General features: G+C 39.1%; 2 protein-coding genes across 17 annotated transcripts in view; both read left to right on the top strand.

Moving 5' to 3' along the window:
* The window catches only part of LOC148855550 (isoprenylcysteine alpha-carbonyl methylesterase ICME-like), a 15,331-nt gene extending 2,353 nt beyond the window's left edge, over positions 1 to 12,978 (top strand). For 4 of the 9 annotated variants that reach the window (XR_016112600.1, XR_016112597.1, XM_088983110.1 and 1 more), the window contains exons 5-7: positions 10,525 to 10,626; positions 10,707 to 10,846; positions 12,757 to 12,978. Coding sequence is in view for 3 of the 9 variants with exons in the window: in XM_088983114.1 (XP_088839240.1) it covers positions 10,538 to 10,626; positions 10,707 to 10,821 (204 nt within the window). In the remaining 6 variants the exon portion in view is untranslated. The remainder of the gene's footprint in view (positions 1 to 10,524; positions 10,627 to 10,706; positions 10,847 to 12,756) is intronic. The other 5 variants (XM_088983114.1, XM_088983113.1, XR_016112598.1 and 2 more) reach the window with 4 other exon arrangements.
* A 6,974-nt stretch (positions 12,979 to 19,952) lies between these two features.
* LOC148855549 (UBX domain-containing protein) lies at positions 19,953 to 70,395 on the top strand. 8 transcript variants are annotated; one of them, XR_016112501.1, is made up of 11 exons: positions 19,953 to 20,211; positions 22,605 to 22,729; positions 22,829 to 22,942; positions 24,704 to 24,899; positions 37,207 to 37,284; positions 37,381 to 37,449; positions 48,990 to 49,133; positions 49,365 to 49,467; positions 68,885 to 69,141; positions 69,502 to 69,798; positions 69,983 to 70,395. XR_016112501.1 is itself a non-coding variant. In XM_088982843.1 (10 exons), the coding sequence occupies exons 1-10, from the start codon at positions 20,110 to 20,112 to the stop codon at positions 69,664 to 69,666; spliced, it is 1,353 nt and encodes a 450-aa protein (XP_088838969.1). In that variant the 5' UTR covers positions 19,953 to 20,109; the 3' UTR covers positions 69,667 to 69,897. The 8 variants fall into 8 exon arrangements, 4 of the variants coding, with proteins under 4 accessions (XP_088838969.1, XP_088838971.1, XP_088838972.1 ...); XR_016112502.1 differs by having other exon boundaries at positions 19,963 to 20,211; positions 68,891 to 69,141; XM_088982843.1 differs by lacking the exon at positions 69,983 to 70,395 and having other exon boundaries at positions 69,502 to 69,897.
* The last annotated feature ends 1,694 nt before the right edge of the window (positions 70,396 to 72,089 follow it).

Below are 72,089 nucleotides of genomic sequence, written 5' to 3'. Positions count from 1 at the left end.
GCCTCGCGTCATGCCTCTGCATTTTCAAACATTGATTCTATGTTCCACCACCTAATGACCATTTTGTGTTGTGTGATCTGTATTTGTTTGATATACCTACAAATCATCAGTATTTTGACCACATGGGTTTCTGGATGCTACTTCCAACCCCAAGAAAATGTTTTTTTTTACTCCAAGATGTATGTAGGGAGCTGAAGCAGCGCGATCCGGGCACTCCTAGTTGGTAGACATTTGGCTCCTAGATGGCGACAGACGGTACCTGAGAAGAGGAAGGTGAAGGATTCCCGGGGGGCTCACTCGGTGGGAATACTCCGATACTTAAGTTAGAACTCTGAGAGAGCTCTAAAGAATGCAAAGAGAGAGCTAAGAGTGTAGATGGCGCAAGTTCAGTTCAATTACCTTCACCCCTTGGAAACCGGGGCTTTTAAATATAGATGAGAGACGACTCAGAAAGGACAGACATGCCGCCACCTGTCGAGAGACATGGGTGCAGTCCGCTGGACTAGCAGGGACTGCACCGTCGGTCAGGAGACGTGGTGCAGTCTGACTAATACGATCTTGTCAGATAAGAAGCTTCTTAAAAACGTCACGTCGCTCAGTAGCGAGCTGCTTTGTAGCAAGCTCCTGGAGGTATCCCGAGGTGATTCCGCCTGAGGTTGCCTTTGAGGCGGTCCTCTTGCCTAAGTATTGGAGCGAGCTGATTGTCCGAGCTCACGATTTGGGACAGACTTAGCTTGGAATGTTCCCTTTTAGCATACTGGGTCCTTGTGCTCACGCTGTAGCGAGCTCGTTTCGTGGCGAGCTGTAATGTAGCGAGTTGACCTGCGAGGACTTTAACGAGCTCGTTACTCAGTTGTAGCCATGCTGTCACGCTAAGCTATTACTTATTCTGAGTCACGTCCACGTGTCGCCTTCTTAGGAGGACGGGTCAAATCACCCTCCATCAATTGCCCCCCACTCCTCGGGCTAAGGGTTCTACCTTAGCGCGAGGAGTTCATGGAGTGTGACAGGTGGATTTGACCCGAAATTCAAACTGGATTTAACTGATCGCATTAAATACACATGCGGATGTTAGACGATTTCTAAACTTTTCAAATGCCAAAAGAGTGCCAAAATGGCTCTCAGTTTCGGAAGACGTGCAGTCGGCATTACCTTAATCATGGAAGACATGCGGCCAGTCATATTTCAGTTTCAGAAGACGTGTAGTCATTTTGATTATGAACCATCGGATTCGCCTTAATCTGAGCCGTCGGTTTGTGGGCGCTTTGGCTATAAATAGGAGGGCCCCAGACCTCATTTCTTTTACGCCAACTTGCCTTGCTTTCGGATTTACCTAGTTGCTTGATCTTTTCTCCTGTTCACACTGTCCTTTTGGTTCAACTTTTTCCTAGTGAGTCCTCTTGCTTTGTCAGCAATGTTTGGGTACCCATACAATATTTTCCCCGGGGTGGTAAGCAAGATGACACCCCTCCGAGCTCAGGGGGAGCTTGGGGGCAGGCTTTGGAGGCTCGGGAGGCCTCCAACGAAATGGCTTCCACTTCCCGATGTAGGGAGCCAGACAGTTTTGGTCCTTCCTCCATGTCGATGGAGAGACTCAGGACCTTGGTCCTTTAATTTGACCTTCCTAGAAATCTCATCTACAGTCTCCCATCCGGCGACTAACCTTGAGAACACGATCACGACGAAATCGTGATCTTTCAGGAACAGCTCATTGCTGGCCTTCGTCTTCCTTTACATCCTTTGATAGTGGAGGTTTTAAACTATTTTAATGTTACTATAGACCAGCTTCACCCCAACTCAATCTGAAACGTGGTTGGGACAATTTCTTTGTTTTATGAGTATTGCCTTCCTCTCGACCTCGACATCTTCTCCTCCATTCTATCTATCAAGAATGCCTCCCCCGGAGCCCCTCCGAAAAGGCGTTCTTATTACTTCTCTCCTCGTCTCGGCTTCAAGCTCCTTCACGAGTTATCGAATCGGATCCCGGCCTGGAAACGGGATTACTTCATAGTTCACAACCCGGTGGGTTGGCCCTTTTCGACCCACTGGAGGGGCTCCATTCAAGACCCAGGCACTTAGACCCAAAGGTTCGGGAGGCGCTGCAATCCTAGGCAGTAATCGACTTCCTTTGCTCAGACTACTTGGCCAAGGACAAGCTCGCGTAGGCCAGCCTGAGCCATGGTAGGTTGTCTTCAGGTCGCACTCTCTTTCTTCTTCTTTTTAATTTCTTGCTAGATTAATGCCTTGCAATTTTTGGCAGCCAACATGTTTGGTGTAGATGCATGTCGCCTTCTATCGAGCAACCAGAAGCGCAGGGCCAAGAGGTCGTGCCCTGACCGAGCATCCACTTCCGGGAGCGCTGAGTTCGAGGCTGTAGACCCAGCCTTCGTTCCACCGCCGCCAGAGGTCCCGCCGGTTCCGGTCGAGAGAGTAGCCACGGAAGGTGGCGCAGAAGAATGCGAGGTCCCACCCCATCGCCTTCCCGCGGTTCCCTAATGAGGGGAAGGAGGAAAGCATCACCAACTTCATCGTGGCCTTGCGAAGGAGCCGGCAGGCGGTCACCCACGAGGAGGTTGCCGATTGGGGAGGGATGGACCCTAGGCAGCTCTCCACGGTGGCCTCGGCTCATTGCATGGTGGTATGTGGCTGCTTCCCCCTTTTCTCTTTTCTTTTCCTTCCATTTTTTTTTTACCTTGGCCTTTTGCTGGCAGGTGAAGTCTGCCATCCACGCCATGGCCCTCCAAACTAACATTCACTCCAATGACGCCCTCACTCAGAGGTCGAACGTGAAAAAGCTCCAGGGCAAGCTCGACCAGGCCCGAGATGAAATCTTCCAGGCTTAGAAGGGGTGCGAGGCTCAGGAGCTGCTCGTCCGGGACCAGGAAGCACAGATTGCCTGACTGTTTGAGGAGAGTGCTTGCTACCAGGAGGAGTCATCGAGGGTGGCAGTGGAGAGGGAGCTCCTTCACCAGCTAGTCCAGAACTTGGAGTCCACACTCCGAGATCGGACTCGGAACTTTGACGCCGTGGTGGAGGCAGAGTGAGCTAAGGCAATGTGGGACTTCAAGGACTCCTAGGAGTACCACGACCTCCAGGTGGAGTACGGCTCGAGCTCCTTCCGTTTGAGATTCAAACTCTACCGATGGTTGGTCTGGAAGAAGTTCTCCGGGCTTAACCTTGAAGGCATAACGATGAAGGGTCTGGCCCTAGAGACGGCGGACATGGCGGAGGAGGAGGAGCCTGACTCTCTGGAGGATGACGAGGACGTGAAGGTGGTGGAACCTTGAGGCCGATAGTTCTTGTTTTTTTTTTTCTTGACAGAATTCTGCAGTGGTTGTTTCCGGGTGTCTGAACCCGATTTTATGCATTCCTTTTTTGATGAACTCTTGGGCTGTTAGGCCCGGTTTTTTGTTTTTTTTGTTTATAAGAACTAGTAATGAGATGTTTCTTTCTTCTACTAAGTGTTGTGTGCTCTTCACTTTTTGCCAGAGTGACTTTATCACTCGAACTATTAGAGCTAAATGCCCGAATTGGTTTCTCAGTCGTTGTTACTCCGAACTGTTTCCCGGCACTCGGGGAGAGTTTATGGTATACCCCGAGGTGTTTATCATAGTAATCATATGCCCGACCTGTATGCACCTAGGTTAAGTTAGCGCAGGTTGTCCCTTATCGGGTTCAACTAGTATACCGAGGCGAGCTATGCATCATAGGGTTCACACCCGAGCTACCTATGCCTTCAGTACTAGTACTTAGCCTATGCTGATGAGGCAACCAGGTTTTATTTGGTGCCAAGGTCCTCGTTAGCTCGGCGTTTTAGCCCGTAGGCTGGGGGAGTGACTTATAGTCCACTCCTAAAGTTCGCCCATGCCATAGAGGTGAGGTCTTTGTTAGCTCAGTGTTTTGGCCCTTAGGCTTTGGGGGGGGCGACTACGGTCTACCCCCTTCTGGAGTTCGCCCATGCCATAAAGGCTACTGGGTCTTATCGCGCCGAGGTCTTCGTTAGCTCGGCATTTCAGCCCTTAGGCTCTGGGAGTGACTCATGGTCTACTCAGTGATTTATAGGTAATATTGCCTTAAGTTGACAATATTTCATGCCCGAGGTACTTGTTTCCCTTCTAGGGTTTCGAACTTATATGTTTCTTCCCTGAGCACCCACTTTACTCGGTAGGGTCCTTCCCAATATATGCGAGGTTCCGTATTTCATCAAGTAGGTCAAGGTTGGTGCGTAGCTCATCTTCATTTGCATTGTCATCATACACTTCTAGACGTAGCGAGGGAACCTCGATCTCAGTTGGGATGACTGCTTTAGTGTCGTAGGTGAGGTTGAAGGGGGTCCCACTTGTAGCGGTCTTCACTGTGGTCCGATAAGCCCATAGAACACTGGGTAGTTCGTCTGCCCATAATCCTTTAGCTCGGTCCAGGCGTGCCTTCAGTCCACGGAGGATAGCTCTGTTCAGGACTTCCGCTTGGCCGTTTGCTTGAGGGTGTTCCACTGAGATAAAGTTCTGTTGAATTCTCATGTCTTGGCACCAGTTCTGGAATTTAATGTCCTCGAACTTCTTACCATTGTCAGAGATCAGTGCTCGAGGTAACCCGAAGCGGCACACTATATTTTTCCAGGAGAAGTTCTGCACGTTCCGAGCTATGATCGTTACGAGGGGTTCAGCTTCCACCCACTTAGTGAAATAATCAACTACCACCACTAAGAACCTTCTCTGTCTTGTCACTGGAGGGAATGGTCCGAGTATATCAATCCCCCACTGTGCGAAAGGCCACGAGCTGGTGAGGTACTTCAGGTCGGCGGCAGGTTGGTGGTGAATATTGGCGTGCTTCTAGCACTTGTCACACTTTCTGACGAGCTCGATCGCATCTGGTTTCATTGTTGGCCAGTAGTATCCCTATCGTAGCACTTTCTGGGTGAGAGCCCTGCCCCCCAAGTGTCCACCGCACAAGCCCTCATGAGTATCGCGGAGAACGATCTCGACCTCGGAAGGTCACAAGCAGCGCAGGTAGGGGAGCGTGTATGACCTCCAGTATAGCCACTCGTCTATTATGACATATTTGGCCGCCTGACACTTCACTCTTCTAGCGGTATTATGGTCCGTAGGGAGGGTCCCATGCAGTGGGAAGCTCGCAAGTGGATCGGTCCAGCTCGACTCTACTTGCATGATAGGAGCGGCCTCCTCTGCCCCCCCCCCCCGAGAATGCTAAGTCGAGGCAGGTTCTCTATATACACAGTTCTCATGGTATTATCACTAGTGTTGGCTAACTGGAACAAGGTGTCGGCCTCAGCATTCTCTGATCTCGGGATTTGCTTGATGAAGTGTGACTGCAAGTTGAGCATAGCCTCTCTTACTTTGGCTATGTAGGCGATCATGGTTGGTTCGTGAGCTTCGTATTCGCCTGTGACTTGATTAACCATGAGCTGGGAATCACTACAAATCACAATATGTTTGGCTTTCACTTCCTTGGCTAGAGCCAGCCCGGTTATTAACGCCTCGTACTCCGCTTCATTGTTGGATGTCGCGAACTTGAAAAGTAGTGCGTACTCCAGTTTTGTACCGCTTGGGCCATGCAGAATGATTCCGGCTCCACTGCCCTGCTGGTTTGATGAGCCATCTACGTGAAATATCCAGGGCTCCTCATCACAGTTCACACTCGGCCTAACTAGGAGAGATGCCGCACTGGTTGCTACTTCATGGTGCTCGAGCTCAACCGACCTGGGAACTTCGAGCTCGCCCGAGCAGGGTCCCTCGTGTTCAATCGGCCTGAGGACTTCAGAGCTAAAAGTGCATTCCGCAACGAAGTCTGCTAAGGAGTGGGCCTTGATAGTAGTTCGTGGCTTGTATTGGAGGTCATACTCACTGAGCTCAATGGCCCACTTCATCAGTCTACCAGAGACCTCAGGCTTGAGCAGAACTTGCCTCAGAGGTTTGTTGGTAAGGACGATGATAGTGTGAGCTTGGAGGTACGAACGAAGCTTCCGGGCTGCAATAACTAGTGCATAGGCCAACTTTTCAATCTTTGGATATTTTGTCTCCGCTCCCTGCAACACTTTACTAACATAGTAGATAGGTCGTTGGACTCGATCTACCTCTTTTATCAGTACCAAGTTGACCACCTCGTCACTTACCAAGAGGTACAACCCTAAAACATCGAACTAGCACTCTTTGGTCCATTCAACTTTGCATTTAATTGCCTTGAAGAAAGGCAAGCAGCGGTCTACCGACTTGGACATGAAGCGGTTCAGAGTAGCTATTCAACCATTCAGCTTCTAAACCTCCTTCAATTTTTGGATGGTCCCATATCCAAGATGGCCTTAATTTTATCCGGGTTGGCCTCAATGCCTCGCCGGTTGACGATATACCCTAGGAACTTACCCGAGGTGATACCAAAAACACACTTGCTCGGATTTAACCTCATATTAGACTTACACAAAATTTCAAAAACATAATGCAAATCTTGTATTAACTCCTGCGAAAATTGGGTTTTGACGACCATGTCATCTACATAACATTCTATTTTTCTACCAATCAATGGCTCAAATAATTTATTTACAAGTCTCTGAAAGGTTGCCCTGGCATTTTTTAACCAAAAGGGCATGACCTTGTAACAGTGCAGGCTGAGCTTGGTTATGAAGATGGTCTTTTCTTCGTCAGTTGGGTCCATCTTGATCTAGTTGTAGCCCAAATAGGCATCTAGGAAACTCAGCAACTCATGCCTTGAGGTCGCATCCACCAGACGGTCGATCCTGGGGAGTGAGAAGCAGTCCTTTGGGGAAGCTCGGTTCAGGTCGATATAATCGATGCACATGCGCCATTTACCGTTGGCCTTTTTTACTAGAACGGGGTTGGCCACCCAGCTCGGGTAATGGACTTCACTTATAAAGTCGGCTGCAAGGAGCTTCCCGACCTCCTCGTCGACTGCCCTCCATCGCTCTGGGGCTAATTTGTGTTTCTTCTGTCTAACGGGCCTAACTACAGGACCAGTATTAAGCCTATGAGTTATGAGGCTAGGGTCTATGCCGGGCATCTCTACCGCGGACCATGCAAAAATATCTAATTTCTTAAGTAAGAAGCTTACCAGTTGGGATCACAGAGGCTCCTCAATGGAGGCACCGATCTGAAGTGTCTAAGTTGGGTCCTCCATCGATGCAAGGATGGAGGCAATCTCTTCTGTGGGTGCAGCTCGCTCCTCACATTTCTTCGTAGGTCGCTCCAGCTCGAGGTTGTCGGCCACCTTGGCTTTCCCTTTGAGGGTGGCAATGTAGCACTTGTGAGACTCAAGCTGGTCACCTCGCGCTATCTCAATTCCGAAGTCCGTGGGGAATTTCATTGCCAAATAGTAAGTGAAGACCACTGCACGTAGGGCATGGGTGATCGGCCGTCCTACTATGGCATTGTATGGGGAGGGGGTTGCGACCACTAAGAAGTCGTGGTTGAGCCTCACTATGCTAGGCCAGGTGCCAAATTCCACAGGTACTGTAATCCTTCCCAGGGGTCTGACTTCCTCTCCACTGAAACCTACCAGGGGAGTATTTGCGGGCTTTACGTCGCTTTCTTGGAGCTAAAGTTTGTCAAATGCTGCTTTGAAAAGGATATCTGTCGAGCTGCCAGAGTCGACGAGGACACGCTTGACTTCAAAGTCGTTAAATCTTTACCCTTATAATGAGCGCATCATCATGGGGGTAATGGACCCCGTGCGCATCATCCTCTATGAAGAAGATCAGGTCCTCCGTCCTTGGCCACTTTGGGGGATTTTGCTCTTCCCTGGCGGCCTCGCAAGCTGATGTTCGAGTTGTAGGTGATGTACAACCCACAATGACCGAACCTCTGACAATCACGTGGACAGTCCCCCGAACTGGTCTCTCTTCAGGGGGTTGCCTCTGCAGTTGTTCTGCCTGTCTACTGGATTCGGGAGAATCTCTACTTTGCTCCCCCTGCCGACCTACTTTATTATTATTATTATTTTGTACAAAATTTCTCAAGTATCCACGACGGATGAGCTCATCTATCTCGTCGCGGAGGTTTTTACAATTTTCGGTGTTATGACCGTGGTCTTTATGGAAATTATAATACAAATTCTTATTTCTTACACTAGGATCTGCCTTCAGTCGAGGTGACCACTTCACATACGGGGCATCCTTGATCGCCATAAGGATCTCGGCCCACTTCGCTTTCAAGGGAGTGTAGTCCGTTCTTTTGGCTGGCGGAGCTCGGAAAGGCTGACTCAACCTTGCTCCCCGAGCTAGCTCTTTCTTCTTCTTACCATCCCCTTGAATCAAGGACTCGCCTTCCCTTTTTCTTTTCTCGGGCGCACTAACATTTTTCTGGTTGATCTCATCCTCCGTCTCTATAAACTAATCCACGAGCTTGAGGAACTCGGTCACAATCTTGGGCTGATTAACAACCACGTGCCACTTGAATTCTTTGTGGGTAACGCCTCGCTTGGCCGCGGTGAGCCGAACTCCTCCTTACCCTTGAGCTCGGGCAGGTCGCAAGTGGCAGTTCGGTGAGCTCATCGGTGCCTCTGCTACTGTTTTGCCAGCTCGGTGTTGGTGCTGCTTGCTTCAGTATTACCAAGCTCGGTGGGCCTAGGGAGGGGCTCGGACTACTGATGATAGCTGTGAACCGAAGGGCCTTGCCTGTAATCCGTGGCTATGAGCTCAAATTGGTTTTCGGCGAGCGGGAACTCGAACTGAGAGTGCTGAGGCGATGCGGGCCTAACCAGATGGGAGGCCCTCGACCTGCCTGTAGGCTGCGAGGCAAGGGTGACTGGTCTCTCCTTCCTGTCGTGGGACAAGGCTTGGCTCTTGGAAGGATTCTGAGTTTGAGAGGCCTCTCCCCGGCGAGGACGTTCGCTCCGACAGGGGGGCTTTGCTTGCTGCGTGGTCGGATGCCAAGAGGAAAGTGGATGTTGTGTCGGAGGCAATGGAGCGAACTGCTATTGATACTGGTACTCAAAAACTTGATGTAGCACTTGCTGCTGATAGAGTTGAAACTGCTAGAATTGTTGCATTTGACCTTGCATAGCTCACATGGGGAACAACAGAAGGTTTAGTGAAGGTTGTTCCAACTGTGGAAGGGAGCGAAGCGTTCACAGGTGCCACTATTTGAGGCACATTCAGGCTAGGAACTCCATCCACAAAGAGGGGGACGGTGAATTGTCCAAGGCAAACAGTGGGGAGCTGAGGCTGCTCTCCAGAAGCGTTCTGGTCAGCACCTCGTCCGACATTGCTAGAGGAAGCCATGGATGTTGAGTTCTTAGAGAAAGTTGCAGAGATTAGAGGAAGGCTTTTTGAAGCGTTCCCACAGGCGGCATCAAATGAAGCAGCGCGATTCGGGCACTCCTAGCTGGCAGACGTCTGGCTCTTAGCTGGCGACAGATGGTACCTGAGAAGAGCAAGGTGAAGGATTCCCGGGGGGCTCGCCCGGTGGGAATACTCCGATGCTTAAGTTGGAACTTTGAGAGAGCTCTAGAGAATGCAAAGAGAGAGCTAAGAGTGCAAATGGCACAAGTTCAGTTCAATTACCTTCGCCCCTTGGAAACTGGGGCCTTTAAATACAGGTGTTCTTGTCAAATTGGGCGTAACTGCCACTGGCCCTCTATCGCAGCCGTTATTGGCCAGGGCTGCACAGGTAACCGCTGCAAAGTACTGCCCAATCAGATGAGAGACACGACTCGGAAAGGATAGACATGTCACCACTTGTCGAGAGACATGGGTGCAGTCCGCTGGACTGGCAGGGACTGCACCATCGGTCAGGAGACGTGGTGCAATCTGACGAGTACGGTCTTGTCAGATAAGAAGCTTCCTGAAAACACCGCGTCGCTCAATAGCGAACTGCCTTGTAGCGAGCTATCCCATAGCGATCTGCTTTGTAGCGAGCTCCTGGAGGTATCCCGAGGTGGTTCCGCCTGAGGTTGCCTTTGAGGCAGTCCTCTTGCCTAAGTATTGGAGCGAGCTAATTATCTGAGCTCGCGAGCTGGGATAGACTTAGCTTGGAGTGCTCCCTTTCAGCATACTGGGGTCCTTGAGCTCGCACTGTAGTGAGCTTGTTTCGTGGCGAGCTGACCTACGAGGACTTTAACGAGCTCGTTACTCAGTTGTAGCCATGCTGTCGCGCCAAGCTATTACTTATGCTGAGTCACGTCCATGTGTCGCCTTCTTAGGAGGTCGGGTCAAATCACCCTCCATCAGGAGCATCTTGGTCCTTATCTTTTGATAAGAGTAGGTCTGCTATGACGGTCTCCAATAGTTCTACCCACAAAAGAGTAAATGTTGTACTTAAATTAAACATTTTCATTCTATACACATGCAATTTCCTAAATATATTCACAAAACACAATGAAGAAAGAACTAATAAAATTTTATTGTATTTTATTTGGAGTTGGTGTCTTAAATACTTGTCCCTTATTATTGTTACTATCCATGAATATAACTGTGTAATGTTACAATTCTTATGCTACACATACATGACATCATCCTACCCTTATCTACATATCTCATGGTTTTTATGTGCCCAGAAATTTTCCTCAGGGGACTATCAGTGACATGGTAAAAGATGCTTCTCAAGGGATATTATTTGTGTGCAATAATATTTCTGAATATGGAGGAGACCCCAATAGGTAAAACATTCACATGCTTTATCATGTGAATTTCATTCTCACCGAATGCCACATTATCTTATTTATGTGCTACCATGTAGGATTTATTTAATGAGACAATCAGCTGGTGTACAAATTGCTTCTTGTGCCCTCCTGGAGCAAGCAATAAAGAAGTTGGTGAAGGAGAGAGCACATCTTGGAGTGTTTTGCAAATAAAAGCTTATTTCGGTCAGTCTGGAGGGTAAATATTCACTGATGTTCTTGCCATTAATCTTTATGTTTGTTTGTGTTGGTTTTCTGATGCAAGTTACTTCCTAACTATGTATATACTTGTAAGTCCCCCTTTGATCCATTTACCCCATTCTTCTTTTTTCAATCATTGAACAAGAACTGTACAACCTGAGTTGACAAAGTATAAACCTCTCATTTTGCACAAAGTACCTGTTTCAAATAAAACCAAAATGGGTATGAGAACTCACATGCCAAACCCACAAAATTTGTGGATTTTCAGCCTGATGTTTCGTTTTAGGGTTTTAAATTGCCATGCTATAAGTTCATTTGTTGCATTTAATTTTTTGTTGTTTAGATTTCATTTTTTTTCTTTTAATATCAATAATTGAATGTATCAAGTTAAACATAACTTGTGTGAAAGATTGGAAATTAAATTCTTATTGTCCAATGCATGATATGCCCAAAATTTCATACCAATTTTTAGACCAGATGAGGCTTAGTTGAGTTCCCTTATAACAATGTTTTTGGGGTCATTCATAAAAATAAAAAATTGTTTTTGGGGTCATACATATCTGAGTCCTAGTCATAATGCATATGCTCTCACATAGCACTTGCACCAGAACACATGCAACTTATCTTAAAAATGAATAACAGTTGTTGCTTTGTACATAAATTGTTCAGGCAAACATTGAATGTGGCAAATAGGTGATTAGGATCATCAGACAAAAATTATTTGTAGACAATCTCCCAACTGGAACCCTTTTAATTGTAGATCTTGCTCCTTCTACATGTGCTCCTGTATATGGTATATGATTGAAAGAATACCCAAATCTCCCTTTGTATGCTGAACTCATGTAGAAGTATTTATCTTTCATTTAATAATTGATCTCATATGATTAGATGTCTATTCAAGCTTGTAGGTTATTTTGTTGTTGTTTCCATGAATATATAATTTCCTATCATTCCCGTTGCTATTGATTAATACCCCTATTCTAAGTTTTTCTGACTTATTTCAACTTGAAGACTATTAAAAGGAAACTGAAGTATCTTTTTGAAGAATGAGAAAATACATAAGTATAGTTCATGTACAAGAAGGTATAGATATGGTAAATTGAACCCGCAAAATGAAAACTGCTAAAACAAAAATAAAGATCATCCAAACATGAATAGAGCATGAAAAAGAAGTAAGATTTGGGTGTTATATCCATGAATCTATTGGTCACAAATAGACAAAAATGCATTGTTCTACTGCTTTCTAAGCATCATCTTCTCTGAGAAATGTTCTCAAATATACACATTTCTTTCCGGCCAAATTGGGCATTTAATTGCAAAGAGAAAGATTATCCAGTTAACCTTGCATCTTTTACTTAAACAATTAATTTTGTCATTCCTATAATAGGTTGTGGATGGAGAGAAACCAACTAAGATGTAGTGGATTCAAAAAAATATTATATGAAAGTGGGACTTAAAGAGAATTGCATAAATAGATGTTCTGATCAAAGAAGTTTCCATACCTTCTAAACAATTTGACTCTTGTAAGGTACTTACCCAAGATTGTTCTCCACAGTGTCCACATCATAAATAGCACATTAAAGAAACATTAAAATTTATCAAATAAACCACATCATCCAACTTGAGGAACATTAAGATTTATTCCTCATTATCATAAAGGATATCAGTTTGAATCATCCTCTCCCACTTACCTTTTGACATGGTTTTTATAGCTATTTTTTCTTTTAAAAGATCTACTTGAAAATACAAGAATGTTGGAAAGAAATTGCTCATCAATTAAATGATGTTGTTTCCCTTATGTAGAGTCATAGGTTGGAAAACATTTTAAATTTATACTTGCCAAAAAATTATATTTATACTTCTATATCTTTTGGTAAAAAAATAACGCCATTACTTTGTCTTTTATAGGATATCGAACATATATGTACTTGGGACAAGGTCCTTTCATGCACATGCAACGACTAAGGAGAGGGAGAATGCCAATGCAAAGGGGATATATATTTTTTATAAATGTTTAAGTGTAAATACTTCTTTTATTAATTATAATTTCGATGTTTAATTTGTTATATTTTAATATATATTTATATTGTTAATTAAATAATTATATGAATGAATGTGATGAATTAACTATAAAACAGGTGATTTAAAATCACTGGGATACCAAAAAAAAATGGAGAAAAAAAAAGAATTCAACTTTTGGTGACATTGGTGCTATAGACAAAATAAAATGTGCAGTTTTGGTGACGTTTAACAAATGTCACTAAATTGCATATTTATTATGATGTTTATAAATGTCACCAAAATAATGAATTAAGTGTCACCAAATCTACATTTAGCAACTCTTGAAAACTTTTGGTGACATTTCGCAAACATCACGAAAAGAGGTGTTTTTCGTGACATTTCAGAAAATGTCACAAAAATAAACAAATAAATGTCACCAAAATTGTGCATAGGTGACTCTTGGAAACTTTTAGTGGTGTTTGCAAAACGTTACCATAACTAATGTAAACATCACAAAAACACTTGCCAAAATTACATTTGGTGACAGGGGAGCAAACGTCATGATAACGTTTTCGTGATGTTTGTTTAATCTTTGGTGGCGTTTGTCTAACATCGCAAATGTACATTTTTTTTTGTAGTGAGGGTATTTTTTGCACTTCATTTCATTCAACATAAATTATGTCTAAATCTGATTAAATGGATCTAGGACAAAGTTATGCTATACTTAAATCCAATCCAAGTCTAAACCTGTTATACATCCTTTAAACCACTCAAATATATAGAGTAGAAAGAAACTAAGAACCTAGGAATAAGATGAAGGTGCTAGGGATGAATTAAGAAGTTCTACCAAAAACTAAAAGGAATTAAAAAAATATATATTTGGATTCCCATAACTGGTAAAATAAATATAATCAAATGCTAACACAAAGCAAAAGCTCATTGGAGCTCCAAATCTACCAGAAAAAAATAACAAAATAGAAACTTCCACAAAACTTTATTCCACCTTTCAAATAGGACTTGGGCTAATGGTTTATTTATGTCAACCAACATTAAAATGGAGAAAGAAATCATTTACAAATTCCAAGGTAAATATGGAGAAAGCAATCAAAGGGGACCGGTGATTAATATGTGACAACTGAACAAAATGAAGAAAATTGACATGAATTTTCATAGCACCTTCCATCATTGTTAAATAATTTATAATAACTAGATGTCAAATCAAAAGAACAATATCTTTCTCATTTAGCACCAAATCCTTAGCCATTCTACAAATATGGTTCTTTGGCATCCCTCTAATTCACAAATGCAATGGTGTTTTGGATGTTGCTTGTAAGTGATACTATGTGACGATTAATATGAGAAAAAACATAATTGGCATTCACAAAAACCACTATTACTAGCGGTCACAAGGTCACATCCTTCAATCCAACACTTAAAATGATGCTCATGTTGTTACAAAAAAAATGTGATTCTAACATTATGTCCAAGAATTCTTCAAGTATTAAATTCCATGTTCTTTCCTCTTTTTATCAACTATTTATCTATATTTTTTTGTTTTTTTCTTATGAAACCCTATTTGTCTTATGGAACTTGTCTTTTTATTTTCTAAAAAAATCCTTACATTATTTTTTATCATTATAAGAATTCCTTACATTATTTTTATTTATTATTTGTTTTATTTTTTTGTGCTTCCTTTACCATTTTCCTATTTTTATTTTTTTGTGCTTCCTTTACCCTTTTCTTATTTGTTTTATCTTTTATTTTAATCCCTTGTAAACATGTCCTATTTATTAGGCTAAGTACTTGGTTCATCTAATCATACCTATTACCAATAGACTTCCATTTTTCTTCTGCTACCAATACCCCCCTCTCATTTCTTCTAATCTACAAAGAGGTGAACCAACCTTACTCTATTACCCCCTTCCCCATCGTCATCCTTTATTTCCCCCTTATTTATTTATTTATTTATTTTTATTTCTCATTCTCAGTTGAAATAGTTGAGTTATCATGGGTCTAGGAGAAATATAGTGATAGTCTACCCCTATCTCTAGTGATAAAAGAACTAATATATTCCACAAATCCCATTAAGACCAAACTAACACAACAAAGAATCGAACATGAGAATTTTGAGTACAACCTTACATAGATTGGCTCAATAGAGCCTCATTGTTGTCTCTAGTGGTCAATGTTTTGAACATTGTTCAATAGAGAGTGAAAAAAATACAATAGAATAAATTAAAGAATAACAAAAGAGTGAGATTTGCAAGGGAGAATAGAACTTACTAAGTCGGATTTAGCCTAACTGGAATGACATTGCACAAAAGAGTTTTAGCCAATTCAGACTTCGGGTTACTTGTCTTCAAATGGTGAGTGCTTTAGTAGATTGTGATATGGAGATTAATGTTGGAAGAAAATGGGGCTTTTATGTTGGTATTGCTTCGAATGAGCCGCTACTACTATGTGTTACAAACTTGGTTCACCACTACCATCCCAACAAAGAAGATGAGCCATCGGTTAAGGAACCATATTCGAGGAACGAAGGAGTGAATGAGAATGAGGAACAAAACAAAGAAAGGGACAAAGGAAAGACAAAAGAGATTGGGGAAGGGAAGGTTCTATTGCTTTGCGTTCGTCGTCAGGTTGAAGATGATGGGAGAGTCGTGAAAATGGGAGAGTCCAAAATGAGCACGTAAATTCACACCATTCCTTATTTTTTCATTTTTACCTTTATGACATATCGATGGATCTATCCCTTGGTATATGTACACCTATGGCAACGACTACAATCGTCGGTATATGTCATACAACCTTAAAAATGAAAAAAAGGCACCTGTCACTATTTGTAGACATATAATGATGAAAATATTCCATCGATAAAATTAGTCGTTAATATATGACAATTTTCTTGTAGTGAGCTAGTCCACCCTTAGAGAGGAACATTGGATTCCTATATAAAGCATACTCAAATGCCTTCAAAGAACCAAGGGTTGTTACATTGTCTTTGACAATAATGTGTTACAGGTTGTAAGGTATATAAATGCCTATTTCTAGCTAGATCCAGATGATGAAAAGCCATCATTTGGATACATTTTCTAGTTTGGTTCAACAGTTGTAAGTTGGGAAAGTAACAAGCAAGGGTCAACAATAGATTCTATCAATGGAGTCGAACATATTGTTGCAAGCGGGGCTACGAAGGAGGTTGTATAGGTGAAATTCATTTAATGCCCAGAGTCGTTCCCAACACAATGGTGATTCCTTAATCAGAGCTGCGAAGAAGATTGTATGGGTGAAGTTCATTTAATACCCTGGAGTAGTTCCCAACAGTACATCTTTGATTCCCTTGTTTCATGGCAGTACAATCTCAAGCTAAGGAGCCTAGAGCACATTAGATGTCAAAGCATATCGAGCATAAGTAATATATATCACTCATGAGAACATGAAGCGTGGCGATATCAAAGTTTAGAAGGCAACATCTATGGATAATGTGATGAGCCCATTAACTAATATATTTCAATAGAAAGTGTTAGAGAAACACATAGAAAGTATGGGTCTTTGGCTTGTACTTGATTAGAATTAAGTGCAAGTGGGAATTATTGGACAATGTATGCCCTCAAGTCCAATAGTGTTTGTAAATTGACTATTATTGTGACCAAAAGTGCAATTATTTCATGTCATGTGGTGTGTTTCTACTAAATTAACACGTGTACTACATTTTAGGATTATGTTTAAGTCATCATATTTAGTATGTAGTCTAAATGTTCTCAACCAATGGATAGATTTGGGTGGTCAAATCTTTACATGGTTGACACTTAGACACTACCTAAGTGATGGAGCAAATAGTCTCATTTACTAGAGTTCTGATCCTAAGTGTAGGAATGGGTGTTTGTATGAAACATTGAATTGGGTCAGGATTATTCTTGGGCATTTGGGTATGTAGAATAGCTGAATTATTGTTTAAGGTCATTGACTTGATAATGGTACTCAGTCGAATATGTATCCAGTAGAGCTATTTTTTATATACCAATTAATGAGATCCTTTTGAAGCCAACATTTGGGTGTGCTTGAGCAATTATAAAGGGAAATTTGAACAAGTTTTCATTATGATAGGATTAACCACTTTATTAGATAAAGAGAATATCTGTGAGCATATCATCTTCGGTGGATTAGTCAAAACTCTCGACAATGAATTTCAAAAGTTATTGATATTTGTTTTGGAAAAATATATATTTATTTATAAATAATTTATTTTGAAAAGATGTTTGCAAAATAATTCTTTATCGAAATCCATTAATGAGAAGGTGTGACATTAGGCTATGTATTGAGGGAACAAGTCATTCCTTTAATCCTAGTGTTAGATGTTAATGGCTAATAGATCATGTAGCAAATGTCTTATTAAGTCTACAATCTTGATGGACATGCAATTAGAATTGGATCATGAGACTTGGGCTCATAGGGTGCCTAAGGCCGAAGTATATAATTGGATTGAAATTGGCCTAGTGATATCAACTCACTTTAAAATGAGTGAGTGAACTCTATAGTGGTTCGATCCAATTGGCACGTGGGTGCCATGCCATACAAGAATGCCTTCTCTCCAATTGGCATATGGATCTTTGAATGTTATAAGTCTGGTATGATATAAGAACTTGTAGATAGAATTGGTACTATATATAATAAAGTATAGATCAATAATAAATAAAATTAAATCAAAATAAAACATAACTAATATACATTAATGTATAAACTTAACTAAAAATTAAGTTGATAATATTACTATTACACTAAAAACAATACACTCATTAAAGCAAAAACAAATATTAATTAATAAAAGTAAAAACAAATAAAATAACTTAAAAGTTAATTAAAACAATGAAACTATTAATTTTAAAATTAATATCTAATCATTTAAATTTCATATAAAATAAGAAAAATTAATAAGATAATTATTATAAATAACACAAATTAATATTTTTGAATTTAAAATCCATTTAACAACAAAAAATAATAAAATTAGTATATAACTTAAAAATCAGTTAAACTAATGGGCATTATTAATTTTAAAATTAATTTCTAATCATTTAAATTTCATTTAAAATAATAATGATTAATAAAATAATAGTTATAAATAATATAAATTAATATTTTTAATTTTAAGTTCATTTAACAATAAAAATAATAAAATGATTATAAATTTAACTAAAAATGATTATGAAAAAAAACTAAAAATAACTCATATATACATACATAAAATTTAATACATAAGACAAATAATAATACTAAAGTAATAAAAAATAATAATTAATTAAAAATATTATTATACTTATAAATAATATTTTCATATTCTCATTATAAAAATTAATAATTAAATATAATAAATTTATAATTATAAAGTAATAGAATTTAATTTAAATTAAAAAATGACTAACATAATAAAAAATTCAAAATAAATTAATGTTTTTAATTTTAGTAATAATTGTTAAAATTAATTACAATCATATTATACTTAATTTATAAAAACAAATTCTAATATTATTAAAAATTTCAAACAATAATAATCATAGCATAATATTATAACTTAAACTATGAAAAAATAAAAATTTACTAAATAAATAAAAATTTAATAAAAGTAAAAAATGATTAATTTAAATTCAATTTTAAAATAGTAAAAAATAAACACAACAAGTCGGGTTTGATACGGGTTTGTCTTAACCCTATCCAAGCCCCTCATTTTGCCACAACATCGGATTCTTAGCATTTGGCAACGCCATCTAGCCTCCCATTTTGTTGTCATAATAAAGGTGAATACTTCCTAAACATTAAATCTATAGGACAATTAAATATCAATTTATTTTGATATTTTTAGTAATTAATTATGAATAAATACACAAATTTTTAAAATTAATTTATTCATATCATTAATTAATGAAAAATTTATAGTTAATGACATTTACTAAATATTTTTAATATTTAAATATTAATTATCATTATTATATAAAATTAATTATAAATTATTATTATCTGAAATTGACAATTAATACCTATAAATTTTAGTAGTTTTTAGATAACTATTTATTTTGAAATTTTCCAAAAAATATTTTTTTTCTGAAAAATTCAATAACTTTTAGGTAATTTTAGAAATTATTGATTTTGAAAATTAATTTTGGTAGTAAAAATTATTTATTGAAATTTTCATTTACAACGTTTTTTTGGTTATTTTTAAATTATAAAATGGACAATTATTGGGGAATTTTTATATTGATAATTTACATTTGGTAATTATTAAGAGTTTCTATAATTATCGGCAACTTGCATTGAATTTTGGTATTTACTGGGAAACTTTAAATTTGTGATTTCCATTAACTAATTTTCATGTTATTCATCAAACAAAAAACATAAACTAATTTATGTAATTAATTGTTCATAAATTATTGATTTTTTTAAAATCTTATGTATTCATATCAATTCAGAAATTCATTTATAATTTTTTTTCATATCAATATTTGTACTAAGTACTTTTAAGATATGAAAGTTTTTCTTTCTATAATTTATTAATTTAGTTTTGATTATTTTACTTTTTTTTTTACTTTTTTTTTGCAAATATCAATAATTCAACTTTTAGGTAAAATGTGTTTATCTTTAATGTCATAAATAATATAATAAAAAGCAATAAATATGAAAATAAAAAAAATGAATAAAATACATAAAATTTATAAAAAAATTAAGCACATGTACACGGTTTAAATTGAATGCATTTATAATTCTATATTTACACTACTATTAAAAATATAAATAAGATTATAAAACTTTCTTTTGATTTTAATTTTTATTTAATTATAAGATTTAAATTATAAATTGAACTAATTAATACTTTTCACCTCATTCAATTCTTCTTATTTAAATCTTATTTTTTTATAAATAAACAATAAAAAGATGAAAAATATATAAAATTTATATATTATTACTATCATTATTATCATCTATAATTGCCACTTACCGATTTCCATAAGGCTCTAAACAAAGTTCGTGCATTCCACGGGTCTCGAATTTTTTTACTTTTCTTTTTTTTTTTCGTGAGTGAAAGGTCTTGATTAGTTAATTATATATAACTCGAAACCCGTACCCGAGCTGGAAAAATCCTCTCCCGCTGAGTCGGCTGAGATATTCTCTCAGCCCTCTTCTCTGTAAACCCTAGATGACATCATTTCTCTTCTCCATGATCTTAACCCTGGATTTTTAAAACCTTCAAACAGTTGGGGGAAGACGATGGAGAGTGTTTTAACAGCAACGGAGAAGCAGAGCATGGTCTCGTCCTTCCTTGAAATTGCTGTGGGGCAATCAGCAGATACGGCGAGACAGTTCTTGCAGGTCAGTCACATTTGGTTTTCCTTTAACTGTTACTATTTTTTTCCCATTATTTGAATTGATGCCATTTGGGTTTTGATTCACGACGTGCCAGCTCTTGTAACTAGTTTATGCTTCTATTTTTCTGGTTTTTCTTTATTTGGCAATTTGGGCTAGCTTTATCTATAAATCTGCAGTAGCTTTTCGCCTGGTTAAGTGGCTTCTATTTTGTTCATGGTGGTAAGGGGCATTAGACTGCTGTCGACGCCTATTGGTAAGTTTTATTTAAGAGATCCGGTGCTATTTGAGTGAAGAAATTATGAGTTTTTAAGGGATCATGGGAAGAACTATTTACCAATTAGGCTATAGGCATCGGGATTATGCTCCTATTTTGCGGTTCAACTTCAGTATTGATTTCTTACGCACGTGTAAACCACTCTCTATGTGATTTCGTGAGTGTTATTTTAATAAAAGATAATGTAATTTATCCTTGTGCCAACATCTATGGTTTAATAAGATTAGTTGAATTGGGTTTTCGGTGATTGAACTGCCCTTAATTCTATATGCTACATAGGACCTTCCGAGGCATGAGAAAAAGTCTTTCATTTGGTAGGCCTAGAGGTACATGTTCTATAGGTAAGTCAGTTATAGTTGTCCAGTAGGATCTTGATCCCTTCACCATGCACTTTGTTTTTGGAAACACTTTTTCATGGGAGAGACATTCCATATGCTTGGCATTACCATAAGCCATAGTTTTCAAGCTGCCAAGGCGAGGCTGGGTGACGGCAGGGCTCCCTTTTGCCTAGTCACTTAGGTAGGCACCTAGGCGATGGATTTTTTTGAATACAGCCATGAATCCTCAAGTAATTTTCTAGGTCCCATTAGCAAGCATCAACTATATTTCACTAGTAATTGTCTATAATCTTCATAAAAAATGTACAAGCTTCATTTAAAACATAGAAAATCAGCATATTCATGAAAACTGGAAGAAAGAAAAGGAATTTCAGAAAATAGAGGGACCGTGTCCTAAGGAAAGAAGAAAGAAATGATGAAAGATGGTGAAGAAGAGAAAAATCAATATGTGTTGATTCAACAAAATGTTGAGTTCTTCCTTGCTTATCAATTTAGGTTTTTAAGGGTTTGTTCATTTCCTCTTAACTCTTATCTCTTAAGAGGAATATTTTAACTTTAAGAGAAAAATGGTTGTTCGTTTCCTCTTATCTCTTAAAGTGCAATCATACAATTTTTTATTTTACAATGATACCCCCAAAAAGACAAACAAAAACTCTCATATATGGGGTCAAAATGGATATTTAATAATTTTCAGAATTCAGAATTCGGAACAACATTCTCTGCATTTAGAGTTCAGAGGAAAGAAAAAGTTCACCAATACCAATATACCTCTTAATGTAATTATTGCACTTTCAAATGTCAGACTTCAGAGCAAATGAACAGCCCCTAAGTCTTTGAGGGTTCAATATCATACATGTTGATTGAACCCTAACGAATAAGGAAATAATAGAAAGAAACTAATGTTTTAACTCAAATTGAACAATTTAGTTTAATAATGTCTTTTTTATAATAATCTCAAAAAAATATGAAAACATATAATAGAACCAATTTTTAAATACCTTGAAAATTAAGTGAGGCAACCTTCCATGGGTGACTTGTTGCCTAGGCGTTGCCTGGACAACTATGCCATAAGCAAGATGGTTACACGACTGATGTGGAAGATATTTGTGATAGTTACAGAATGGCAAGAATTGTAGTAGGTAAAACAACCATCTTAGTTGGATGCTCTCAATGTCAATGAATGTACACCTTTTTTTTTTTTTTTATAGATCAGTATCCTTGTTTTTGACCACTGTGAAATTATTATAGGGGCCATTACTTGGTATTGTGACAAATCTTGGGTTGAAAAGTGTATGAATGTGGGTTTGAGTTTGAGAGCAGCCAATTTATGTAAAAAGTGACAAGCTTATGTCCATATCCAGTCCATCCCTTCCAAACACCAGATAGCTAACTTGATCTAACAAAAAAAGGACTTGGATTTCCAGGACCAAAACTGGGTAATGACCCTTTTTTGTAGTTATTAAAATCATCAGATTGGGCTCAATTTTTACCACCATAGTCATCAAGATGGTGTTTACAAATTGAGAGGTTTGGATTAGCACAATATTCATAGATTTTCCTGTAGTATCTAGTTTATGGTAGCTTTTTGGCTTAGTGATCCTTTCCTGTATGCTTGGAGGCTCATGAAATATACTCGAAGGAACAAGCACTGTCATTCCTGTCAACCTTGATTTTTAGTTGATCTTTATTATTATTTTTTTGGCTGATATTAGTTGATATCTTATAGTATGCCATGGAGTAATTTTCCATCCTATGGAATCACATGGTGGGATGGTATGGTACAGGCAACAAGCTGGAAGCTTGAAGAAGCTATTCAGTTGTTCTATGTTGGAAATGAAGGTGGAGGACCCTCGTCTTCCCACTCTCCACCAGGAGAAGATGTTCAGCCATTGCCTGAAGAAAGTTCAAGGTAAGAGAATATGCTGAACATCCGAAACTTCTGAAGAAGTTGACTCATGCTGACTTGATCTGATTTTTCTCCAAAATCCTGTTTATCTGCTGGTTTCAGTGGACAGGCAAAGGACATTGTAAATGAAAATGTTGGGCAAGATGATGCAAGTGAAGTACGCCCTCCTTTACCAGTGAAAAGAGAGGCTCTTTATGATGATGCTATGCTGTATAGGTATTGTTTGATCCATCTTTCTAATTTATTCTGTTCTCATGAAAATTGTTTGTTGTGCAACATCTTTTAATAACAGTTTATTAATTTATAACTTTGGATTCTCACCTTGCAGTTAATGTATTTAGTAAGACTTAGTCTTGTTTATGTGAAACCACAGGGACTCATTGAGTGTTTCGTTGGGTTCCTTTTTTCTTTACTTTTTTTCTCTTCATCCTATAATCTTGGCCTTTTAATCACCCATTCCCAAAACATATATTGCTCTTTTTCCATTTTAATGAAAATTCTTTTCTTTTATAATAAAAATTATCCTGCCCTCCCATAGGATGTACATTTGTGCTTTTGGGATGGGATATAGTTCTGGTTTGGGAATTGGACTTGTGTACTACATTTTTTTCTTATTTTGTTTCTTTGCATTTTATTTTTTCCTACATCTTTATGCTAGACTCTCATTTGCTAACTGCAATTGGTTCTGGTAGAAGTAGTTTGTATGTGATATAGTTTTGATTCATAAAATTTTGTTCTTATGTTCTTTATCAAGTACCTATTCCATCATTATTTTATTTTTGCTAATTGCATTTGGTTTTTGTGGAAGTAAGTTGTTTGCGTTTCTATTTTACATTACTAGTTTATTGTTCTTTAGGTCTTCGTGTGCTTCTTTTTGTAGGGTGTATCTGGAAATTTGGGTCACTGTTCATCTTTGACATGTATAGACTGATGTTATCAAAGTATTGACTAGTTGTTTTCTGATGAAAAGTGCATTGGCTAGTTTCAACTGGTCTACTGGCTAGTCAGTTGAGGCAACACTAATTGCATTACTAATTAGTTGGTCAATAGCCATTATGTAATTGCCTAGGATGATTGAGATTGACTAGAATGACTAATGCCTAGTTGACCTAGCCAATCGCTATGCTATTTTAAAACTTGATTTGCTTGTTAGAATCTTTAATATATAAAATAATCATATAATGCTTATATATTTTAGAGCAATGCTATTTGCTTATCGCTTTTCTGGTTGGACAAGGTTGGGGTGATAACATATAAAATAGAAGCGGAAATACATTGCCCCAATACATCAATTACAAGAAAGTGGCAATTATCAATATATATATAATTATAAAATAAGGTATAAATTTAAGAGAATACTTGAAGAGTTCTTTTAGGTCTTATTCCAATCAATGATTGATAATAAATACTCTAAACTAAATGCTCTACATCATTCCTTTATTGCATATTTGCAGTCTGTATTTACTTATATATGAGATTGCATCACTATCTCAAATTTACAATGATTTTTTAGTCTGTTAGTCAGTGCATAGGCACCATTATTTTTATGTGAGAAACCAAAACAACTAGTCATTACTTCACCATATTGACAAATACTGTAACCAACAATTATATCTGATTATTTTTTGACAGTCTTTTTGATATGTTATAAAATTAAAGGCATTCATTAATGGTAAAAATAAAAAAGATGAAACTGCAAAAACTTTACCCCCCCAGTCATGAGTAGAAAGTTGCAGCCAATGAAGCTGGATAGAGACTCGTAACAGAGACTAAAAACAGTAAATGCATTGGCCTGTCATATGCCCCCTCCCCCAAAATACAATGTGTCTTATTACCCTTACTTTTGGAGGTGTTATGTTATTGCATAGCTGTTTTCAAGTGATAACGGATTTCTTCTGTTATAAGTGCTGACTTGCATTTCCTCTTGTTAATTATGTGTCTTTAAATAATCAAGTCTCTTTCACTTGTTTACTCCAGATCTTCAAGGATGGGATATCCATCACATGAAACAAGTTCCATGATTGCATTTCGTAATTTTGATGAGGAGATGAAACAGCCTGGTGTTTGGGAATCAGACCAAAGTGCTGCATCTACAACAGATAGTCCTCGAGATAATCTTGCTTCTTTGTATCGTCCACCTTTTGCCTTGATGCACCATGGTTTCTTTGAGAAGGTATTAATGGTTTATGATGTTGGAGTTTTTATTTGATCATTTTATTTCAAAGCCTTGGCTATGAAATGTTTACTCCTGATCAGAAACAATCCATCTCTTAAAGGGATCCTTTCCCTTACAGGTCCCATTCCTCAAGTAAATCATAATCATAGTTCCCTAACCATGTCTAAAAAAACTCCCATGGCAGATGACCTTGGGTTGCCAAAAAGCAGCAGTCAAAGCTTAATTCAATCCTCCCTCTTTGGGTGGTTTAGTGGAATTTTCTCAACTTAAGATGACATTGCGTTGTATTATTATTCTATTTTATTTTCTCATAATGGTTGTTACTTGGATATTGGTTCTTTTCCCCCTCTCTTTCAAGGACTTTGGAAAGGGCATATGATTTGGTTGATTTGTCATTCTTCAATGAAGTGATGAAATGATTTGATTTTGGGGAAAGATGGCGTGAATTGGTTATGGGATGTATACGAACTTGTCTGGTAGGGTGGTGGGTTTTCTTCTACCCCCTTTCTGCATTCTTTACCACTAATTGCAAAAGTTCCTCTAGGAATCTGGGGAGAGGATGTAGAATTGATAGAGATGGTTGCAATTTGTAGATGATACTATTCTGTTTTGTGAAGAGGGTGAGGGGGTGGATTCAAAATATGAAATTGGTGGGTGCAACTTTTTGAGATAATTTCGAATTTAAAGGTTCATTTTGAAAAGAGTTGTGTAGTGGGTATCAGATTGGCAGAAGGGGAGGTGGAGAGTTTTGTGATTTTGGGTTGTGGGGTGCTTCAGTGGCCTATGAACTACTTAGGCGGTTTTTGGAATCCAATGATTGAGAGAGTTGAGAAAAGATTGGCCTCTTGGAAGAAGAATTATCTTTTATTTATGGTAGAGTGAATTTAAGATGGATAAATTGATGATTGATTTCTTGTGGGAACTAGGGGAAGAGAAAAAGGATCACAGGGTTAAATGGAAGGTGGTGGGTGGAACCGTGGAAGTAAGGAGTGTGGTGGGTTGTGTTTTAAAAGGCGTTGGAGGTGTATGCCTGGAGGTGCTCCCAAAATGCCCGAGGTGTATGCTAGAGGCTCTGACACCTCTAAGGCTTACACCTTAGGTGCAAGAGGTGTGCACCTCATACGCTTTTTTCATGAGGCGTGTTACGCCTCATGCACACTTCATATAAAAAGACAGAAAAAAAAGAGAAAAGGAAAGAAAAGAAAAGGGAAGGGAAGAGAAGATGAGGGGAAAGAAAGTGGGCTAGGGGTAGAGCCCTGGACCCCCTTGGCTGGGGGCTTTGCCCCCTAAAACCCCAGCCCCTTTACAGTGGCATCACAGTTTGTTTATTTTTTTGTTTTATGTGTTAGGGGGTCTTGCTCTTCTCTGACTCGCTTGCCTCTGCTTCAACAAGACCCCTTTTCAACTAGTTTGCATCTTCGTTCTTCTTAAGGAAGCTTATGCCTCCTTGTGTGCGGGACATAGGGAGGCTTATGCCTCTTACGTTCTGGACTACACCTCATGCCTCTAGGTTGTGGAACGCCTTGTGTCACACCTCCGTGTTTTAAAACATTGTTGGTGGTTCAGGCATTGGGAATATGGTACTGTTGGGGAAATGGTTGTGGAGGTTGCTAGTGGATAGGGATAAATTATAGGTGAGGGTGATCAAAGGTATACATGGAGTTGTGGCTAACAGTTGGGACACTGGAACTTCAGCTAGGGCACAAGAGGGGGAGAATGCTTTGGAGATGCACAAGAGCTGCTGTGTGTTGGATGGTGTGGGAGGAGAGGAGTTTGAGAATTTTTGGTGATAAAGGAAGAAGCTATGTTGAAGTTTTGAAATCATTACATTCAGAGTTGGGCAATGGGTGAAGCCCATTGTTTTAAGACGTTCCACTGGCTGCTTCAGGTCCAACCAAGGCTGTGACAGTTTCCATTTGGTCTCCTCCTAGTTGTGTCTTTGTCAAGTTGAACTTTGATGGCAGTAGCAAAAGAAATCCTGGTCCTTTGGGCATTGGAGGAGTATTCAGGAATGAAGTGGGCAGAATTTTAGCCAGTGTTTTTGGGCTTGATTGGTGTAGGGGACTCACTTAGAGATGAGGTGGTGACAGCTCTGGAAGGAGTGCAAAGGGCTAAGGAGTCAAACATTAAAAAATTGATAGTTGAAGGTGATTCAAAGTTGATGATTGATTGGTTGCAAAAGGAGGAAGCTGGCTTACAGTGCTACCTTAATGATAGGAAGAAGTTTAAGTGTCTGACGCAAAATGTGGAAATAAGATTGCAATGGGTTAAATTAAAAGGACTGCTAACTTGTTTTTAGATGCACTTGCAAATGTGGGGAGGGATCTTTTGTTTTGGGCTATTGTGCAATCACTTTTTTTGGGGAGAGCTAAAGGCTTGTTTGGTTCATGGGAATTGGTTTGGAATCGTTATAGGTGAGAGCGATCAAAGGTATACTATACATGGAGTTGTGGCTAACAGTTGGGACACTGGAACTTCAGCTAGGGCTACAAGAGGGGGGGAATGCTTTGGAGATGCACAAGAGCTGCTGTGTGTTGGATGGTGTGGGAGGAGAGGAGTTTGAAAATTTTTGGTGATAAAGGAAGAAGCTATGTTGAAGTTTTGAAATCATTACATTCAGAGTTGGGCAATGGGTGAAGCCCATTGTTTTAAGACGTTCCACTGGCTGCTTCAGGTCCAACCAAGGCTGTGACAGTTTCCATTTGGTCTCCTCCTAGTTGTGTCTTTGTCAAGTTGAACTTTGATGGCAGTAGCAAAGGAAATCCTGGTCCTTTGGGCATTGGATGAGTATTCAGGAATGAAGTGGGCAGAATTTTAGCCTGTGTTTTTGGGCTTGATTGGTGTAGGGGACTCACTTAGAGATGAGGCGGTGACAGCTCTGGAAGGAGTGCAAAGGGCTAAGGAGCTCAACATTCAAAAATTGATAGTTGAAGGTGATTCAAAGTTGATGATTGGTTGCAAAAGGAGGAAGCTGGCTTACAGTGCTACCTTAATGATAGGAAGAAGTTCAAGTGGCTGACATAAAATATGGAAATAAGGTTGCAATGGGTTAAAAGGACTGCTAACTTGTTTTTAGTTGCTCTTGCAAATGTGGGGAGGGATCTTTTGTTTTGGGCTATCGTGTAATCACTTTTTTTGGGGAGAGCTAAAGGCTCGTTTGGTTCGCGGGAATTGGTCTGGAATCAGAATCTGAATGGCCATTCTGATTCCAACTACTTGGTTGCAGGGAATCGGAATCCCATTCCCATTCCTGGTGGAATGGCATTCCCCCATTTGAGGGAATGACCATTCCCTCCCCCCCTCCCTTGGGAATGACATCCCATTCCAACTCCTGTCTGGACCAAACAGACTAAGAGAGTTTATATCTCCTCCATTCTGATTTACCTTGCTTAATTTTAAAATTTTAATGAATTTTCACAGTTAATAAAAAACAAAAAGTATTTTCTAACCCTAAAGAATTATTGCTAGGCCTATGAATTGTTGAGTTTATCTTATTCTTTTCATCTTCCCTTATTGTCCGTTCCAGTTATTCATAGTTAGGTGGTGCCTGGTAACATTGTACTGACCTTTGACTCTTTTTTATTTTTTATTTTTTTTTGCTGTTCAGAGGTTAGATGGTTCATGGTTGTTCGGTTAAACTGAACATACCTCTGGATTCTGAAAATTTTTCCTAAATTCTCAGAGCATGACTAACCTCTAAATAAATTCATCACTAAATTGAAATATCGATTAAACAATATTGTCTTTTAACAACCCCAAATATAATGTAATGTAAAAATTATGTATTGTACACTATGGTATGTTTAGATATAAAATAAAATATTTTATACTAAAAGCAATATACAATATTATAATCAAGAATAATGTATTATCATATATTTATGCAATATCACATATAAATATCTTTATATGCTCTAAATCATTAATATATTTTAGAATAATAAATAATATTTTTAATATATTTTATAGCTGACCCCCTAGGATAAGGCATGGATGATGATGGTGATTTTTAATATATTTTATAGTATTATATTAAATCCAATATAGAATCAACATCATCATCCAAGCCTTATCCCATATGGGGTTGGCTACATTAATCCTGTTTTGCCATTCTGTTTTGTTTAATGTCATCCATTGTTAAATCTTTTTTTTTTTATTTTTTTGTCAAGTATTTATAACAATTGAAAAGAAAACTTTATTATGAAAATATGGGAACTGTTACAAGTAGCCCAAAGAGAGGCATGGGGTGTTACCTCCCTTGGAAGTGTAAAATACAACGGAGCACTAATAATAAACCATTACAAGGTGGCCCAGTACAGATGTTCATTCAAAACCCCCTGTTTAGCAAGATAATCAGCCATAGCATTTATTGGCCTGCCCACCCGATGTAAGCAAACATTCCTATTCCTTGATCCTTGTAGCACCAAATGACTTGAGCTCAGGTTTGTTAATCAACCCACAACAACCTTAGAGTTTCTTCAATTAGAAGATTCTCAACACCAAGTTGATTTGTAATTTGAATTCCTTGTAAAGCTGCCAATAACTCAGCCGGTCAGCCCTATTTGAGTCTCCTATTCCCACTGGACCCAAGTACATGGCTAGGATATTACTATTCTTATCATAGTTGTCAAGGTGACAAGGTGCCCTTGGGGGCTCGCCTTGTGGCCTCGCCTAATTGCCAAGCAGTTTTGTACAGTATGTTACAAAATACTTTTATATTCTTAAATTTTTAGGTTATAATTATAAAATAGACATTATTAAACTAAACTATTCATTTAGTGTGTTTAGAACTCAGTTACTTGGAACTTAGTTCTAAACAACTTGCCTCAGTCGTTGTGGAGTCTATAGCTTGAGTTGTTCCTAGGCCTCCTTTCGGTCTGGGCCTTGTTGTATTTTTTTCCTTCTCGAATAAAATTACCTTACCTTTCAAAAAAAATTTCTAGGGTTTAATCAACATGAACATTGCTAAATTCTGTATTGAACCCTCAAAGACTTCAAAACCTGAACCAATAAGTAAGGAAGAACTTAAAATGTTGTCTAATCAAAATGTTTCTTCTTCTTCTTCTTCTTCTTCTTCTTCTTCTTCTTTTTCCACCTTTTCTTTTCTTCTTCTCCTATAACAAAAATAGGGATTCAGCTCCTATATGTTTTGAATTTTCATTCTTTCTTCTTTTTCTTCTTGTGAATATGTTGGAATATGTTGATTCTCTATGCTTTAAGTCTTTAACACGAGGTTTATACTTTTCTTATGAAAATTATGGATAATTATCAAGGAAATATGGTTATAGTCCTTAATTCCTTATGGAACCTAGGGAGCTACCCTAGGATATATGTTTTTTACTTGAAAAAAATCCATTGCCTAGGCGACTAGGTGACAAGGCACCCCCTGTTGTCTAGCCTTGCTTTGGTGCCTTGAAAAAATATGATCCCTATTTCTCAAAACCCCTACTATCACCTGGGGGGCCAGGATTGCCTTGACTACTTCCATAAAAGTTCAGCTTAACCCAACCTTCAGGATTGCCTTGACATCTCCTTTTCTTGAAATATTCTTGCATTCCTTTCTTCCCAAATTGTCCAAAGTGCAGCTGCTAATACATTTTCACATAATCGTCCCTCTTTTGGTGGGCCACACAAAGACCGACAGGTCAAAGGGTAAACCTACATCAGTAGGTAGGTTCCACCTGTAAACAGTGGACTTACAATTGACTTGTGAGAGTCAAGAATTTCTGCTCAATCGTCACAGCACTGTTTACAGCATTAGAAACCTCCTTCCCAGAAATCTCTACATCTAGTACTTTTAGTTTTAGTGGGTAATCATCCAAAGTCTTGACCTTCTAGAAAGAGACCTGGTGCTTTCTACCTTTGTCAAAGAACTCTGAAAAGGCTATGAAGGAGCCTTTATCATTTATCTTACATTCAACTACATATCTTCTTCCTGCATGAGTGGGTAACTCCTTCCAGCTTGACTTACCTTTTGAGCAAGGTTTAGAGATAAAGCCCCATGCTTGGCAACAGTTCTGCGGGTCACAAGGTTCAGATCCGACCCGCAGAACTGTTGCCAATTTACCTCGCCTGATCTTTAGACTGAAGTGCACCTTAATCTTCTTCTCCTCAAAAAACAAGTTTTTTGCTTCAACTTTTAGAGCTCTTCTCCAGTGTGTGGCTGTCACAAAGTTCTCCGTTTAACCATATCCATTGTTAAATCTTACTACTTTGACCTATGTCCTTTTTGGTTTATCCCTAACCCTACTAGCCTCTTCAACTTACAACAGATCACTTCTTATGGGTGCTGTCAAAGGTCTTCTATGCATGTGATTCAACTATTTTAGTTTCTCTCATTTTATTACCTATTGGAGCTACTACTAGGTTCCTTCAAATGGTTTCATTTCTGACCATATGCATTCTAGTATTCCTACTCATCCATCTCAGCATATGCATTTCTGCCACACACATTTTCGTGACTGCCCAATACTGCTCCATACAATATTTTTTATCAAAAAAAAAAACAACTGCTCCATACAACATAGCTGGCCTCACAACTTTATAGAATTTTCCTTTTAATTTCAGCAGTATTCACCTATAACATAAGATTCCAGATGCACCTCTCCATTTTGCCCATCCATCTCTAATTCTATGGGTGACATCCTCTTCAATCTTTCCGTGTTATGAATTATTGGAACAAGGTACCGGAAAAGTTCATGTTGAGATATCTCTTCTTCTCCAATCCTAAATGTTTCCTGGTTTTCACTCCTATCATGTATTCTGTTTTTGATAAATGAGAGTAATTTTATTAAAATAAATATCAGAAATACAAGCAGCCTAGGAAGAGGCACGAGATGTTAACTCCCCCAAGGACTGAATCTTAAACATTAAACATGCCCAAACCTGAGATACAAATTACAAAGTAGCCCAAAACAGATCACCCCTTGACAGCCCTTGCTTGACCAAAGAATCGACTATTACATTTGCTGATCTACTAACCCACTGGAACCTAACAGTCATATTTCTTGTCATCCATTTAACTTTCTTTAACAGATCCCTGTAGCCCCAACAAACTGTGTCTGGGCTATTCAGCCAGCCCATTACTACCTTGGAATCTCCTACTAACAAATTGTTCACTCCTAATTGACTAGCCATCTATATACCTTGTACCGCTGCTAGTAGCTCTGCCTTTACAGAATCACCTTCACCCACTGGTCATGAGAAAAGAGACAACATATTGCTGTCTTTATCTCTCAAATCCCTCCAATTCCGGATGGCCCTGAGTTACCTTGGCAGCTGCCATCAAAGTTCAATTTTACCACTCCATCCGGTGGAGGTTTCCATTCAACTTGTAATTTGTTCTTAGTGGAGACTGTAGAACCACTGCTTCCCAATTTCTCCTTAAGTCATCAAAGGAGATATCAGCCAACACTTGTGAAGATTTCAGCCATGAAATTGTCTTTGTCAATATACATTCAACTTCAGCAAGACTTCTTTCATTTTCTTGAAGTATTCTAGCATTTCTCTCTTCCCATAAAATCCACAAAGGGCTTTAAAGAAAGATGCGCAAGTGTCTGGGTTAGTGGGGTCTAGGTACACCGAATCTAGAAGCAAAAACAACTCTGAGACACAATGAAATTCTTCATCCCTTAACTCTCTCCGAAACCTAAAATCCCAATTTAAAGCCAAAGGGCAAACGGGGGGGGGGGGGAAGGAACCAAGAAATGGGTTTCTTTTTAAAGAGGGAGATGAAATAGCGAGAAGGGAAACAATCTTTTAGGGGTTGAGTGCTCACTCAAGTATCTTCCCAAAAAAGAATAGAGTTTCGAGAGCAAGCATCGTACCTTACAAACCTGAGGAATTTGGGGATAATGCCAGAGATAGCCTTCCAAGGTGTTGTGAGCAAAGCCCTTCGGGATACCCCCACATCCCAACCTGATTTAGAACAGCCATGGATACTTTTCACTACTTCATGCCACAACCTCTCCCTCTCCAGGCCACCTCCAAAGCTACTTACCTAAAAGAGCCTCATTCTTACTCACCACATTCCCTAAGCCTAGTCCTCCTTTTTTGTTCCGACTCACCACCTTCCACCTAATCAAGTGATCTTTTTTCTCTTCATCAGGTTCCCATAGGAAGTCCCTCATCAGTTTTTCCAACCACTTTGCCTCCCTTTTAGGAATTCTAAAGACTGACAAAAAGTATAAAGGCAAGTTGGCTAAAGTTACTTTAATCAAAGTAACTCCACCACCCAGAACCTACTTTCCTTTGGATTTGCACCTAGAGGAAGTCCTAGATAGGATAGAGGCCATTGAGAGCAAGTGCATTCTAACAAGGCTGCTATAGACTCCACCTCCTCTCTGTTCAAATGAACCCCCACAACACAACTCTTCTCAAAATTTACCTTCAAATTCGAGGCCTTTTCAAAGTGAACTATTAAATCCTTTAGATTCTTTATCTCTGTCAAATCACAACCTTCGCAAAAGATTATTATATCATATGCAAATTGGAGATGGGTTATTGACACTCTGTCTCTACCTATTCTCCACCCTCTTAGGGATCTGTCAACATTTGCTTCTGAGAGGAGTCTACTAAAAGCATTGGCGACTAAAGTGAAAAGGAAAGGTGACATGGGATCACCTTGTCTTAGACCCTTGCTAGTTGGGAAAAAATCAATAACTACCCCGTTGACTAGGATGGAATAATGGCAACTAGAGAGGCAACCGTTTATCCATTTGTACCACTTATCCCCAAACCCACACGTCCTTAGCACGTGTGATAAGAATCCCCAATCCACTAAGTCATAGGCCTTTTCAAGGTCAAGTTTACAAACATAACCTTTATGCCCTGATCTCCTCTTCTCCTCTATACATTCATTTGCTATTAGAATCTGATCTACAATTTGTCTCCCCTGAACAAAAGCTCCTTGCGCTTAGCTAATAAGACGAGGAAACACTTGTTTTATCCTCAAGGATAAGACTTTTGCCACAATCTTGTAAACACTAGTCACCAAACTAATAGGTCTAAAGTCCTTTGGATGCTTGGCCTCTTTTTTGTTCGTAATTAAGGCTAAAATAGTAGCATTAATTCCCTGACTCATCACTTGATTGTTCTCAAATTCCTTGAAGACCTCATCTAAATCTTCTTTGACTATGTCCCAACAATCTTGAAAGAAAGCCATTGTAAACCCATCTGGCCCTGGTGCTTTAGATCTGTCCATCGAAAAAAAACATCTTTTCAAATTTCTTCCTCTCAAAATTCCTCTCCAGCTAGTCTCTTCTGGAAGCCTCTGCCAGGTCACACCTTCCAACTCCACTCTAGGGCTTAGGGGTCTCCTCAAGATGGATGTGAGATGGTCAACAAAACAAGTGGCTTTCCTCTCTTGGGTATCAAAGACTGTTCCCTCCACTTCTAGTTTGGAAACTAAGTTTTTCCTTCTCCTTCCATTGTCTAGGTCATGAAAAAATTTAGTGTTCCCATCTCCTTCCTTAATCCACTTACATCTAGACTTCTGCCTCCAAGAAATTTCTTTTCTCAAAATAACTTCATCTTACTCTCGTTTCAGATTCCATCTCCGATCTTTATCTTGAGGTTTTAAGGCTCTTTGGGATTCCTTCACATCTAGTTCCTCTATTTGGGTAAACAGAGAGGATTTCAATTCTTCTATTCTCCCAAAATGCTCCCTATTCTAATCCTTTACATGTGCTCTCAATCTTTTTAGTTTTTTATGGAATCTTACCCCTTTCCACTTCACCCCCCTTAGGTCTTCTCTCCACCATTTCTCAACCTTCTTCACGAAGTTCGGGTGAGTCAACCACATGTTCTCAAACCTAAAGGGTTGAGGTCCTTGCCTAAAAGGCTCTTGTCCTAGGCTAATGGGGCAATGGTCAGATTTGACTCTAGGTAGAGACCTCTGCCCACTTGTTTTCCTAGCCTTCATTGAAAAGGAACCTATTTAATTTGGAGCAGGTTGGTACCTCCTGAAAATTGAACCAGGTATAGATAGCTTGCAGCAATGGGAGTTTCTTTAGCTCAAATTATTAATAAAATCGTTGAATCTCCGTATGCTGGTCATAATGATCTGTTGGGGGTTATTTGATTCATTCGTAAATCGAATTACATTGAAATCTCCCCCAAGCACCACGGACCATCCCAAAGCCCTTGAATCCCATAGAACTCTTCCCATGGTTCATTCCTTTCTCTGTAACTGCTTGGTCCATACACATCAGTTAGGGCCCAGATAAATCCATCCTCAACTATCTTGAATTTAACGACATTGAAAAATTACCTACTAGCTCCTCCAAAACCTCCACTGTATCCTCTCTCCAAAAGGTAGCAATTCCCTCTGAAGCCCCCCAAGAAGGTGCTGAAACCCATCTTATTCCTCTAGATTTTCATATATTTCTTGCCCATCTTATATTGTATCAGCTAGTTTGGTCTGCTGAAGCATCACTATATCCGGCCTTTCCCTTCTAAGGAGGTCCTTAATCAGCCTTCTTTTCCTAGCACTCCCCAACCCCCTCACATTCCAACTAATGATTTTCCAGATTTTCTTCAATATCTGATATCAGCCTTTCCACCTCTGATCTTTTCTTCTTCCTTCGGTTATTAAATGTTCCAGATCTGCTTATGACTGCTTTTGTTTTATTTTGTCTTTTTGAAATTTCTTGGTTTTCCTCCAAAGATTCCTCTTTTTGCCTATACTCCTCAAGGAGGGCACAGATCTGTCCCCAAATCCTCTCTAATTCCTAATTCTGCATCTTTCCCATAATTGATTCACCCTTTGCATTTTTCCTACTTTGATCCCCTGTTTTTGCTGAACCTTCTTGAACCTCACCCTTCCCTTCCTCTTCCTCTTTTCTCTTATACTCCTCCAAAAACATACAGATCTGTTCCCAGATCATCTCTAACTCCTTTTCCTGTGATTGTCTTCCCCTTATCACTTCCTCTTGTTCTTTGCCCCCCTTGTCCCTTCCAACCATGGCTGCTGCATCAAGTTGAGCTGCAGAAGTACCTGTTTCAGGCAGAAAACCCACATCAGTACCATAAAACAAATTTACAATATTACCTGAATGGTTGTGGGAAGATCTCAAAAACTCTTGAGGGACAACACGTAGGGGCAAGGTCGCGGCTAATCCTTCTAAAGAAGATAACTGTGGGTTCCCATTGTGTTCAACCAATGTTGTTTTAATCCTTGCATCAGAATTTGCCTTTGTAAGTTGTCCCCTTGTTGATAACTCTGTGAACGGTGACCAAGGTAATTCCTGTTCCTCTATTCCTCTATCAGTGCCATGCTGCTCTAGTGAACTGGGAGCTAATTTAAGAACCGGTGTCCCCTGCCTCTCCTCTAAAATCTGCGGTAAACCCCAAATCCGCAGGTAATAAGAGACATTGAGAGTGCATCTTCTGGGCTGAAATTGAAACATCCAAGTCGTCGTTTTCCAAAAAAAGCAGTTCGGTGTGAAGGCTCTCATCATTGAGGGATTTGGCTTTTTTCAGATCCACACTTCCAATACTTGAAGAGTCTTCAGACTCTGATTCTTAGCTACCATCTTCCTCCGTCGCACAGATCTCAACTGTGTCTGTAAGGACCTCTTGTTTTAACCTGTTTTAGTCCTACTTATTTTAAAACCTCTTGTTTCTAAGGTATTTTTCCATATACTTAATTTTACAGTTAATTGTTCATTAGTTCATCATAAAACAATGCCATCAGCAAACATGCACCATGGGACCTCTCCTGAAGATGTTTAGTCAATTCATTTATGGTATAGAATATGAAATATAATATCTCTCAATAATTTAATTTGTTTCCTTCTTTTCCCTAGATTTTTAATAAATTCTTGCTTTACCTTTTTTCAAAAAAAATTGTTACCCAAAAATATAAGATAATGGAATAGAATATATTGTATTATATAAAATAACATAATATAGTAATAGTATATGTAATATAATATGTTTCTAGTTGTATAAAATATATACTTATAATATAATATATATTATATAGTCAAAAGGGTAAAACTATGAAAGAAATATTTCTTAAAGGTTATCAAACAGCACCATTGCATTCACATATCTGAAAAAGCAGAAAAGTAAATTTTTACGTATTAGAGCTCAAAACTGTTCTTGGAATTCTTTTGGTTGTTATGGATCAGAGTTTAGAGTTACCAAATTCCACCCACTCAGCTAATGTTTACTATGTGGAAAATATAATGGTTATTTTTTTGAAAAGTTTGTGGAAAATATAGTTTTAAACCATTATATTTAGTTTGTTCTTTCAGCTTCTTTTCTTTTGGCCTTACATGGGTCACCACTGTTGCTACAGGCAAAGGTTGCAGCTGCTGCCCAGGATAAGTGGCTTCTAGTAAACATTCAATCTACCAAGGAGTTCAGTTCACATATGGTAATGCCATCTGAATCCCTTCGATTGCATTATTTTGAGTTTTTTTTCCTGGCCTTGAATCCAGTCTCAATTCTGAATTGTAAATGCTATGTGAAGCTGAACCGAGATACTTGGGCAAATGAGGCTGTAGCTCAGACAATTAGCACTAATTTCATTTTCTGGCAGGTCTGTTGATTGTTTATTTCAAACGTCTACCTTTTATTCAGTATCGTGTCTTTGTAACTTCTGTTTAGTTTGCTTTTCTATATAGAACTGCATTTTTTATTTTGGACTTGTGACATCTTCAAGATTTCATTTTACAGTTCTATAGGCAATTGTGTTTTTAGAGTAGGGTGTTGGGCACCCAACAAGAAACATATATTGCATGCTAGAGATGTTGATGTTAAGTGTGAGTGAGTGGGAAGATTGGGAGAGAAAAAGACTAGATATATGTATTAGGGAACTTAGAGGTAGGAAAATCGGTGACAAGATAAAGGAAAGTCCATTAGGATGGTTTGGATATCTTTGATGAAATACATTTATCAAAAAAAAAAAGATATCTTTGATGAAATACAATGTTTCTAGTTGCAGTAAAGGTCCTAAAAGGCAAGAGGAAGGGCAAAATGGAAAGTCTCAGTTATAGAAGATTTGACTACTCAATTACTTTACAGAAGTTGGTAGTACAACTTGATGACAGAAATGCCATTCCCTACTTTCAAACCCAAATTACCTAGCAGCCATAGTTTTCAAGGCGCCAAGGCGAGGCTGGGCGTCAGGGGGGTGCCTAGGCGTTGCCTAGGTGATGGATTTTTTTATATAGAAAACATAGATCCTGGGGTAGTTCCCTAAGTACCATAGCCATATTTCCTGCTATACCCGGATTTCCATGGGAGCTCCCATCAAAATTCAACTTTACTTTTTTATCTTCTGGGGGGTTCCAGGGTTTCCAATCCATTCTTATTCTATCTTTTACTCTCGAAGACTGTGCTACTTCGGTCCAAGCTCTTAAATAGTGACTGAGAAGATTTGGAAACTATCGAAGGTCTTTAACCATTGAGCTACCTTAGTTTAATGCTGTCTATCTTCCTCAAAAGTCCTACTTCTTGCTGAGATCCTGCTATTTCTTTCTTCCCATACCACCCAGCAAATTGCTTCCTTAGTAGCTCTCTAGAGCGCTTTCTGTCTTTTCTTTGATTGCCTTGAGAAACTAGGATTGAAAATGCCCACCATATCTTGAGGGGGGTCTCACCTGCACCCGAAAAGAGAACAAAAAAACTCCCAAATTCTATGCGCAAATGAACAAGAGATTAATAAATGAGATGGGGTCTCACCATTGTCCCTACATAAGAAGCACAAGTGAGGAGAAAGGCAAACATAAGGCTTTCTTTGCAGCATATGACAAGTATTTACCTTATCAAGAAAGGTTTCCTAGTAGAAAACTTGAATTTTAGGTGGGATAGACTTTAAATTTCCTTCACTGGGAAGTCCACCCCTTGAGGGTTAGGTGAGGCAAGAAGTTTGAAAAAAAAGGGAAAAAAGAATATACATAGTTGCATAAAAAAATATTACCAATCGAGGGCTGGCTCGTTGGTGTGTTAGCTGGGTTGTTCCAGCATTGACGTGGAATCAAGTCCCGCAACCAGCACTTTGGGGAAAAAAGGGTAAAGGGGAAAGTTATGGGTGATTAATAAAAAAAATAGTATATAAAAAATATTAAATAAATTATTCTATAAGGAATTATGAGATTGTGTGCAGGTCTGTGAGAGCAGCATTGATCTGGATTATCTAGTAAGAAAGGAATGCAAGAATATTTCTGGACTATCTGGTTGGCAATTTTCCAACCAGTGGGTTGGTAAGGTCTCCTGCTGGTCGTAGCGGAGACTTGGGATTGAATCCCGCCTGCACCTGGGTTGGGGGTGGGCTATCCCCCATTGTGTAGCCCTTCAAAAGAAATAAAAAAAAAGTGGCAAGAGATTGTGTAGTGAGTAGAGCCATTCACTGGATTAGAACAATGGATTCGTTCTCACAGTTCTCCTTTGCTGATATATGGATAAATTAAGAGGTGGTGGTTAGAAGCTCTTCTAAGAATGAAAAAGTAAATTTGGTTTGGCAGCCTCCTCTTGAAGATTTTATGATGGATTCTTGATCAACAAAGCTTCTTTGAGGGAGCTCCTTCCTCTAGAAAAATGAAACAGAATCAGTGTGAGGGAGAGGAGAGAGGGAGAAAGAGGAAGAAATAGAAAAGAGAGTTATGATTCTTCACACATTCTTCACTGCCCACTGGCCTTATATAGGCTATCTTACTTATCAAATTCATCATTACCAACGAACTATGCATGTGGGTTATCTTGACATGGCCTATGGGTGTAGACAAAACGCAAGGAAGGTTTGTTACGCTTGTAAGGCTTTGGGTTGGCCAATGCTGGTGCTGCATGGGCTTCTTGATTTTCATGGGCCTGATAATCTGAAGTTGGGCTACCTGCCTGGGATCTATCATCGCTGCCATCCTTAAGATTGACCTTGGCCTCAAGGTCAATATTGCGAAACTGCTTCTGCAACCGACTGAAATCTTCTGATGTGGCATCTTCTATGGCAGGTTTGTCCACTGAACAAGGGCTTGTTTCACCACTTTGTTACCCATTTTAATCCAACGGATGCCCTTGATGAAATTGGGCTCAACAATTAGCTGTCCTTCACTAGTAAACTTAGGCAGGAGTGGCTTCATTGGAGCTGCATTTGTCTTGCATGGTTTGAGGAGTGAGACATGAAATATTGGGTGGAGGCGGGTGGTAGCCAGTAGGTCCAATTTGTAAGCCACTGCTCCCACTCTTCAAAATGCAAAAAGGGACCAAAGATCCTGGGTGAGAATTTCTGCCAAGCTCTTTTTGCCAATGATGATTGTCTGTAAGTGCAGTTTCAAGAAGACTAAATCCCCTACTTGATATTCCACCTCACGATGCTTCTTATCATATTGCAACTTCATGTAATTCTGAGCCTTGAGCAAGTGATCCTTGAGTGGCTGTAGTGTTTTGTCTCTGGCTTCAAGCTACCGTTCAACCTTGCAATTGCTGAAGTGCCTTTCTCATATGGTAACACTAAAGCTATGTTTGGTTTGAAGGAAAAGGTAGGGAAAGGAAGGAAAAGGTAGCGAAATCCATACAAGGTTTGTAAAGGTTTCCCTACCTTTCCTTTCCTTTCCCCACTCTTTCCTTCAAACCAAACACAACCTAAGGGTGGGTCTCTTCCATACAAGACTTTGAAGGGGGTGATCCTTGTAGTAACATTATAAATGGTATTATACCAAAATTCGGTCCCTGGAAGTCAATTAAACCATTGAGTAGGTTTCTCTCCTGCAAAGCATCTGAGGTAGGTATCTACGCAATGGTTAACCACTTTCAATTGCCTGCCAGTCTGCTATTGGTGGTAGCTAGTGGAATGATAAATGTGGGTGCCATGTGATCGTAAGTATTCCTCCCAAAATTGGCTTACATAGGTGGGGTGTTGGTAGGAATGGCAGTGGGGCAGTGCAGGGCAGGGATGGGGAACCACTCCCCATCCTTGTCCCCGCGAAAATCCCATCCTCATCCCTATCCCCGTTCCCGTTCCAACCAATGGGATTAGGTTATCCCATCCTTGTCCCCATGGGGATCCCCACTCCTCGTTATTTTTTATAATGTCAACTATTTTGTTTTTGTTTTTTATTTTATTTAAAGAAGGGAAAATTTCTTAAAGTACCCCTAAGGTTTAGGAAATTGACTAACTCTACCCTTATTGTTTACATATTGTCTTAAAGTATCCCTAAGTTTTCTGACAATTGCCATCGTCGTTAAATATTGATGGAAAAGGAAAAATGTCAAAGTTGCCCTCCATTATTTCTCAAATTTTCAAAATAAAACCCAATTGATAATTTTTTTTTTCATTGGCTCAAGTTTTTTTTTTCATTGATAAATAGATGGGTGATTCCCATGTGCACCAACTTCAATTCAACTTTTAGCTGCCTGAATCTGACGTTCTCAGGAAAGTTGAGTTTTGCTTTGTTTTCTCTAAATCTCATAGTAGTTTCATTGTAAGCCCTGGAAGCATCTTAAGTTGGCAGCTTTATGTGGCTCCCTTATCTCTGCTGCACATTTCCCCCAGCCTCTACCTCACCTTTCTGTTTCTTCTTCTTCTCTCTCCCAATTCATCATAGGTTGCAATTTCATTTGGAGCTGATGGAGTCGAAGTTGCAGCGGTAATAATTGTTATAATGCTCAAACCTTCTGCTTTAACTATAACAGAAAAAACAAGAAACTACTTCAGGGAAATCCTCTGTATATCCTTGAAACTACTTCAGGCAACTGACTAGAACTCTCTTTCTCATGTCCTCTCTTTTGTTCTACATTGCTCAATGAAGAAGAAGAAAGAAGGTGAAGCAGCAGCATAGGTTGCCACCACCCCAGAGGAAGCTAAAGTTGGTGGAACAAAACCAGTAAAATTGGGTCGATAAATCCAATCTCCACTCCCATCTCTCCAGACACAATGTGCGTCAGAGCCGAAAGGTAGTGGCCATCGACACAATGAACTCTCTTCCATCAAGAAACAAGGCCCAATAATTCCCACTGGAATTTGGATGTACCCAATTGGCATCTCACAGAATTGGCCAAAAATAGAATTGTAGTCGAAATCCTCCAAAGGTAAATCAGCAAGAGACCTCCCCATCATTGGGCCTTGCGGCAGGAATAGTATCGGCGATGTGGAGAGGGGTAGATGTCCAAATCTTGTCATGCCAATGATGGAGTAAGGAGTAGGCGATGGAGAAGAAGAGTGAAGATGCCATTGGTGAGATAAAGAGGGAGGGGTAGAAGGGTATTTTAGGATTTTTTGAAAAATATCAGTCACATGATGTCACATGTGACGGAAAGTTAACGATATGAGAGGTTTTAGACAATTGTCAGAAAACTTAGGAGTACTTTTAAGACATGTAAACAGTAAGGGTAGAGCTAGTCAATTTCCTAAACCTTAGGGGTACTTTAAGTAATTTTCCCTTTAAAAAATTAAAAGTAAAATAATTACAATTTACAATCTTATTAAAAAAGATTCAAATATATTTAAACATATTCAACTATTTTTAAAAATTAATATATCCCCATCCCCACCCCATTTGGGGTGGGTCCCCACGAGGATCGGGGAAATGGAGAAAATTCCCATCCCTAGGTTTTAGTCTGTAATGATAGCTGTTGGTGTACCATGGAGACCATATATAAGCATGAGCCACTTGAAAGGCTGTGTAGGGGTGAGAAAGAGCAATGAAGTGTGCGTATTTACTCAATCTATCCACAAATATGACAGACTTCCCACCTGACTTGGGCAGTCCTGCAATAAAATCCATAGTTACCTCATCCCATACCTGACCTGGAATGGGTAGTGGTTGTAGCAGCCTAGCTGGAGTTTGGGCCTGATTCTTCTGGGTTTGGCATACCGAGCAACCTACAACAAAATCCTGCACTGTCTTCTTCATTCCCCGCCAGTAAAAGTCTGCCAGCTGTCTGCAAGTTCTGATCAACCTAGACTGACCACCCTCTACTGATTCATGGAACAACTTCAAGAATTCAGTGTGGTAAACAGATTTAGATGCTATCACCAGTTGGCCCTTGTAGAATAAGTCTGAACCTACTAAGGAATACCTCGTTACTTGGTCTGCCCCCAATTTCAACTGTTCACGAATTAGCTTCAACTCACCATCTTGTCCAGCTTTGTCTTTGATGTGATCAAGCAAGGGGTAGAGAGGTCTGTAAACTGTCATAGTGTTCATTTCTTCTCTCCTGGATAAGGCATCAGCAACTGTATTTGATGCGCCTGGTTTATACTCAGTGGTGAAGTCAGAGCTCATTAACTTGCTGGCTCACCTCTGCTGTTCCAGATTGAGAATCCTTTTCTCTGTTAAATGTTTGAGGCTCCTCTGATCAGTTGTCACTGTGAATTTGCACCCCAATAGGTAAGCCCTCCATTTGTGCACCGAGAGTATGAAAGCCATCAGTTCCTTGTCGTGAGTTGACTTTAATTTGGCCTGGGCTGACAAAAGCTTATAGAAATAAGCAATGGGATGTCCTTCCTGCATAATGACTGCACCAATTCCTCTGCCCAATGCATCACATTCCACTACAAACGGCTTGGTAAAGTCTGGTATGCCAAGGTAGGACGTGAAGTAAAAGATTTTTTGAGGGATTCAAATGCCACTTCTGCTTGTTACGTCCAGATGAAAGCATCCTTCTTCGACGGAGCTGCAAGAGGGGTGGCTAGGGATGCATAGTCCTTTATGAACCTCCTGTAATAGCCTGAGGCCCAGAAATCCCTGCAGACTCTTGCCACTCCTAGGTTGAGCCCATTGAGTCATCGCCAAATTGTCTCCGGATCTGTCATTATAGTCCCCATCGAAATCACATGGGCCAAATACTGGCTCTGTGTTTGGCTGAATATGCACTTGGAAGGTTTGGCATAAAACTGATGTTGCCGGAGATTTCCAAGGGTTATCTCCAAATGTTTTAAATGAGAGGCACAATCACTGCCATATACCTAAGTGTCATCAAAGAACATCAGGATAAAGCACCTGAGGTGGGGTCGGAATATGTAATTCACGAGGCTCTGAAAAGTGGAAGGTGCATTAGTCAGCCCAAATTGCATGACCACAAATTTGTAATGGCTGTCATGGGTCGAAAGACCATTTTGTGGTTGTCCTCCGGGTAGACCCGGATTTGGTGGTAACTGGATTGCAGGTCCAACTTGGAAAAGTAGGCTGCATGTTTTAATTCATCAAATAATTCATCTATTGATGACCCTATAATCAACACGAAAACACCATGTACCATCCTTTTTGATGAGGACTAGGGAAGAATAGGGACTGTTGCTCTCCTCTGTCTTGCATTTAGAACATTCTTTGCATTCCCTGATGAACACAGGGAGGGCATGATCCGGTGCAAGATCCATTACACCCTCTACCACCCTCTCAACCATGTTATACCACCCACAAGAATAAGCGAATTAATAAGCTGTAAACCAAAATAGAAACATTTACCCTTTATAACCTATCACATTTTATCATCAAGCACAACCATAGATAAGTAATTCTATCAGATTTAGTCTTACTTAGAAAAAAAGTGTACATCCCCTTAGAGAAAAAAAGCACAACCATAGACCCATTTCAATTTGATCAAAGAAGTGAGAGAACCAATGAAGCATCAGCAGGAAAGGTTACATAAAATAGATTGTCAAGAAGAAATGAGTATACTGTTTGAAAGTAGATTGTTTTTGGTAGGTACTATTTGAAAGTAGTTAGTTACCTTAGCTTCTCAGAAGTAAAAATCAATATGGCAGAAGTAGGTGTAGAGGATCTTCAATTAAACGGAACTCATTTTTCTATGGAGGTGCCACCTTCACTTCTTCAATCACTAATGGTTTCCCAACTTCTTATGCTACCATAGCTGATAGACATGGAAAAAAAGAATGCCAGTCATCGAGATTAAGGTGTAGAGATAAAAAATTGAGGCTGCACTTCCATTACTAATCTCCTGCACTTTTATTACTTGTATTTGGGATTTGTTTCTTTCTCATTTTGGGTGCAGGTGGTCCTACTAGTGTCTCTGGTTTTTTTCCTTACTACTTATTTGGTCCAAAAAGAGAGGAAGAATCTTGTAGAGAATCACTAGGGTTGCAGTCATATGGACAGTATAGGAAGAAAGAAATACATGAATATTCATTGAGGCTGCACTTCCATTACTAATCTCCTGCAGTTTTATTACTTGTATTTGGGATTTGTTTCTTTCTCATTTTGGGTGCAGGTGGTCCTACTAGTGTCTCTGGTTTATTTTCTCCACTACTTTTATTTGGTCCAAAAAGAGAGGAAGAATCTTGTAGAGAATCACTAGGGCTGCAGTCATATGGACAGTATAGGAAGAAAGAAATACATGAATCTTCAATGAAAAAGCAAGCAGTTAGGAGGCACTAATTGAGTGTATTTACAAGAAGGGTGGCTCACCAGGTTAAGATATTGCAGATTTTCAAATCTTTCTAACTAGATGATATTATCAGAAAATGGAGGGAAGAGGGAAGCACCTCATCTAAAGAGAATATGGTATGCAAGAATTCGATGCCTGCCATACAGAGGATTCTTAAAGCTTAACTGTGATGGGAGCAGTAGGGGTAGCCGGGGGATTTCTGGAGTGGATGGAGCTTTTAGAAATGAGGAAGGCAACATTGTTGCTATTGTTCTCAGGCCCGATTGGGGTAGGAGAATCATTAGTGGCTGAAATTGCAGCTGTAATGGGGGAAGTGCAGAGAGGAAAGGAAATGAACAGGCTACTTTGTGGAGCTACAGCAGTGGAGTGAAAAAGTTTAGGTGTTTGACAAGTGATATGGAGGTGAGGGTTCTTTGGACTCTATGGGAAGCCAATACCTTGGTAGATGCATCTGAGAGGGAGCAAATATTTTGGGCACAGTTGTAAGGGATTTAAAAGAAAACCTATAATAATAAATTTTGTACTTATGCATATTGGGTTCATTCATATTAATAAAGTTTTACTGTTATTGATAAAAGAATTCTGTGAAATGCTAATCATTATTGTACTCTTATCCCTTGAACCATTCCAAAGATATTTATATCACTTCACGCTGGGCTGGTAATGAATTATATTATTTACAACTTTAACATTTGAGTTTGAAAATATCCGAACTTCAACAGAGGAATTGGTTGACCCAATAAACTGTAGCTCAAGTGCCTCATCTGTAGCCAAAGGACTATGAACAATTACCCTGTCCATGGATTTTAAGACAGTACAGATTAACATTGGGTGCGAAGGGTACTTAACACTGTCCAGTCCGGAGCTTACAATCTATTGATTGCAAGTTCAAGAGAACCTTGTAATGTCAGTGTTTAATATTTAAAATATTGGGGAGTCTTGTGAGCTTTTTGGGCTTCCCCATCTTAAATAATATATAATAATAAAAAAGGGAAGCAAGACTTTTCTGCTGGGTTCAGCTCAGCTGACTTGCCTAATCTGAATATGAAATCGTTTAAATTTCAAATTAGGTGGTTATTGAAAGAAGTTAATAATGAATCCCACGTATGAAAAGAGAGGTTGTTTTGACTCCTTTTTTTCTCTCCCCTGCTATCCTGTGCACACATCTTATTCTTGGGCATTTTTCTTTCTTTCCCTGTTCTGATCTTTATAATACTCTCAAAGAGTCAAAGGGCATGGGAACTCTTGTCTTGTTTTAAGGCATACATACATGCTTTTTTCACTTTCTTCTCTCTAAGAGTTCTATTAGGATTCTAAGAGCTTCTAATCCCTTTTGGCTACGTGCCACGTAAGAAGGTGGATCTTATCCACCCTTATATATAATCCTATCTTATTTGAGAATTTTTGACTGGTTGAATATACACTAAAACAAGATAATAGGACAAAATGAATCCCTAAGCTCCTACTAGTGGGCCATGCCCATTGTCACAACAGATTTTAATCACACTGATTTGGTGGGTCCCATCCACTGTAAAAAGCAGAATTTATTGATCTTTGGGACCCACTGCTAAGATAAGGTTTAAATGTCCTGGTTTAAGGATAAAACCAAATGACTAGTGGGCCATATCCATTATTAAACAAACTTCAATCAATCTGATTTGGTGGGTCCCATCCCATCCACTGTCAAAAACCAGAATTCAGTGGTCTGATCATTGGGGCCCACTGTTAACACAAATTTGAATCCTCTTGGTTTGTTTGGCTGACCTACTATTAAAGGATCAATGGGTCATGCCTACTGTTAAACCCAAAATTTTGCCTTATAGTGTATCCTATCTACTACCAACCGCTGGGGTCCACTGCTAAAACAAACTTTTCTTTGATAGATTAAACAGACTTTAACACTTCTGATTTGTAACCCCCATATTCTCAGCATTGGATCAGTGGGCCATACGAATTGTTAAACCAAGACTTAACCCTATAGTGGGTCTCATCTACTATCAATCAATGGGGCCCACTGCCAAAACAAAGGGCAACATTCCAGATTTGTAACCCATATTCTAATGGTCAGATCAGTGGGCTATACCCACTGTTAAACCAAAACCTAAATCTATAGTGGTTCCCATCTACTATCAATTAGTGGGGTCCATTGTTAAAACAAATTGTAATATTTCCAAACTTGTAATTCATATTCTAATGGTTGATGAGTGGGCCATACCCCTTCTAAATACCGGCAAACGAATAGGGCCTAAAGTGCTGTGGATTAGCCCCTTTAAACTCTCATGAACCTCCAATTGAGCTGATTTATAGTATGTTCCTTCGGTACTTGAACCAATCATATGCAATTGGTCACCATTGTTTTCTTCTTTTATTCAAATGTTCTTCTTGAATTGATAACATGTACTCTCTAATATTATTGATGGTGTTAGTATTTTTGGCTCCTTTTTAGTGTCTCGTGTGAATGTCCCTTCATGGGTTTGAAGCACCCTTGTATAGTTTTTTTTTTTTTTTTTTTTCCTACCTATTGGCATCTTATTTTCATACTCTCTATTTTTTCCCAGAAACTATGGGAAGATGTTAAACGAAAATTATGATGTTTTTCAATTTCAAATTAATTATATTTTGAGTTTACCATTTTCTGCTGAACATGAGTCTTTCAAGCATTGCATGAACAAATCACAAGAGGAGAATGGTGAGACTTTCTATCACTTATTGGTTTCTTGCCCATTTGTTTCAGAAATATGGTGTTGGTTTTTCTTTCTTTTTGGTGGCAGGTGGATCCCTCTCCCAAATGTACAAAGCCTATTTCGTTCTACTACTGTTAGGGGGCTGAAGAAGAGAGGGAAAATTCTGTGGAGGTGTGTAAGAGCAGCTGTATGTTGAACAGTTTGGAGGAAAGGAATCAACAGACCTTTCATGGGAAAGAAAGAAATAAGGGTGTAATCATTTAACTGATTTCTATAAGGGTGATCCATTGGGTTAAAACTATGCAAAGTTTTGAAAATTATTCAGAAAGAAACATCATCAGGAAGTGGAAAGAAGTGGCTTGGTCAGCTCCAAGAAAGAATGTATCCCACCCAATTTGGTCCCCTCCAGTTTCAGGTTTCACTAAATAAAACTTTGATGGTAGTAGTGAAGGAAATCCAGGTCTGTCGGGTATAGGGGGAGCCTTTAGGGATGATGAAGGTCGAATTATTGCATTGTATTCTAGTTCTATTGGATGGGGGGACTCTCTTAGAGGTGAAATATTGGCTGTCTTGGGAAGGTTAAAAAGAGCTTAAGAGTTAAATATCAGAAAATTGATAGTGGAAGGTGACTCTAAGTTGGCTATAAATTGGTTGATGAAGGATACTTCTAGTCTGTGGAAGTTTCTGAATGAAAAAAGGAAAGTTAGACATCTCATTCAAAATATGGAAGTCAAGTTTCAATGGATAAAGAGGTGCGCCAACACCTTGGCAGATTCATTGGCCAAACAAGGGGTGGGAAGAGTTAATTTCTTCTGGGCAACATTGTAATTTGAATTGCTTTCTTGGGAGGGTTAAGAATTTTTACCCCTCCTTTTGTACCTTTTCTATTATTATCTTTTAATAAAAGTCTCTGTTATTTATCAAAAAAAAATCACAAGAGGATAGTGGCATGGAAAAATTCATTCTTATATCTTGTGCTTATTGATTATTTTACTTAACGCTATCTAAATGTTTTTCATCATCTATGTGTTTTGTTACTTGATCAATACAGGTATATGATGATACAAGTGAAGGGAGGAAAGTCTGCACCTACTACAACTTAAATTCTATTCCTGCAGTTCTTGTGATTGACCCCATAACTGGGCAAAAAATGCGCTTATGGAATGGAATGGTTCAACCTGAGCGTTTATTAGAGGTATATGTTTATGCCTAGTATCTCATGGCATTTAGATTCATAATATACTTTTGTCAAATTGCTAGAGAGTAGTTCGTAATACTTTTCTTTTGAAATGGTATAAAAATGAAAGCATATGCAAATGCTCAATTTCAGACAGCTACACGAACCTGTTTTTACCTAAGTAGATTTTGGAATAAATATTGAGTTTGCAGACATTGCCCCTTTAATTGGTATTATGTCTTGGTGTAGGATCTGCTACCATTCATGGATAATGGACCCAAGGATCATCATGTTAGTCTACCTCATAAACGTCCACGGGAGAGTTCTCAGACTCCCATTCCAAAGCTACAAGGTATGTAGGTTTCATACTGTTCATTCATGTTTTACATCTCATGTGCATTGGTATTAGGTTTCAGATTGCACTTACAAGATTGAAATGCTACTTGTTTCATCTTGCAACTTGTCAAAAGAAAATGAGAACATTAATATTTGGAAACCACTAGAAGTGGATCATCTAACCTCGGGATCATTGTCTTTTTTTTTTTTTGAAAGAAGGTAACTTTATTGAAAAAAACAGAGAATACAGAGGGGCCCCAGAACAGGAGCAATCAACAGCGTACAAAGCCCCAAACTAAATTACAGCTAAAACAAACTTCTAGACCTCAGCTGGGCTCCAACCACTTTAGTCTGGAGACCTTTCACAGCTGCTGTCCAAGAAACTAATTTTCCCACAGTACAAGAGATAAGACAGTCTACATCCTTTGATTTGTTTTGAAAAATTCTTCTATTTCTTTCCACCCAGATAGTACTGATCACTGCTGCAGGAATAGTCAACCACACATTTTTTGCCAGCTTGGAGAGGCCTTGTAGTTCCCAGCTCCGTAACAGGTCCAACACATTAATTGGCATGACCCAGGAGAGGCCCACAGAAGAGAGTAAGTGCCCCCATAATTCAGCTGAAACAGGACAATTTATAAATTGATGGTTGTTGTCCTCCTCAGCTTGATCACACAACTCACACAACAGGTTTTGAATCTGAATTCCTCTTTTGACCAGATTCTGTTTAGATAAGTTTCTGGCTCCTTATTTTACTTTAGATGGGGGAATCTGGCTCCTTTTTTTATCAGCAGGGATAGCCGCTCTATCCCCACCTGATAAAACTCTAGTAAAGGAATCCACTGAAAAAACTCCATATGCAGACCACTTCCAGGTCCAAGTGTCTTCTTACAACAAGTTCAAAGCTCGATTGGATAGCATTTCAAAGGGCTCCACCACATGATCCACTTCCCAATCTTGAAAAGCTCTTCTGAAAGGAATCCAGGAAATAATGTTCTCTCAGTTCACAGCATTCAGCCACCATTGCATCCTGATAAGGCAAGTTGGTATAGCTGGGGAGCTCTTCTAAAGACCTGTTGCACCGTCTGTCTTTCCAGAATTTCAGTCAATGACCAGAACCCAGTTTAGGAGTATACCACTATTTAGAAGAGGAAAAATTTCCATTATTTTCTTCTATAAAGAACACTCCAGAGAAGAGATGTTTGTGGTGGTTACCCAGTCACCTCTATCAGTTTCATACTTGGCTGCTAATAATTTCCTCCACCGTCTCTTTCTTTTCCAAATTTCCACATCCATTTCCCCAATAAAGCCTTGTAAAACTTTTCAGTTTCCTCACCTCTGATCCTCCCTTTTCTTTTGGAGTACACGCTTGATCCCAATTGACCAGGTGGATTTTCTTTTCCTCCTCCCAACTCTTCCATAGAAAGTCCCTCTGAAGCTTTTCTAATCTTTGGGCCACTTTTTGTTGGGATTGGAAATAAAGAGAGGAAGTAGGAGGGTAAATTAGAATCGGAACTCTTTAGAAGGGCAATTCTACCCCCCAAAAGACAGATATTTGACTTTTCATGATGCCAATTTCCTTTCTAACCATTCCACCACACCGTTCCACCACTGGGTTCCACAGTAAAGAGGAAGTGCACTTACCCCCCAAAGGAGGGCCTAGGTACATAGTAGGCAGAAAGCTAGTCTGACAAGCAAGTACTTCTGCTAGTGCCTCTAAATTCTCTTACCTTCCAATTGGAATTACTCTGCTCTTTGCCCAATTTACTCTCAGCCCCGACACAACTTCAAACCAACTCAGTACCCTTAAAACAACCCCCAATTGATCCACATCAGCATCAATGAAGCACAAGGTGTCATTTGCAAACTAAAGAATTTGAACCTTCTCTCTTGGAATTGTCTCAAACCCTTTCCACAATCCCTCTTCCCCTACTCAGTTGACAAAAATAGATAAAATCTCCATTACACAAATGAAGAGAAGGGGGGATAGGGGATCCCCATGCTATAAACCTCTGGATCTCTTGAAGAAGTCAGCCGATTCTCCATTCACCAGCATTGCAAATTTTGGAGAAGTAACAATACCTTGATCCAGTTCATCCAATTTTGGCCGAAATTCATCCTTTCTAGAACAAAATCTAGGCACTTCAAGTTGACATGGTCATAGGCCTTCTCCAAGTCCAGTTTACATAGCAAGCCCTGGTTTACCCTCCCTTTTCCTTGCGTCTATCTGACAAAAAGGTTTTTTTCTTTCATAGTACTAAGGACTTTTTTTTACACCTCTATTAGAACCATGGCTTTCAAAATCGACCGGACCGTACGGTCGGACCAGAAAAACCGGGGTTTTCCCCAAAATCGGATTTTCTTCAAAAACCGTTGATTTTGGTCAGCAAACCATTGACCCAGGCGCTTAACCATTAGAATGGTTTTGACTGTTTTTTATTTTTTTATCAGAATGGGCCAACTGTTCGGTTTGAATGGTCGGACCGTTCAACTCGGGAATCGGACCCATGACTGGTTCATTCTTTGGGTCGGTTTTAAAAACCTTGATTAGAATCTTTGCCATGATTTTATAGAAGTTGTTCAACAAACCGATAGGTTTAAAGTCCTTGATGTTTGTTGCACCTTCCACCTTAGGAATTAAGGAAATGAAAGTAGAATTCACGTTTCAACATATCCACTTTCACCACCTCCCAACACTTCTTGTAGAAAAGGCTAGTGAGGTCATCCAGCCCTAGGGATTTATCAACTTCTAAATTCTTTACCACTTGCCATATTTCTTCCTTTGTGAAGGGGGCTTCTAGATCCCTTTGCTAAATACCTGAAATCGTCCTAAAGTTTAGGTAAACCGGGAGAGGTCTTCTAACGCAACTTTCCTTGAACAAGTCTGAGAAATTATTGGTGGCAATACTTTTCATTTCAACCCCATTCTCTCCCACCTGACCCTCAAATTCTAGTCTCTCAAGCTGATTAAATCTTTTTCTTGCACTTGCCATCCTGTGGGAAAAGCTAGAGTTTTTATCCCCCATTTTTTTACCTTGGTTCTTTGTCTCCATTTCAGTTCATCCTTAAAAGCAAGATTGTCTAGAGTCAATTTTGCTGCCTGTCTTCTTTTTCTTTCTTCTTCTGCTATTGGGCCAGATTCCTCAACCAAGTCCACTTAATAATTTCTAAACACTTATTTTTTTTTTCTGATTTTGAGGACCCTTGGAATCCCAACCTCCATGCTTTCAAGGTTTCCTTAATTAATTTGATCTTTTTTGCAAAGATGGAAGAGCTTGTACTTACTTGGAAATTAGACCATTTTGAATTTAAGTAGAGGGACCATCTCTTCCTCTTCAAATCACACATCCTATCTAACTTAAAACAACACTGGGGATCTTGATTATTTGTCCAAGTGAACTGAGCCCCTAGTAGTGGGAGATCAATTAAATCGAAACGATTCACAAAATTCGCAAATCCTCTCATTTCCCTTGTTCTCCAAACACCTCCCTTCCTTTCTTCCAGGAATCTAACTACATTAAAGTCCCCACCTTTAACCCAAGGGATGGAATACACACCTCTAGCTTTAGCTAGGTCTTTCCATAGCTTCTCTCTCTCTCTCTCTCTCTCCACATTTACAGTTGGACCATAAACGCTGGTGAGCTTCCTTTGGAAACCTCCCTCTAGTTCCAAAATTACTGACAATGAGAAATCACCTTTGTGAGAAGAAATAAGCTTACACATTAGTTTGTTTCAAAGGATTAAGATGCCCCTTGCACTTCCTCTAGCTAGTATGCTCACTCTAATTGTACACCTCCTTCCCCCTCCGCCCCTCGATGATCCTCCCCCCTTCCTTGCCCTATCATTCAAATCCCAAGACAACCTCATCACTTCTCTGCTTTTCTTCACCAAATTACCACCTATTTTTTTGCATTTAATTTTTCCTTTCTCCTCTAACCACCTTCTTTCTATGCTTTCTAAATATTTTATCGTTTCTTCCTCTAGGCCTGGAATGGAAACCCCCAATAATTTTCTCAGTCCTAATAATTTGGAATTTACCCACGCCGAAGTGGCGTCCACCCTCTTCCCTTTAGCTCCTTCCTTCCCATTAACTTCCCTTCCAATCCCTGTCCCTACCTCCATCTCTCCAATGGTTATGTCTAGTCTCATTGACCCATTAAATATGCGTTTTTGTTTAAAAAAATTGGATAAAATGCTGAACATTTTGTATTTGTACAATGATATATTCTAGGGAAGAGTTTGATTTGGATATTTCCATATTTCTGCCATATCACCTCATTCATCAATTGCAAGTTCCAGCCAAATGGCTGCTAGCTGAACAATCATCTCGTGAAAATAGAAAAGGGGAGGAAAAATTGAACGGAGAGGAGAAAAATTTGTTCAAGCAGCGATTTGGAGAAGAACATTGAAAATTGAGGCAATGACCTTTGTAGTTGAAGAGATGCTGATAAGAAGAAACCCAACATTGAAGGTCAGGGAGCTGTGGATGGCAATGGTATTATTGGTAGGGGAAGCCTTGGAGTGATTCGGAGTTTTTCTAGATGAAGCGATAAACTCAAAAAGAAGCAAACATTGTAGGAACTCAACCGAAACAGAGGGAAGAAGATACTTGGCTAGAAGAAAAAGAAATGGTAAAGTAGGCTTAACATTGATGGATTACTTTGGACAGGGCTCAAAGCAACTGGTATGTATCCTTGAGGGGTGGAATGCAAAAGGCTGGAAGGAGATGGCTGCTTGTTTGCAAAACTTTTTGTTAGCTTTTGGAGGTCTAATGCCAAACAGGGTAGAAGGCTTGAAAAACCGGAGTCTATCAATGCAAGCAACTGCCAAAATGAAGGCAAAGAATGAGAAAGAACACCAAGAAAATGGTGACGATTTAAAGATGGCTAGTTATGCGGGGACCTCTAATCTCTACTTCCTCTTTTTCCTCCTCCCCTAACATGCCCTTCTTTAGAGTAGTGCTTTAAAAGGTATGGTCCTCCATTGTGTGAAAAACCACACACTGGTTTAAAGATGGCTGGTTACGCAGAGACCTCTAAACACTGGTTACTTTTTGCTTTAGCATATGTGTTTTTTGCTTGGAGAGGTGGCACCTCACGTCTTTGAGTTAATGGAAATGTGGTAATTTTATCTATAAAAAAATGCCAATTCTTTAGAGAAAGCACCACAGGGATGCTTATACTCTTCCAATTGGTGAGAGATATTGTCTTGAATTTCAATATCACTGGCCATTCTCTCAATACAATCTAGAAAGCCCATTTGAAGCTTTCCAACCAATGTTTCATCTTGTGCTTTAGCCTTATAATAAAGGGCTGGGTTAAGGAAAAAAAACAGCAAGGTGCAATGGATGTTTCACCATATTAGTCCAACGCTTGTCAAAAATGTCTAAAATTACTCCTTTTCTTTCCATTATTATTGTTATTTTTATCTTCTCCTTTGCTTGCTCCATCACATAGTAAAAATAACCCATTGTAGTTTTTTCATCACCGTTGACTAACCGTAAAGCCTCTACAATTGGTTGAACAACAGCCAAAAGAGCAATTATGCATTTTTTTTTCAAAATTCAATAGGAGGTGATGGAGCGCAATCCGGTCGGTCCTAGCTGTCAACGATCTTGCCTCTGACTAGAGCAAAAGGTGCCTGAAACGGGGAAGAAAGCGAGTAGTCTCCAGGGAGGAACCCGGTGAGAGTGCTCCGAAGCTCAAGTTAGTATTTTCTCAAAGGCAAGATAAAAAACCAGATGGCGCAAAGTAATCACGTACCTCCATTCTTGGGGGGAAGATGGCCTTTTATAACCACTTCGCGCACTCACTCCCAAGCTCCTGTCAGGTCGGGTATCATTACCTTTGCACTTCTGCGAGTTCGGGTGTCATCACCTCCGCACTTTTGCCAGCTTGGGTGTCATCACCTCTGCTGGGATAGACAACCGCCACTACTCTCTTTGTTGAAGCTGTCTCTGTAACTGGAGGTGGCGGTGGCAGGTGGCCGTTGAAGTGCGGTTGTCAAGCGTTAGATCCTAAGTCAGTCAGGTGCGCCGCCTCAGGATACAGACTCCTTTGGTGTCAGGTACGGTTGTTCAGTTTGGCGGCCTGGAGATGAAGTGTCGGAGTGGTGTGCGAGGTGAAGTCTTGAGTTCGGATAGAAGTGTGGCCCGAATTGCCCTAGGGTGGGCCAGTTCGGGTTGTTGCCCTATGCGCTCTTCGTGAGGCTCGGGGTCAAAGGGAGAGTTCGGGCTCCTTTTGGGAAGCTTGGACCGCTGGTTCCTCCTCTCGGAGCTCGTGCCTTGAGTGCACTGCTGTGCAAAGCTATCGCTCCTGCCAAGTCACCATCGATTGCTTCCACGTGTTGGGTGGCCAGGAGGTCCGGCCAAATCTTCCTCCATCAGGAAGCATAGTGCTTGGTGCTCTTAGTCCATCACTTAGCTACATATGCATTTAATTTTTTTTCCTTTCTTCAAGTGAATTTATATGCTTCTTTGCACTAGTCCTTTAAGCTTTGTTTTGTTTGTAGAACCTTTGTAATTTGTCTCACAAAAGTATCCATAGGTCGTCTAACATTTTCCTTCTTTTTTGGTGGTAACGAGTGATTTGAAGTTGGGGGCGCTCCTACCAATTGAAATGGAGGCACTTTATTTTATAGGTCGTGTTAACATTTTCCTTTTTTTTTGGTGGTAACGAGTGATTTGAAGTTGGGGGCGCTCCTACCACTTGAAATGGAGGCACTTACTTTTATAGGTCGTGTTAACATTTTCCTTCTTTTTTGGTGGTAACGAGTGATTTGAAGTTGGGGGTTGGATCCCCTTTCAGATACAATTTGCTTCCATACCCCCCGATTATCTTCAATTGTGAAATCATCTAATGGGTTTCTTCTTTTTATTCATCTGCATATATTCTTTCATCTCCTTGGCAATTTGTAATAGTTTTGGGGCATTTAGTAACAACACCCCATATCCCCCAATCAAATGTTGTTTTATCCCTTTTATTCCTCCTCTAACAAATTTACCACATAATGAGCATGAAATTGCACTTTTATCTTCCAAATCTTGCCAAAATTCATATAGCCGTACATGGGCCCTTCTATTGAGCCTTACACCTAGCATTTCACTCTTCATTTGTCATTCTTTATTGAAAATAGAACCAATCAGCAAAGAGAATAAATTAAAAAAACAAATGAAAAATGTTAAACTAGAAAATAATTGATCTATTCTGAATTTCTAATCAATATACTTATCAACTAAATCCTATCCCTATTCCTTAGATGCCAATTTATTGGAAATCAAATATGCCTAAATAGGAATTAGCCTAGGTAATATACGTTAGTATTATACAAATTAAAGAATGAGTATGAGCAAATGAGCTATGGCAAAATTAACAAAAACAAATAAATAAATGTTAAATTAGAAAACAATTAATCTAATCAATAATTCAATATAATTATTAAAATTATGTTTTAACTAAATTTTATTTAGTTATTCATATTTCGTAAGTCCTAATTCATAAGAAATTGAATATAAAATATTCCTATGCAAGCGAACAATATACAAGTAGAAAGTAAATAAAAGGTGTTTAATTCACATTAAAATCCCAAATTTCAGCCAAACAATCAAACATAGCAATATTTGGATTCTGGTCTAGACTGGAGTTTTAGAATTGGAATCTGGATCAAATCACTTGTTTGAACTTTGAAGGAGAAGAGGAGAGGGGTAGAGCCCTTGTTTTTTGTTCGAAGAAGGAAAAGATTAGAGGAAAACAAAGGGGGCAGAGCCCCTGTTTTTCATTTAAAGAGAAGAAAAATAGATTTGGGCTGGGCGGATTGAAAGTTTGAAGCGATGGACTTTTCCTTCCTTCTTTAGTGTTTATTGAATGTAAGAAAAACCCTACAACAAACAATTAGTGAAAAAAAGCCCTACACCAAATGAAAAATGGGATTTAAGACTTTAAGTCATGTATTTTTATTTGTATTAGAGGAAAACAAAGGGGGGTATGTTAGACAGTTATGCCCTTAGCTCCAATCAGATTGATGTATCTTTTGACATTTATTGTAAATGAATAATGTACATAATTGATTCGTGTCATTGTGGTGTGTTTCTGCATAATACCCTTTAACTGGACAATTAATGAGACTCGTGTTAGTTTAGAATTTTCCCAGTCGTTACACTGATGTACCATCAAGTTTGTTGGGGTAGCTTGTCTCAGTTGCCAGGGTGAGACCTTAGGCACATGCAATGTGGGTTTTCTTGAAACCCTGAACTGGACCAAAATTCCAGTATTGCCCTGAACCTTGGAGATAAATGGGCAAAACAAAAATGTTACACTTGACCCATTGACTCGATTATGATACTACACTAGGTGTCGGATTGGACTATCTTTAATATGCCAATCAATGAGATCCTTAGAGGGGGTTAAAATCTTGCCATGTTGGAACGGTTCGAGAATTCATCTGAGTGGGTGATCATAGTGACAAGATCAACCCCTTTGTCGGACAAAGTGAATGATCAGGGATGCACTCTCTGATGAAAACCTTAAACTGCCGGCAATTGATTTCAACCATTGAAATTTGTTTTACAAAATATATTTATAGAAAGATATACATATATACATATTATGGTTTCAAAATGTTTTAATTCCCGGGATCCATATGAGTAGAGAGGTCCTCTCTTGTCGGGCAGTGGTTGATTATTATGGACTGAGAGGTTAAGTGTAAGACCATTGAGGGTAATACCTAATGGGCTAATCTTGCATCTGCCCACAGTCCTTGGGTTTTCATAAGGTGGTTGGACCAAAGGACCATTTAGTGTAAATGTTGGGCTCATTAAGAGCCCATGGTGATGGACTCAGGGGTTCACTGTCTCTTACAGTGAATTCGGTTAGGCTTTGTAACAAAGGTTGGGCTGAACCCATGCGGCTGATGTGTAGATTAATGTTTGGGTTCTACGCCATACAAGGAGAGCCAACTGGGCATTATGTTAAGAGGTTAAGTGAGCACATAAACTTAATGGGCCTAAAACCCAATTCGAACTGGGCTAATTAGATTAATTAAATAGGTACAAATCTGGGTTTGGATCAACAGATAAGTTCTATCCACTTAGAGAGTCCAAATCCAAATAAAGATTTGGATCAGGAAACTCCTAATTTGATTAAGATTAAGCTGATCTTAAACTGCAGATAAGATAAGGGATTATTCTTATCACTTAAAGAATCCAGATCCAAATAAAGATTTGGATAAGGAAACTCTTAATCAGATTAGGAGGTCGTCTCTTTAAGGCTATAAATAAGAGAGCAGGGTGGAAATGCAAAACAGACAACAAACATTATAGCAGTGTGCAGAGTTCTTCCCTGTTCTTGCCACCTCTACCTAGTTCGATCTCCACTTGTGGGAGTGATCAAGAATTGTTTTTCATATTGCTTCTTGATAGAAGAAGCAATCTGAAGTCGTGCTCACCAGCCCTCTATCCCATTTTTGCTGAAGAATTCGGTTCTTGCTGAAGAGCTGTCTTGTTGATTCTGCTTCACCTCCCATTCTGTCATCTTCAGTGGAAGCAATTTTTGATCTTCTCCTTGGGCGTGAACACCTTCATTGGGAGTTACCGTTAATCCGTATCTGGTATATCCCTCTCCCTTTTGGTTTCAGATCTGGTTCGGTTTTCTTCAAGATTAATTCTTCAAAATGTAGTTTTCTAAAATTGGGAATGCGATTCCCAGATGGGAGAGAATTTTTTTGAAATTTCAACCAACCTTCATATAGGATTCGACCATCCATATGATGGATCTCTCATACCTTCAGTGGTATCAGAGCCAGGTTCAAGTCTTGAGCCGAATTAAACCAGATCTGGATATGTGCAAATGGGCAGAAGGCATTCTACCCGATTTGCGCAATTAACGTTATTCTGGGAAATCGGTTTCGAGTTTTTGGGCGAATGATCTAAAATTAAATCTTTATTAATCTGTTTTATATTTAGAACTGCTATATATATTTTTCTTGGTTTTTGGGCTTTTCGTATGGTGGAGATCAAATTCTTTAAATGGCGCAAGAAATCTGTGCACCTGCTGATTTATTCTATTCATTCTTGGTTTGTAATTATTTTTTTTTTAATTTTAGATGGAATGTATAGGAATTCGAATCTAATGTAATGATAATAGAAAATTAGGTTTCCTATTTTGAGTTCAACGATCTGCAATTTGCAGTTTTGGAAACTGCATAGTGTGAACTAGTCTTTGTATTGCTGGGTGGCAGTCATACGAAGAACCCTCTTATTGATTCTTGATTGTCATGCATCAGTTGTTTAATTTCAGATCATCTTCTTGAATTGAATCTTGAATTAAACTTCAAACCCTAGACCCATTTGAACCAGATTGGACCAAATTGGTTGGACCGAATCTGTGGTTCAATAGGGGCTAATCTCAGCCCTAAAATTTTCTTTATGGGCCGAGGGATTGATGGTTTATTGCAAGATGCACTTCGGCCCACATCTGTAAAACCCGATTTTAATTTGTTAAAACTGCTTTAGCCCAATTCAACATTAATGCTATATGGGCCGAACTGCTCTTTGCAGTTCAGCCCACACACCTAGATAATATTAATTGGTAATATTATGAAATTAAATGGGCTTTATATATGGGTTTTACAATTATTTAATTGATTGGATCAATTATGGACTTCATGCATGTGATGTATGGATGCGTGATGTGCTACGTTCATGGCCCATAAGCACTTGGCCCATGCTGATTCGATAGTGGCTCTTACGCATACCATGGCTGAATGTGCATCATTGCCATGGTGTCCTTAAGATCATTGGATCTCCCTATGTGGTGGGCCCCACACCAGCTTCCTCAAAAGGAACCGTGCGGAACCCTAGCCGTTTAGGGCCCATCTAAATCTGACTTTAAGAAAGCTAGTGGGAGCCACTTTGGTTTGACCTAAATCAGATTTAGGGAGTTTTTCGATTCCTCCATTAAACATGTGCATGTGATAGGGAATTTCATATGATGAATTCTCTAAAGGCCTTTCATCATTAGTATGAAGTTTGACTGTATTGGTGGGTGGAGATGCACCATAAAATTGGGCTATCCATCTGCTAATGCAGTTGGTTGGATTGCTTCATGAGATGATAGGGGCATCATAGATCGATGTGAGAGGGGCTTATCTAAAAATGGATGACTCTTACGGTACCTAGGCGTTCACGAACATGATGGGTGAGCACTTTTTGGACAGAAATGTTTAATTTACAATGGCTATGAACCTTGTTTGATAGAGGCCAAAGGGAAAGCTCCAAAGGTTTTGTAGTTGAAACAGTTGCCTCCATGCACCCAATGTGGTTTCCCACATTTCTAGAGACAACTATCTCCGTTACTGAGATTGGAGGGAATCTCAGAGATGCCCAAAATGGAAATGGAGCATAGATTAAAAGCCCTTTGTATGTGATGACATGAATCAATTAGGTTGTGGACTTACAAATCTTCCTTGCCTTACCAGAAACGACAAATAGAAACTTCACCAAATCGTTGGATGATATAACAAACTCAAGGGCCCTAATTATGCTGACTGGTTCTGAAACCTTATGCTGGTTTTGACGTCCGAGAAATTGGACAAAATTGCTAAGAACCCTGCTCTGGATCGTCCAGGTGACAGGGCTTCTGAGGCCCGAAGAAAAGAGTATCAAGAATGGGAAGAGAAAAACTCTTTTGCCCGGTGTTATATTATAGCCTCTTTAGACGATCCGGTACAACGACAATTCGATAAGATCGAAGTGTCCAAAGATATATTGGATAGTCTAAAGGCTATGTATGAAGAGCAGAACCGTTCTACTCGACAAAAGGTCTTAAAATTGTTTATGACCGCACAGATGACCGAGAACTACAAGTTCATGACCATTGTCTAAAGATGATGGGTTACATCAATGAACTGGAGGCTCTCGGGTTATGGCTAGATCATGACACTAAAATTGATGTTGTCCTCAATTCCTTACCTTCGTCCTTCAATCAGTTTATAAAAAATTACAACATGAATAAGCTAAACGTTAGCTTTTAGGAACTCAGCAATATGTTTCAGAGGGCTGAAGAACTGATTAAAAAGGATAAGCTGATAACCATGCTTGTTGAAGGTGGCAAATCAAGCAAGAAAAAGCGGAAGGCTTAGAAGAAGGGTAGCAAAACTAAAAAGCAGAAGAAAGATAAGGCAGCGGATGCCTGTCACTTCTGCAAAAGGACCAACCACTAGAAGAGGAGTTGACCTCAACTTTTGGAGACTAAGAAGCAAGGTAATTTCAAATCTTTTATCATAGAGACCAATTTGTTGGTCACTTCTGCTTCCTAGTGTATTGACTCCAAGGCTTCAACTCATGCGTGAAACTCACTGCAAGGGTTCAAGATAAGCAGAAAACTGAGTAACGGAGAAGTGACGTTCTACTTGGGGACTTCTACAACAGTTGCAGCTACAACCTAGGAAATGTAGAACTAGTTTTCAGAGAAGGAACAGTTGTACTTGAAGATTGTTTTTTGGAACCTAATTTAAGAAGAAATTTGATTTCTGTCTCAAAATTGTGCATGGATGGTCATTCTATCTTATTCATTAATGTGATTACTATTAAACAGAATAACGAATTCCTCACATACGGAGAACTTGAAAACGGTTTCTATGTTCTCCATTCTTCTCTGGAAACAAACATTACTGTAACTATGTAAGAAATAATCCCCAATAAGAGAACTTGTGATACAGTTAATCCCACATGCTTGTGGCATTACCAACTTGGCCACATTAATATAGATCGTATCACAAGGTTGGTAAAGGATGGTCCTTTGGATTTTCTAACTATAGAAGATCTTCCAACCTGTGAACCTTGCCTTTAGGGTAAGATGACGAAGCGGCCAATTACCAGTAAATCTGAAAGACCTAGGCACACTTGACCTTATACATATTAATGTATGTGACCCCCTGAATGTTAGGACATGTAACCAACACGTTTATTTCATAACATTTACCGATGATTACTCACGGTATGGTTACGTGTACCTAATGAGACATAAGTCTGAATCTTTTGAAAAGTTCAAAGAATTCAGACAAGAAGTCGAGAAACAGTTAGAGAGAAATTAAGACCCTTTGATCAGATTGAGGTGGCGAGTATCTCTCTGACCAATTCGGGGACTACTTAAAGGACAATGGGATAGTATCACAATTAGTTCCTCCTGCTACACCACAGTTAAATGGTGTGTCAGAAAGGAGAAATCAGACTCTATTAGATATGATCCGATCACTGATCGTCCACTCAGAGTTACCCACATCCTTTTGGGGTTTCGCATTAGAGACTGCGATTTACGTGCTGAACCAGGTTCCAACCAAATCCGTTCCTAAGACTCCATATGAGGTATGGACTGGTAAGAAACCAAGTGTGAGACACTTGAAGATTTTGGGTTGTCCTACACATGTTAAAAGAACTAGTGCTGACAAATTGAAATCCAAGACCAGTCGTTGCCTATTTATAGGTTACCCCAAAGGCTCTATAGGTTACTTGTTCTATGATCCAAAAGAGCAAAATGTGTTTTGCAGTCGAAATGCCCACTTCCTAGAGGAAGATTACATACTGGATAATCATCATCAAGAAGTTGTTCTTGATGAGGAGAAATCAGGGGTAGTGGGAGATGTCCCACTAGCTCCAGAAAATAACTAGCCTGGAAGATCTACTTGGGTTTCTAGACCTCCAGTTCGTTATGGTTATGTCCAAGAAAGTTACTTGGTGGAAGCTACGACCAGTGAGGAGGATCCCGTGACTTATTCGGAAGCTATGTTGGACATAGATTCCTTGAAGTGGGTAGATGCCATGAGAGCTGAGATGGACTCAATGGAGACCAATGGAGTTTGGACTCTAGTAGATCCGCCCCTTGGGTAAAGGCAATTGGTTGGAAATGGATATATAAGAGGAAGAAGGGCCCCGATGGTAAAGTTGAGAATTACAAAGCTCGTCTTGTGGCGAAAGGGCACACTTAGAAAGAGGGAATCGATATTGAGGAAACATTTTCGCCTGTAGCCATGCTTAAATCCATTATGATCTTGCTAGCTGTAACAGTTTACCATGACGACGAGATTTTGCAAATGAATGTCAAAACCGCGTTCCTGAATGGATATCTTACTGAAGATATCTATATGCAGTAACCACAAGGTTTCAAAGCTGTAAGTCAGGAACACATGGGATGTAAACTCAAACGATCCATATATGAACTTAAGCAAGCTTCTAGGAGTTGGAACATCCAGTTTGACACTACCGTCAAACAGTTTGACTTTGAGCAAAATCCGGATGGGCCCTGTGTTTATAGGAAGACCAATGGGGATAATGTTACTTTTTTGGTTCTGTATGTAAATGGCATTCTACTCATTGGAAATGATGTAGGAATGTTAGCTACAATGAAAGTGTGGCTTTTACAGCAATTCTACATGACAGATCTTTGAGAAGCCTCCTACATACTAGGTCTTCGACTCTATAGAGATAGATCGAAGAGGATAATAGGATTATCCCAGTCTGCTTACATCAACAAAATAGTCAAGAGATACAACATGGAGAACTCCAAGAAAGAAAATGTTCATTTCAGGCATGGAGTCACTTTCTCCAAGGGTATGTCTCCCAAGACTCTTGAAGAGATTGGGGGCATGAAAGAGGTTCCCTATGCCTCAGCCGTAGAGAGCATCATGTATGCCATGCTGTGCGCTCGTCCTGACATTTCTCAGGCAGTGAGTGCGGTAAGCAGATACCAATCTAACCCAGGGTAGGAGCATTGGACCATCGTGAAAAACATATTAAAATACCTTCAAAGGACAAAAGAGTTTTGTCTAGTATTCGATGGTAGTTCACTATAGATCCAAGGGTATACTGATACCGACTGCTAGTCAGATCCAAATGGTAGAATGACTATATCTGGTTACATCTTCACAGTGGGGTCTTGAGTAGTAAGAATAACAGTCCACAACCCAAGCTGAACACATTGCTGTAAGTGAAGCTGCCTAAAGAATGAAGGTGTTCATTCTGGAATTTGGAATTCAACACATCACCCATTCCACTGTTGTGTGACAACACTGGATCTACGGGAGATTGATGTTAAAAAGGTAGCATCAGCGGAGAATGTGACAGACTCATTGACTGAGCAACTGACCCAGAAAGTGTTTGTGAAACACGTGGAAAGTTTGGGACTCCGGCTTGTACCCGATTGGACCTAAGTGCAAATGGGAGTTGTTAGACAGTTATGCCCTTAGCTCCAATCAGATTGATGTATCTTTCGACATTTATTGTAAATGAATAAAGTACATAATTGATTTGTGTCATTGTGGTGTGTTTCTGTGTAATACCCTTAAAGTAAACACTTAATGAGACTCGTGTTAGTTTAGAATCTTCACAGCCGTTGGATAGATCTAGGGTGATGTACCACCAAGTTGGTTGGGGTGGCTTGTCTCAGCTGTCAGGGTGAGACTTGAGGTACATGCAATGTGGGTTTTCTTAAAACCCTGAACCGGACCAAAATTCCAGTATTGCCCTGAACCTTGGAGATAGATGGGCAAAACTGGAATGTTACACCTGACCCATTGACTCGATTATGGTACTGCACTAGGTGTTGGATTGGACTGTCTTTAATATGCCAATCAGTGAGATCCTTAGAGGGGGTTAAAATCTTGCCATGTTGGAACGGTTCGAGAATTCATCTGAGTGGGTGATTATAGTGATAAGATCAACCCCTTTGTTGTACAAAGTGAATGATCGAGGATGCACTCTCTGATGAAAACCTAAAACTGCCGGCAGTTGATTTCAACCATTGAAATTTGTTTTGCAAAATATATTTATATAAAGATATACATATATACATATTATGATTTCAAAATGTTTGCAAAAGGTTTTAATTCCCGGGATCCATGTGAGTAGAGAGTGCAACACTGTTCCTTGCAGTCGAGGGAGAGGTCATTGTCGAGCAGTGGTTGATCATTATGGGCTGAGAAGTTAAGTGTAAGACCATTGAGGGTAATACCTAATGGGCTAATCTTGCATCTGCCCACAGTCCTTGGGTTTTCATAAGGTGGCTGGACCAAATGACCATTTAGTGTAAATGTTGGGCTCATTAAGAGCCCATGGTGATGGACTCAAGGGTTCACTGTCTCCTACAGTGAATTCGGCCAGGCCTTGTAACAAAGGCTAGGTTGAACCTATGTAGCTGATGTGTAGATCAATGTTTGGGTTCCACGCCATACAAGGAGAGCCAACTGGGCATTATGTTAAGAGGTTAAGTGAGCACATAAACTTAATGCGCCTAAAGCCCAATTCGAACTGGGTTAATTAGATTAATTAAATCCGGGCAAATCTGGGTTTGGATCAGTAGATAAAGATAAGAGAATAAGTCCAAATCCAAATAAAGATTTGGATCAGGAAACTCCTAATTTGATTAGGATTAAGATGATCTTAAACTACAGATAAGATAAGGGATTATCTTTATCACTTAAAGAATCCAGATCCAAATAAAAATTTGAATCAAGAAACTCCTAATCAGATTAGGAGGTTGTCTCTTTAAGGCTATAAATAAGAGAGTAGGGTGGAAATGCAAAACAGATCAGACATTACAGCAGTGTGCAGAGTTCTTCCCTGTTCTTGCCACCCCTACCCAGTTCGATCTCCACTTGTGGGAGTGATCAAGAATTGTTTTTGATGTTGCTTTTTGATAGAAGAAGCAATCTGAAGTTATGCTCACCAGCCCTCTACCCCATTCTTGCTGAAGAATTCGGTTCTTGCTGAAGAGCCGTCATGTTGTTTCTGCTTCAGTTCACACTGTGTCATCTTCAATGGAAGTAGTTACTGTTATTCCGTATCAGGTATATCCCTTTCCTCTCTTTTGGTTTCAGATCTGGTCCTGTTTGGTTCAAGATTGATATTTGAAAATACAGTTTTCTAAAATAGGGAATGTGATTCCCAGATGGGAGAGAGAAATTTTTTGAAAATTTCCCTAACCTTCCTGTAGGGTTTGGCCATCCATATGATGGATCTCTTATCCCTTCAGGGTAGAGCCCCTGTTTTTCATTGAAGAGAAGAAAAAATAGGTTTGGGCTGGGTGGACTGAAGAACGATGGAGTTCTCCTTCTTCCTTCTTTAGTGTTTGGTTGAATGTAAGAAAAACCCTACAACAAACAATAGTTGAAAAATATTTATCAAAAAAAAACTATAGTTGAAAAAAAGGCCCTACACAAGAAAATAAGACTTTAAAAATACAATTTTATTATGTAAGTATGTAAAGGGTGCATCTCAAAAAGATTTAAAAATAAGACTTTTTAAGTATGTAAAAGGTGCATCTTAAAAAGATATAACAACCAATTAGATCCAAAATTTATCAGGACTTATTGCACTAGGCACCTGCCTAGTAGCCTAGGTGATTGCCTAATACACTAGGCAAGCGCCTTATAGTAAAATCATCAGTTGTCTTGGTGAGTCAAGGTCTGGAAAGCACCTAGTCACCTAGTTGTTGCCTTGACAACTATGCCATCTTAGTCTACTCTACTCTCTCTCATTTTATCACCTATTGGAGCTACTCCTAAGTTCCTTTGAATGACTTCATTCCTGATCCTATTGGAGCTGTTGGCATATGCTATATTGAACTTTCATAGACTTAAAAGGCCTGAATCAACAAGCAAACAAGAGCTTAAAATTCTGTTCACTCAACCCGTTCTTTATCTTTATCTTGATCTTTATCATCATCATCATGCCCCGCTCCCTTTTTTTCTCCCTTTTCTTGGACAAAAATAGGTGCTTAGCCCCCTATATTTTCTGAATTTTCTTTTGTTCTTTTCCTTCGCATAAATATGTTGATTTTCTATTTTCTAATTTGAAGCTTATACTTTTTTTATGAAGTTTATAGGTAAGATGGTTTATAGTTGCTATGGAACCAAGGAAATTACCCTAGGATTCATGGTTTCTATGTAAAAAATTCCACCGCTTGCGCAACTAGGTGACAAGGTGCCCTCTATTGCGTAGCTTTGCCTTGACACCTTAAAAACTATGGAAAAGAAGTCGTAAGCGCCATATCACTCTAGAATCTTTTAGACACGTTCATTTGTATCAATAGAGATTGAGCTGTATCTAAAAGGTGGCATTCTTTTTTTCTTTCAGCCACATCACTTTGCTGAGTATATCACCAAGTTGTGTGATCATTTTTTTATGGTAGATAAAATATTTTATTAAAGGAAAAAATAGAAAGTACGTGAAAGGTGTCCAGTATTCACCCGGGAGAAAGAGAAATCAACCTACAGCTGCCACCACCCAACTCTAATCCTTGGCAAACTATTGGCTAGAACAATCCAGAAGACAAAACTTTCCACTTTAAACCCTATTGAAATAACAGCAGACCCAAATGATAAAACACTTGCAGTATCAACACCATACTTCCCTACCAACAAGAAAACAACAGCCACACACACACCCCTATCAAACTATCAGAAACCAAACTCAAAAAAGACCATATTGCACCTGCACAAAAGAGGTTGGCTCCATTGCTTAGCTCGTGAATGGTAGCGTCTTTGCTTCTCTTGGAGCACTTTTTTGGTGACCTTTTTAATAGGATCCACACCAAATAAAACCCTCTTTCTCCCTTGCAAAAACCTTAGAAACCTGCACCATTCAATTGTATTTCTGCTTCCTGAAGCTCCTTACTGCATTAGGAATCTTCTCAAACTCCTTAAGCTTCCTAGGAATCTTCTCAAACTCATGCAAATTCCTCTCATTCCCCCGTCCCAAGAAAAACAACCGCAATGTTTTGTTGACTTCCACCTCTTTGTTAACCAGCATATCCAAATTGACTGAACTCTTCAGTCTTTACTAAACTTCTAACTGCATGAGTTGGATGCTTAAACCACTTTATATATACAAAAGTATAAATGCAAAGAAAAATAAAGAAAGAAACCACTTTATTTACAACAAATATTTCTTCAATAGCATTAATAATTAATAAAAAAATATTATTAGATGCTTAAACCTTAATTTAGAAGTAGTTGAACATAAGTTGGTTACTGAGAGGACCTAATGGACAGAAAATCTTTTTTGTTAAGATTTGATTCCACATTCCCTGTTTTTAATTTGGATAATTTGTTTTAGATCAGATCCAAAATCCTAATTGCACTCAAATATAATCCAATAGCCCATAGGTCAGATTGGATATTGAATCAAATTCACTCTAAGGTATTTTGTTAATCGAATCAAACTTGAATACAACTTGTGATCCGTCCAAATCTGACCTGGTTACAGTCCTGACAATTGTCAGAGGTGCTTCCTCATCCAATTCATAGGCCTTTACTTTTTCTTTACGATTAATTTACTTTTGAGGTGTATCTGAGTCCTGTTTTTCTTTCTTCACAACTTCTCCAGTGTATCATCATGAAATCTGGAAAATAAAGATAAGTCCTGAGATTTGTTGCTTTATTAGTTGCAGAGGAAACCAACGAAGAGGACGAGGAGGTTCTACTAGCATTGGCAGCATCTATGGAAAACACAAAACCAACTTCCACTGATAAAGAGGAACCCAAAACTGAAGAGGCTGAAAGCAGCTCTGCTAAGAAAACTACATATCCACCTCTGCCTGAAGAGCCCAAGGGTGACAGGAACCTCCTTTGCAGGGTTGGTATCCGCCTTCCTGATGGACGTAGGCTTCAGCGGAATTTCCTCCGCAAGGATCCAATACAGGTTTTAACTATCAACACTTTCTATGTTGAATTGAATTATTCATCTCCTTGGATGAGTCATCATGTTGCATTAGTTAAGAGGGGCAAATGCACTTCTATACCTATCACCATAAAAGAAACTATAGTTTCTGTTCTGCTACTATAAAGAAAAGGCTGACTATTCTCTGATGGATAGTCATGGCAAACGAAAACACCGGAGTCTTCTCGATGTCATAGTTTCTGTTTTGCTGCCATTACCATTCCTTCATTTATTTTGTTATTAGCACTTGGACACTATAAATATCCATCTGTTTAACTAACCTAGCCTTGTCCAAGTTCCTTGTAGCATCAGTTTTATGGTTTGGTCGTTGTGTTATTGCAGTTACTTTGGTCCTTCTGCCAAGCTCAACTTGAAGAGTCAGAGGCACGGCCATTCCGCTTAACTCAAGCTATACCAGGAGCTTCAAAGTCTCTGGATTATGACAGCAAGCTGACCTTTGAGGAGTCGGGATTGGCAAACTCGATGATCTCAGTTACTTGGGATTGAAAGGGTTGCGTTTTGATAGTTTTATGAGATTTCTACCTCTTCAACCGCCTCACCATCTGCACGGAAGAATTTTGATGACACTCTTTGTTTTTGTCCAAGTGATGAGTTGGATTTCGGTGGAATGAATAGGAGGTATATATGGGAATCACGAACTTTATCTAATCGTTTTGTTTATTGTAAATATATTCCACCTTATGACTATTTAGTATAATTTGTTTAGCGTTTGCGTAATTGTTATTTTACTTCCTTTTTCGTTTCCTTTGAAATTATATCTATTTAAAGAAAAAATGCTGAAAATTAAACGGTTGGCAAACAGGTCAATTGACTGGATCAAATCAACAAATTATTGGGGTCTATTCACTAAAACTGGGCTCAAGTGCTTGGATCGTCTTCCTGACACCAAATCCTTTTTCTTTGGCGCATCTAGTGATCTAGGGGTGTTAGTGGGTCGGGTTAAGTGGTAAACATAAGTCAACATCAATGAAGTTTTGGGTCGGGTTGGAATTGAGCCTGTTGACATTTCAACATTGAAACGTTTTATATGCATGGCATTGGTTTGAGTATATATGTTCTACATGTGATGGGTTGGATTGGGTTTGGTGTTGTATCTATGGTTCAAATTATCCTTACTTGCTACATGCAAAATTTGTATATTGAGAGTTTTTATTGAGCAAAACTCTTTTTAATCCTTTTCACATTTATATCATCAAATGACCCATTATTACGAGAGATTCTTAAGATGTTTTCAGCCCACTATTGATCTGGATGGTTGAACTGTTATAACTGTCACTTAACATTTTTTGGGGTCCGGTTTTCTTTAAAGCCAAAAATTGGTCAAACTGTTGGCTTGGTGAGAGACCTATTGACTAAGGTGGTTGAACTGTTGATCTATTTGACCTGGTCATTGGGTCATGGGTTATAATTTAAGATACAGTATACTGAAAATTAAGGAAACTAAGCTTTGCCCTTGATTCATTTGGGTTGAGCATTTTTTTTTATCTGCTTTGGATTTTGGGTTACTGTTGAAGAATTTTCCCTTTCTAGGGGCTGTAGGCATTTTGGCTTGCTTTTTTTGTCCAGTCTCTTTTAGCCTCAAATTATAGTTTTTTTTTTTCTCATGCCTATTTAAATTCCAACTACTATTATTTTATGTATATTGGAATTATAACATGCTTTGGCCTTTTTTGTTTCGGTAAGGTAAAAGTTTAAAAATCAGATGGTGGGAAAAAATCAGATTACACATGGATATTTTAGAGAAACTGCAACGAATCCTTGAAAAATGCATCAATAACATTGAATCCGAATATAAGATGATTAAATACGTGGTACATTCACATAAATACATATTTTGGTTGTTTATGTGAAGTGATAGTATATTGTGCGTTTCCAAGTGGTGATACTCTACCTTTTACACATTTTTGAGGATGATAGCTCAGAGATGGATAACTAAGGATGGGCATTAACATTTGAAAACATTAAAATGCCCAAACTCTTAGTATTTTCCAAATTCAGTAGTTTCGATACTGGTATGATATGCATGATTCAATGCGATATGTGTTGATCCTTGGTGTGAAGTGTGAACCATTAAAGACACTTGGAAAATGTGAAAAAGCCATAGAACTAAAGATATGCATGTATATGGGTTTTCTTGATTCTTGGGAGTAATATTGTTCTTATTATTAGCATTTATAAATATATTAATTAAAAAAAAAACAATTTTTTTTAATAAATATGTACTAAGAAGTGAGCTGATCTTTTCTAGAAAGGAACCGAACTTAAATAGCTTTTCTGGCTACCAAGTATTATAAAATGAAAACCAATTTTGATATAGCAAATATGGGTGGGCTACAACACAAGATATTATGTAAGAAAGGTGGTGCTTAAATTATCACTATAAATTCACACCATATGGACGTAGGTTGAGACAATGAAAATTGAAGCCCATAGAGAAGAAATGAGATCCAATCATCCAAAATACCTCTAAAGTAGCACAAGCAATGCTTTGGTACTGGATCAGAAAAACCATAGCTTCCCTCTTGGAAGACCAAGAGAGCAAGTTAGAACCTAATACTCTACTAGATGCAAAAGCTTATGAACGTCAATCACTGGGGTAGCCAGCCTGGATAATGCCAAAGTAAGTATGAAGATAAGAAGTCGGAGGAACAAAGGGAAACCCATTAAACAATACCTTTGGAATAACATAATAAATGTTTGACATCAATCCAATTAGGAGTTGGAGAGTGCGTGAATGACAAATCTTACAACCAAGGTTCAAAGTATCAGTACATATTGGCCCGTATCATTCTAGGACCCCTTCGATACGCCCCTACAGTGGATGTATCGGGGGTCTGACCGGTTCAGGGGGTGGAGGAGTCCTAAACAGGCCCCCTGAATCGGTTGTGAAAAAAAAAAAAAAAAACCAA

Source organism: Nelumbo lutea, chromosome 4, assembly GCF_056320005.1.
Source record: "Nelumbo lutea isolate HS-2025 chromosome 4, American lotus-T2T, whole genome shotgun sequence".
Lineage (NCBI taxonomy): Eukaryota > Viridiplantae > Streptophyta > Magnoliopsida > Proteales > Nelumbonaceae > Nelumbo > Nelumbo lutea.
The sequence above is the reverse complement of the archived record's forward strand: the minus strand, read 5'-3'. Positions and strand labels throughout refer to the sequence as shown.

Coding starts and splice junctions, on each gene's coding strand:
- LOC148855549 (XM_088982843.1), top strand. CDS start 20,110: ATGGAGAGTGTTTTAACAGCAACGGAGAAGCAGAGCATGGTCTCGTCC. Junction 37,450..48,989: donor CTAATTTCATTTTCTGGCAG/GTCTGTTGATTG, acceptor TGATCAATACAG/GTATATGATGATACAAGTGA. Junction 69,142..69,501: donor TCCGCAAGGATCCAATACAG/GTTTTAACTATC, acceptor GTGTTATTGCAG/TTACTTTGGTCCTTCTGCCA.